This window comes from Cyrtonyx montezumae, unplaced genomic scaffold, assembly GCF_038088225.1.
Source record: "Cyrtonyx montezumae isolate F1298 unplaced genomic scaffold, pur_monq_1.0 scaffold_5, whole genome shotgun sequence".
Lineage (NCBI taxonomy): Eukaryota > Metazoa > Chordata > Aves > Galliformes > Odontophoridae > Cyrtonyx > Cyrtonyx montezumae.
In genome coordinates this window covers 5,385,760-5,457,848 of record NW_027072056.1, presented here as the reverse complement: position 1 = coordinate 5,457,848, position 72,089 = coordinate 5,385,760, and the positions used below count along the sequence as shown (strand labels likewise).

General features: G+C 36.6%; 3 protein-coding genes across 3 annotated transcripts; all 3 read left to right on the top strand.

Annotated features, from left to right (window-relative positions):
* The first annotated feature begins 6,499 nt into the window (after window positions 1-6,499).
* On the top strand, window positions 6,500-24,054 carry NMNAT3 (nicotinamide nucleotide adenylyltransferase 3). Its single transcript, XM_065748104.1, has 4 exons — window positions 6,500-6,636; window positions 16,282-16,465; window positions 19,549-19,658; window positions 22,830-24,054. The coding sequence occupies exons 1-4, from the start codon at window positions 6,522-6,524 to the stop codon at window positions 23,246-23,248; spliced, it is 828 nt and encodes a 275-aa protein (XP_065604176.1). The 5' UTR covers window positions 6,500-6,521; the 3' UTR covers window positions 23,249-24,054.
* Window positions 24,055-25,936: 1,882 nt separating this feature from the next.
* RBP1 (retinol binding protein 1) lies at window positions 25,937-40,108 on the top strand. The gene is made up of 4 exons (XM_065748105.1): window positions 25,937-26,076; window positions 26,651-26,829; window positions 36,083-36,184; window positions 39,825-40,108. Exons 1-4 carry the CDS (start codon window positions 26,004-26,006, stop codon window positions 39,876-39,878), a joined length of 408 nt encoding a protein of 135 aa, XP_065604177.1. The 5' UTR covers window positions 25,937-26,003; the 3' UTR covers window positions 39,879-40,108.
* Window positions 40,109-55,240: 15,132 nt separating this feature from the next.
* On the top strand, window positions 55,241-65,705 carry RBP2 (retinol binding protein 2). Its single transcript, XM_065747775.1, has 4 exons — window positions 55,241-55,367; window positions 59,554-59,732; window positions 63,745-63,846; window positions 65,452-65,705. Exons 1-4 carry the CDS (start codon window positions 55,295-55,297, stop codon window positions 65,503-65,505), a joined length of 408 nt encoding a protein of 135 aa, XP_065603847.1. The 5' UTR covers window positions 55,241-55,294; the 3' UTR covers window positions 65,506-65,705.
* The last annotated feature ends 6,384 nt before the right edge of the window (window positions 65,706-72,089 follow it).

Genomic DNA, 72,089 nt, shown 5'->3' with positions numbered 1-72,089 from the left:
AAGTCAAAGAAATGAAGTACACCTGAGTCACTGGAATTTAACAATATTGTGATCCATTACGTGGCCTGAAAAAAGCCATTTTAGAGAATGAGGGTGTCATATTAAGCTGAGAATAATATTTATAGCCACATTGTAAAATTTGTCTTGGCTGGGGTGAGAAACTTTTTGATAAGCAAATAAAATATCACCCTATATTGTTGTTTGGGTTTTTTTTTTTCATTTTTTCTCTCACCAAGATATTTAAAATATCTTCATTATTAAAGTGGAAAAGGTGGATATACAGGTACATAAATCACTACTATGGAGCATTGATTTCAGTGAAAGAACATCCTGGGAACATAGAGACTGGACTGACTTCTGTTATAGCAATGGCTCCCATTAGTAACAGCATGAGAAAAATCTCAGGGATCTGATCATATTTTTAAGGGTTATTTGTGTAATATGGTCTGCTGTGATTTTAGTTACCTGGTAAAGTGTACTTTTTTTCTCAGACTTTGAGAATTTCTTACAAGCATAACATCCTTAGCGTCAGCTAGTGTAACTCAGCTGGGCTCAGTGCAGCTACATCAATTTATACGAGATAGCGATGTGACCCCGTGAAAGAAAGGATATGAGCAGCTTTGAACTTGTTCAAATCTAAATTTTATATAAATTAGTCTAGATTTGCCCTCACAGGAGGAGATAATGCTTTCATCCTGTGCTGAAATTCAGTTTCTTTCTGATCTTTACAGAAATCTTACCTTAAGGGTGAGCCTGCTGCACAGTGTGCACGTATCACTGTCTTTTCCTCCAGTTTACTAATTTAACAGCTCATGAAACAGACTGCACTGCTCAGCACTCCATTGTGCTTCTGATAATTAATCAGCTATGGCTCTAATTAATGACTTTCAGCAGAATTTAACTGTGGTCATCTGTAATGTCATCTGTAATTGATGTATTGTAGGAATATAAGCAATAGAAAAAGAACTTGCAGGAATTTTCTAATGAAAATTACAACGTTTTCCATCATATAATCTTTATTGTATTGCTTAAGTGAGGCTTTCTCAGTTGAAGCTATCTGCCCTTTTATGCATAGCTGCACAGTATACCATACTGCTGAAAGTTTTCTAAATTGCAGACAGTACCATAGCAACAACCGTGTAGTAGGGAGGCCTACATCCCTGGCCACGGATGTGTTTGGCCAGGGCTACTGATACATGTTCCCAGCGCAGAGTGTGGGCAGCCCTGGATCGGAAGAGCTCACCAGGAGCCAGACACAGTTGTTGCCGGAAATGTGAACCTGTTAATTGTTTGCTTTAATCCTTATTATTTGCGTCATCCCTTTTGTCATTAAAAGCAAAACCCTTACGCTGTCCGGTCAGAGCTGTGTTTTTTCTTGTTTCCATTATTTTTTAATTTCAAAGACAGCAGAGATGACAAAAGATGTTATGTTTCACTGATCAGAAATACAAAAGGCAGTGTCTGTCATGTCAGGAGGGAAGCTGAGCTGGCAGGAGATGTATTTATAAAATTCATCCATTTTATGCAAAAACCAAATGTAGTTGTTTCTTAAAACCAGAATGGACTTCAAAAAAAATAATTATTACACTCAAAAAACTAAAATTAGTATACAAGTTTTGCTTGATACATGTGATATTGAATGACTTGCTCCCTGACATTCTATTAAATTGTTCAAATTTCTTTGAAAGTAAAAGATGAGGTCTTACTGTAGAACTAGCATAGACAATTATAAGTGTTTTATCAGTAAAAATTAAAAAATAAAAAATAAAAAGCTTGTACAGCTCAGTCTTGTACCTGTTTCTTTAACAAACATTTTTCACTCATGCATTATAAACACAAGTCTGAAATTCAGGTTTGTGGATAGGTTGCTTTTGTATATTGTTTTCTAACGGGATTTCAGGTGCAGACATGGTACTAATGCAGCAAGCACTTCAGTAGCAAAGCAGACTGCTAAAACCTTGCTGATATTAAGCAAAGTGTCAGCAAGCCACTGATCACATGAAGAAAGTTCAAAAGCACAGGATTTATTATAGGAGATTACAAATATAAGTTATCTCCATGATTGTCTGCCACTTTTTCTCAAGAAAGTGAAGACTTGAAGCTGGTTTGTCCAGTACTGAGTACCCAAACACTATAAAAAGTTACCATGCAATTTGCTATTGCTGCTTTTGGAGTATGGGACTTTGGCAGTTGCAGCAAATGAAGAATTGTGGGAGGTTTAACTTTTAAGTACAAGCATTTAAAAATAAGTAAAATTGGTTAGTACTAGCAAGAGGGAAATCTTAATTCTTTTTTAATAGATTTGATTTAGTAACAATGCTGCTTTGTAAACTCAATAATAGAATGCTGGAAAGAAAGTGATGTGAGACAAAGCACTTGTTCTTGGAAGATTCAGTAGCATTCCTCCTCTGAAGGCTGTGCTTAATCAATGTCTAAACATACTGGAAAGTACACAGCTCTCGTAGATCAGACAGAAATGTAGAGGCCTAAAATTGCAAGTGCATAACAGTGCCTCGTTCCCTGTAATGCATAAAATATGTTTATTTTAAGTAGGGACAATAGCAGTACTAGAATTTGTTCAGAATAAATACTACCTGATCTTTTCTGAGTTTGTTGTGCAGTTGAAGTTTGTGGCAGTCAGTGGTAGTGTATTTTTTTTCTGTATTCATCTCAGTTTCTGGGTAGGTGGAACAATTTAACCTAATCGGTATTTATTTTATCAGTCTGGTAACCAAAGTGGAAAGGGCGGATTATCAGTGTACTTTCTCAAAAGTATTTCATATTTCAGCTAGGCTTGGGAGCTGCAAAAAGAGCAAACGTTTCCATGTTTTGTGGGGAACCACTAATGGAAGTTGCATTACACAGGGACAATTGCTAGGGAACAAATTCATCAGGAATTATTTATTTAACAAAGTACATTGTGATGTCACAACTGAGCTGCTTTTTGCAAACGCATATAGCAACCAATAGGTGCAAAGCATTTTTAGCATATTGAAACTGACACAGGTTCTTATTGCTGCTACTAAATACTGATTTTGGTCTGAGAGCTGTTTGGCAAGGGAAGACAGCTTATCAAAGTATTCAGCAGTAAGTTATTCACTTACCTTTATGAAAACAAATATATTCCCCTGGCACAAAATGCACACTGAAAAAATTCCTGGTAACAGCTCAGTCACTTGTTTGTGGTTTGCATTCAGCCAATGAAATTAGTTAAAGGCTGTAGGAGGACTTTTATGTCACAGCCTGAACTGAGCACATGATGAAGGGGACGGCTGGCCCAGGAAGTACAGGTGCAAACAATTTACCTGTGCTTCCCATGTGATCAGAGGTCCCATGGACCCCGGCCAGATCCACCCCTTCCTGAGCTCATTTAAGGGCTAGTCTGCACAGAAGGTGTTTGCTCTATGCAGGTCTCTTTTCGTGAAGGAGTGCTCTATAGCCAGAGGCTTTCATCACCAGTTGGGTGAGTCAACTTTTTTCTTACACATGGTTGTTGGTATTTCTGTCAGTGCTTTGTCTGGTATTGCAACAAACTTGTCAGCAGTAGCCCTGTTGTTTCCTAGAACTAACCATGGTAATCTATAAAACACATGTGACTTTAACTTGAATGTTTAGAGATGTTTGTAATACTGGGGATGTTGAGATGTTCTCTCCCTTAGTGTGACTGCTGCTGCATTATAGGAGATAAACTGGTTAGAGTTTTGTGATGTTTAGTTTGTGTTTGATTTTCTTTCTTTCATTTGTGGGTTGGCTTGTTTGTTTTTGTGTTTTTGCATGTTTATGTTCTAATTCACTTTTTTGGAGGAGGGAGGGGAGGGACTTTAATTACTCTAAAGCCTTAATGAATTAATACACTGCTTGTGCTTTATCTAATTTTTATGCATGGTAATAGTGGTTTTTCAGTGGATAAATTTTGTATTGCTACTGGGTTCTCACTATGCAAGGCTTTGGGAAGTATTCCCAATGTGGGTTAGTTCTGTTACTGTAAAATCCAAGTGCTTTTCATTCTTATGTTGAGAGAGGTCAGCTTGTTTCACCACTGCATCTGGCCTCATTTCTGAGCAATGGGTGGTTGATTTAGGTTGTTTTCATCTTTTTTGTGTAAGATGTTCTAGGTTCTGTCGTCTGTAGCAAATAGATACCTGCCTGTAGGGAGAAATCTCATCTACCTTTGGCGTGAAGCATATATTAGTAGCTATAAAGAAGCCAGAAAATATACCTGGTGTTCTCTGATAAATAAATAGAGGAAAAGGGAAATGGTATAAATTCTATTCTCCTTCTTGATGATACACTGTATTATATTTGTTTAGGGAACTGTTATCTTAAAATATTCTCGGATATGATTTTCATGATACAGGAGCTTTCACTCCAGCTGGAATTCCTTTCTAGTTGTCCTTAATAAAAAAGAAGAGAGGTACCTGTAACGCTATCTTGGGAATGCAGTTTTTCACCCTTTCTAGCTTGATATGATCTATACCTGATGGTGTTTTAAGCCCAGGTTTTCCTATTTTGAATTGGAAAACCAGGAAAGAGCAGCCGTACTTGAAAGGTTTCTTTGAAACCTTAAATGCTATACTGTATCTGCTGAATAAGTTAAGATACACTGCATAGGGGTACTGGGAGTAAAATGTTGTTCTTTTGGTTATTATTCATATTTCTATTTCCATATAAATATATTCTGGAATGCCTCAGCTTTTTTTCTGCTTCCTATTTTCCTTTTTATAAATAGGAGCTGCAGTCCAACAACTGAAGGTATCTTTTTCAGGTGAAAAATAAAGTGTATAGAATAAAAAGTTGCTTTTAAAACCAAGTAAATAACATGAGATCTTGTTTATAACTTCCATTGTGGCAAAGGAGAGCTCTGCAAAGCAGGAATAAGCTACATGCTAGCAGAACAAGGATGAACACTTACATGTTCTAATTTTCAGCTAATCAGATGTCTTTCTTCCTTGAAATGGATTTTTAATAAGTCAGTCCTAACAAAATGATGATAGATATACTGAATTGGTGGTACTGAACAAAGGACACTTCTGAGTTTGGTTTTAGTTTCCTTCTGAATAAGGTACCTGTAAAGACTGCATGCAGCCTTTTTGAGTTTGTTAGTGTCTTGACAGGTCAGTACACCAAGGAAGAGGGGCACAGAGCTGTGTGATGTGCTTCCTGCAGCATTCAACTGTAGACCATAACATTGCTGTTAACTTCTAACGACTCTCCAGGCTCCAAGTCTTATTGCCTGTGGTGTATCTTCCTTAGGCTAATAGGATATATGAGAAATAAATGCAAAGGCAATGGGGGAGTCTTGAAATGTGTATTCAGTAGTAGACAATGACACCTTAGTTAGCACATACTTCAAGTAATTTTCTCTATAAAAAAAATACCTAACTGCTAACATTTCAGAAGTGGAAGTATTAAAAAATGCTGCTCTGTAGATTGAGTGCTACAAGTAGTGTGGTATTAGTCTTCAAAGTTAAATCCTGAAATAAACTCAACTGATAAATCAACTGATAAAATTTACAATTATAAAACTTCAGTGTGGTTTTGTTTTAATATTATATTATAAGCTTAAAAAAAGGGAAAAAGTACTTAAGGGGATACAAGAACTTAGAATAGTGCTGTTGGGTATGCATTATAATTTCAAATGCAAAGAAATAAAAGCCAATTTAAAATCATAATCACAGATATTTATGTAGGACATAACTGTTGGAATCATGCCTGATATATTCTGGACCAGTTTGCTTAATTCTTTTACAACAAGTAATGCAGAGCAGAGTCACTGAAACTGATTTCTACTGCTTTTGTACTGAGATGGCTGAAGTTAGCTAAAGTGCACAAAAGGTTATTATCCAGTTCAAGCATTTATCTCCACCCATTCTCTCTATCCATAGATTTTTTTTTTGTCCCTTCTATAATAGCTATAGCTTCTGTTCCTTATCATTGAACCATCAATTGTCTGCCATCCAATGAAGAAACTATACAGGTAACTGCTAATAATGTACGGAGTATGTGCAGACTGGCTGCCTGCCTACCTCCGAGGAAGCCAGACCTGTGGGTTTGGGTGTTGTATGTGGGGTTTCGCCATATGCTGTGCAGGTCCCAACTTATTTAGAAAAACAAATTAAAACTTTGCTTTTGACAGGGCTACAGGTTTTGAAGTTATTAATAGGAGGCTGACAGAAGGGCATTGAGTTTTTTCCTGACAAAAACAGTTAAAAATAAAAAGTCAGAACCTGACTGTTTGTAATAGTAACTACATGGATTTCTAAAAATAGTTTCTAGCTATTTCTGTATATAGAAGTTTCTAGTAAGTGTTAAAAACCCCATTTCTGAGCTAATTTCTTTATATGTTGTGATGATACAGCAAACTGTTTTTGTGATACTTTACCAATGTATCAAGAATACGTGGTACTGAGAAGAGCACTGCTTTTGAGGATGGGAGGCTGAACTTAGACAAGTTTGTCTTTTAATTTTTGTCTTTTACTTTCATGATTTTTTTTTCTTTAGGGTGGACTTCTGATATTTTCATGTCAATGAAGAGCAGGATACCTCTCATTCTTCTAGCCTGTGGCTCGTTTAACCCCATCACAAATATGCATATGCGTTTATTTGAGCTGGCTAGAGATCACCTGCACCAGACAGGTCAGTAAGGGCTGTTGTGAGCACATGCATGTGGTGTTTTGCTGTGGGAAGGAAGACACTTCTAATACTTGGTATAGCTAAGCTGTAACTCTACAGTTGGCTTTATTTTTAACACTCTTTATTGATGATTCAATGTGAAACTTTTGTGGCATATTCAATATAAAGTTCTAGCACTAAATTTAAAAAAGTATGTTGAGTGTTCATACAACTGAACTGTAAATTTAATCAGCAGTTTTAGAGTCCTATGCATGGAACAGACTAATTTTGTGAAGGACTGTTTAATAGCTTTGAAACTGGAAATAATTTTTAATTTCATCCCTTTATATTACAATTAGCAGTTTTGACAACTAGTTGAAACTGGAGAGATAAGCTAATTTTATTAGTCATCTTCTTTAAGAGAAACAACTGATCTCCTCTGGTGGAATAATCTCTTTAGGAATGACATTAGATAAGCTAGATTGGTGACTGGCAAGTTTCAGCAACAAAGGTGAAAGGTGGGTAACACTGGGAACTTCAGCAAGAATGAGAAAAGCTATGGAGGAGCACTGTGCTCTATGCTTGGTCACTTCTTTATTCCTGACACTTTTTTCTTCCTTCTGTCTGCTAAATATAAGTCTGGAATTGATTTGAAGGTAATCATAGCTTATTGGAACCTGACAGAGACCTTCCTAGAAAGATGGTGCAGTAGGAACCTGAAAAAGGTGATAGAAAGGATGACTTGGGGAGCTACCGACCTGCTGACCTCATTTGTGTCAGGGAAAATCCAGTAGCAGATCCTTCTGGAAGCTGTACTAAGGCACACGGAAGACAAGAAGGTGATGCAAGACAACCAAAGGCATGCTTTGCCTGCATGGAAGAGCCATCTACCTGGGTTTCAGTAAGGATTTTGTTGCAGTCCTCTAAAACATTTTCTCTGAATTGGAGAGAGATGGATTTGATGAGTGTTCAATGGATGAGGAACTGGTGGTGAGATCATACTCAGAGTAGTGGTTAATGACTCAATGTCTGGATTGAGAGCAGTAATAAGTGGTGTCCCTTGGGTCATTAGTGAGACCAGTACTCCTTAATATCCAGATGTAAAGTCCTCAGGACAGGAGAGACATGCTCCTATTGGGGGCATCCAAAGGAGGGTCACAAGTGATTCAGAGGATGGAACACATCCCCCATGAGGAATCACTGAGAGCTGGAGCTGTTCAGCCTGGAAAAGTGAAGGCTCTGAGGAGACCTGGGAGCAGCCTTTCACTTTGTAAAGGAGGACCAAAAGAAAGAAGGGGACAGACATTTTAGCAAGATCTGCTGTGATAGAGGGGAAAATTGCTTCAAACTAAAAGCAGGGAGATTAAGACTGGATATAAGGAAAATGTTTTCTACAGTAAGGGTGATGAGGGCATGGAAACAGGTTGTGGAGAGAGTTTCCATCCCTAGAAAAATTGAAGGCTGGGCTGGATCAAGTTCTGAGTGACCTGATCTAGTTTTAGATGTCCCTGCTAATTGCAGGGCAGTTGGACTAGATGAACTTTAAGGGTCCCTTCCATCTCTAACAATTCTATGATAAAAATGAATTTGGCCTCAAATGTGTGGAGGGGTGGGACACAGGAGGGAATCTGGTAACTCTCTGGTACAGTTCTGCAGTAAAAGCAGCAACTTGTACTCAACATACAGCATGAATACTTTTCACAAGGAATAATTACGTATCTGACTCTAAGAACTGCCTCTGATTCTTCATTGTCCTGGAAAAATAATTGTCTGTGAAGGACTAGAAATGAAGGCTTATGGGGCTTGAGTTTCCTTTTCATGCTGTCATTTTATAACCTCCCCCAGGTGCACAGGTGTGCAAAGAGGCAAAAGCTGAGATGAAACCAACTGGTAATTCTTTGTCATATGTTATAATCCAGTCACTCACTTCTTTACCTTGAAAGGAGGACTGACCTGGGAACAGAATCAGTTCTGTCAAAATTGCAATTGATTTCCTAGTCTGTGCCAGGGTCTCTGTAACTAGGCTCTACCCTCTACTCACAGCAGTTTACTTCAGCGAGTTTAGTGAAACCCATATTAAAAATGAAGTTTTGAAATGCTTAAATGAAAGTTGTTTCACTTTGCAACTCGGTAACATCACTCCCTAGTTCTGTGTTGAGTATGACATGCATTTTGACTTCGTTCAGTGTGCAAGGACTTACTGGTATAAGTATTCCTTACAGTGAAGGGAAGATTATTTTCTGGGTTTCCCACAGGGTAATCACTTCACTTTATGAATTTTTAGCCCACTGTATGTGCAAAGCAAGAGTCCTTGATCAGTCTGTGGGGGCTGTGCCTGTCCCAAACTAAGGTGGCTTTTTTTGAATTAACTAAAAATGTATTTGTGTATGTGTGCATGCATATATGTATATGATTTTTTTTCTGGCTGTAGCTTGGGGCAGCTACTCAAACAGAAAAGGTTTGCAACTTGCTATAAAAATTATCTATTCTGGATTCCTGAGTTTTGGTAGAATCATTCCTCCCCAGAACATCCATTGGTCCTTCTCTCACTGTTTCCAATGTTTCTGCTCCTGTAGTGACTCTGGGGTGATGAGTAGAAACTGGAGCTTGTTGCAGGGCAGGAGCACTAGTTGCAGGCTGGGGGCTGGAAGACAGTGGCTGTATATTTCTAGAGCTGAGCTTACTGGTTGAAGTGAGGAAGTGATCTGCCATGTTTGTACTGGTACCCTTCAGTCACAGCAAAGCACACTGATGCCAACATACATGTGGAATGCCTGAAGAAGTAGCTGTCTGTGAGATCAGCTATTGTAAGGGGGTGATGGCCCAGCCTCGATTAAATTACCTTCTGCTGGTGCTTCTTCAGTACTTCTGCTCAGTTGCTAGGCAAGCAGAATTGATGAGCATGTAATATCTTGGCGGGAATTGAGTTCACAATCAAGTTTTCCTGTTAAGAATGACATGACTACTACAGTGTGAATCTTGCCTGACAGTAATTCTGCCTGGCAGCTTTTTGTCTGTCATTTTAGTTTCAAATGCTGTCTAATCTTATCTTTCATACATCACATCCTTACTATAAGTAGGATACTTAATTGAGTTTTTGATACTTTAAGCAGCATCTGCAGTTTCATTGCTGCACATCAATTCATTTTTTGTTAATACCATCATCAAATCTTGTAATGCCACCTTCTAAATACGTCTAAATGTAACTGAATCTTTAATGTTTTTCTTTATCTGAATTTTGTCCATAGTTGCATCAATTTGACTCTTCACACATCCTCACATTAGCTAGACTTTTCTGAGATTCAATCCTTTGTTTTACAATTTTCTTGAAATGCATACTGACTGTGCAGATAACTTTTCAGTCTGTTAATACCCAATGTAAGATGCCTTTTTCTTTGGTGTCTCTCACATATGACCTTAAACTCAAACTAAAATCAACCTGTGTAAGGTACTTTTTGAATGTTGCTTAAAGTATTGCCAGTGGAGGACACTTATGTTACCAGGTTTCCAGATTAGACCGAAAAGGATGCAGCTCAAGGGAGGGAAAGGAAAGGCAAGATGTTTTTGGCTCTCTAAGGGAGAAGTGAAGGAAAATGAGTTACTATCTTACGGAAATGTGAGACATTAGTTGTCAGGTGCAGTTCTGGCAGTACAACTGGGAAATCAGAGGTCTGATTAGTTACTAATCGGTCTTGGGAACTCAGAAGTTTCCGCTGTTCAAGAGCTGTGCCTTACTAAAAGGGACTGATAAGAAGAGGATGAGGTCAGATTATAACAGCAGCAAGTCAAAGTCTGTGCATTCCTGCTGTTTTCCTGCAACAGTTCTGATAACCAGAATTTCAAAATGACACAAAAAAAGGCTTTGACCCTACTGTTTGGGTGCTGTGTGTAACAACATGATATATCACTGGAGTAGGCTCAGATCTGCAGTAATTACTTATTGCACAGTTAGTATTCATTGCACTTGAATTAAATGAAAAAAAAAGTTTGATTTGTTTTCATTACAAGGCTTACAGCATTTACTCACTTAAGTAGAGCAGCAGGTACTTGTTTAACTGTGCTAGGCTCTGTCCTGGTAGGCTGCATGGAGAGATGTGTGGCTCAGCTTTAATTCCTACTATGCGCTAGTTTTGCACTTTGCAAAGGTGCAAATGAAAGCAACTGGAGCATAAATCTGAAGACATTAGGAAGTGGTATATCTCTCAAAAAGACATTCTTATTATATGTAACTCAGTTGATGCATTTAGTTTAGCTCCTAATCTATTCCTGGATTTAAGGAATGCTTTTATGAGTGTCCTGTTTCACAGATTTTGGTGTCTCACTCTAAAATGCAGTGGAATAAGAGTTGGGCATCCCCTGCTTGCAGTGATATTTAAGTTAAGCCCTATATTTGGGATTGAAGTCCTAGTATTCTCTGAAAAGAACCATTTATTCCCAGTGATATTGCTTGGCAAAAGGCAGCATGGATGAAAGAGTTCAAGATTGGGTATCCTAAGCATAGACTTCCGATCCCTCATTTGTATTCACAGTACTAGCTTTCTGCTTTCTTTCTGGAGGAAAGTCTTTTGTAAAGCTGTCTAGACAATGCCATTTCTTTTTTTTGTCCAAATCCAGTGAACTCTAACAAGTGGTATTTTGAACTCTTGATGTGAAATGTTTATTCTAGGTGTGATGTGTGGAGATAATACAGCACTTGTTTGGGCATGTACAACGATCAGTCCTCAGCAACACTCCTACAGCAGAGCAGTAACTGAAGTTGCAGTGTATATGAGAGCAACTCACCAACTGTAGAGGTGAAATCTGCATCTTCAGGCCTTGTTGTTTGTGCTGCCATGTGAATGTGATAAATGATTGTATAGGTACTTGTGTGTCATCTGTCACTACAGTCTTTGCACATCTCATCTGTTTCAGAGAATGCATCTTTAAGCACTTTGCAGTGGTGAAGGTAAAGCCATCCATCCTATGAAGAGCTATCACAAAAATGGACCATTATTGTTCTGATGTATTTGTTGTTTACTCTGACTTTCAATGCAATGACAGCTAAATTGCTTACCCATTTGATTTTCCTCCTGTTGAATTATCCATGCAAAACTTTACAGAACATAAAGTAAAAAGTCTTGCCTATTTTCTTTTTTTCATGCTTGACAATTTCTACATATACATGAAGGGAAGGTAAGCATAGGAATTTATCCTTTTGATGTTTTGTCTGTAAACAGTTGTGAAAAAGTCATATTTGGGGTTTCTTGTATCTGGCTTTTTGGTGCTGTCTTTTCACTTTCCTGTGCTTCCTAGCATCAGAACAAAGATGTTAGACACCGTCCCTGCCCTCAAACCCAGTTAATTATAATCTATAAATAAAGCTAATATTTTAATTTTAACTTCAATGGAACAACTAGAAAGTTTTTTTCCTAATGTAAATAGTCTGTGTTCTGAGAGGATAACTGCTATTTTGTGATTTCAAGGGAAACCATTCCTATTACTGTGATATAGAATGATATGATTTTAATGTATGTGCACTCACAGAAGTTGGATAAAAAACGTTAAATAACCCAATTAATCGTGTTTTGAAATGTAAATCTGTTTTTTGTTAATGTAAGCTTTAGTGTAAGCTGTTGTTCTATCTTAGATGGCTTCAATGAGAGACTATTTTCAACACTTCTGATATTACGTTTTTACACAGCTCTGCTGCATTTTGAAATAGCTATTTTTCTCATAAAGCAAACCTTACTTTAATCAGTGGTTTGCTTTATTTTTTTGATGTTGTGTGAGTACTATGGTAAAATTCAGACTGCTTGTCAGGCTCATTTTGTTCTGTCTCAATGTGACCTGATAAAAATGGAATTGGGAAGAATGACCCAGGGTATTCTGCCAGGTGAGGCATGTTTAAGTTGGTTGAAGCTGAATGTGCTTTTTTTTTCTGAGCTTGTCTGCTTCATGCAGCTGCTCAATCTTCCAGGCGTACCTACATTGATCTGTGACCAAGAGCATTGGTTCTTTCACCCACTCAGGTTGAATCCTTACCTTCACATTGGTGGACCACATCAGTCAGATGTCAGTTTTGTGTTTAGTGCTGTTAAAATAAAATGGGCTTGGGGGTTGGGGGAGGAAAAGCAAAGCCAAGGAAGTTTGGTTTCACTTATGCGTAGATAAGTAACAAGTCAAAATCTGTCAGCTTAAGAATTTTTTTTAAACTGAGATCCATATGGTCTTTAACATCTATGTATGCAGGAAGTGAAAATGTGCGTATTTCCAGGCTTTTAGTTGTTTAAACAGTGTCATAGAAGCTATGAACAAGTATGTTCTTTTTCTATTATGAAGTGTAGACTGAATGATAAGGAGTTTCATTGTAGCCTAGAGATGAGATTAGCAATAGTCCATAATAATTTTATGTAAGCCTACATCAGCAAAACTTGTAAAGTTTTGCAGTTTTAACAGGGATATTAAAATAAGTGATTCATCTGCTGTTTTCAGTCATATGAAAGCATAAAATCTTACACGCAGTAAAGTTAGCATGAATTACTTGTAACTATTTTATGTTGGTACTGCCTGTTCATAGTGATATGCTGTAAATCTAAAGTCTTTTCTAGAAGACTTTACTTGGGGCAGTTAATTTGGTGTAACTAATGAGGCTGGCTAAATGGATTGGTGTAATTCTTAGCTGTAGAAATGCAAGAGGCCAGGTTTTGCAGGCAGTGTGCAGCAGAGAGTGAAGTCTACAGAAGGTGTTTGTGCTAAAGCAGTGCTGCCTTTAATAGTGTTTTGGAAGAGGAATGAGACCACGGTGCTCACTGTCCTGTTGCAACTTGCTCTGGAGGTGGCAAAAGAGAGAGCAGTGATGGGGTCTTTCCTGCTCACTTAGTAGGGTAACACCATGAAGCTGCAGAGCTTCCTTGGCTGTCATGAGTTTTTGTATGGTGTTGAGAGGAAGATGGGTAATGACACAGTTTTAGTCCTGTCTTCAAAAAATGTTTACTCATATCCATTTAGTGTAGAGGGACTCTAACCATATGCAACCCTTTTAAAAGAAAAGATAAAAAATTTAATAGAGTAGAACTGTGTATGAGAATCAATTACAGAAACACCAAGAGTTCTTTAAAGCTTAGAGGAAAAGCAAGCACAGTATGATTATCTGAAGTCTTCATGTGCTCCTGCTTTATCCTGTCACATGTATACGTGGATGCATCTAAACCCCAAAGAATTAAGGTTCTTGAATCCTAGAAGAAACATTGTCATCTAGTCTGTTATTTGTGGTTAACTGTATTTTGATTAATGTGTAGCTTCAAAAATAGGCTTTAGTAATTAAACACTAGAACCAGGCAGTAAAACAGATTTCACAATGACAGTTGATAGCATCCAGAAGTATAATGTGAAGGTAATTCTGAGTCAAGGAAAGTTTGAAATAATTTTTCAAGTAAGCAAGAAATGGCAGTAGGAGGTGACAGAACCTAATTATTTCCTTGGTGTGCTGCCATCATTCAGGCATGTATTTGAACATGTTAACTCCAGAATTACAGAAAAGGATGTAAATTACTTGGAGCGAGCCATTTTGAGCTCTACACTTGTATTTTTAGGTTGTAGATTGTCTACGTGTATTATGCTTGCATAGATCTGGGTCTTCAATCACTTCAAAGTGTTACTGTCTTTAATTTTTTTCTGTACCTCAAGTGTTACCATTCTTGCTCTTTTTTCCCCATATTCAGTTTCATCATTTCCAATGTAGAACAAGCTGATACAGCATCTCATCCCAACCAATTTATCCAGTTGTAAGCCAAACTTCAGACTGAAATGTTCACAACTCTCAAGAGTAGGGTGAAGTTGTACTGACTCCTAGCTAGCATGATCACAAAATTAATTTTTACCTTAATGTATGTTTGAAATACAATGGAACAATTTCTATCTGTAGAAACTGACCAATGAGGAACTGAAATGTAGAAGATAAAGTTGTTGTATAAGAAAAACCCTAATGGAGGTACTGTAATTGCTTTCCTTGGAGTTTATTATAGCATTGTATCTTATCAATTTATCAGAATAATCATTATTCATATGTCAAGTGGAAATGTTTTCAGTTTCAGGTCAAGAGAATGATTTAATTATATACACATTTTTGCATGCTTCTGGGAAATCTTACCTTACTCTATTAACCATTTTGCCTATACTGAAAAAGATTCTAAAACAGCATGAGTTAGGCTGTCATCTGCATAGGAGACAGGCCTGCAAATCCCAGTGAAGTTTAATGTCCTTTTCTTAATTTCAATGCCATTCTTTTGAAAATTATATCTTTGTTTTAGAAAAATAAAATGCTAATTTTTAATTTAGAAAATATTAGAAATATCCTCACATCAAAAACTGAGTCCAGGGCAGTTAGAACACTAGAATGAACTTCCTGCATTGTGAGTTTCTTTGTTGAAACAATAGAAATTTAAAAATGATGATTCAGCAGTTCCCATACAGATACTGAAGTATGACCTGAACCACTGATTTGTCACCTGAGATGAGCACTGAGTCAGCCATGGGGGCACAGGTGGAGGTGATATACCTGTGTGAATGGAAGGGGTGGAGCCTGGCTCCCACCTCTCCCAAACCCCATTTAAGGGCTGACCTCCACCAGGGAAGGATCTCTTCTTGGAGATCCCTCCTATGTGGAGTCCCCTGCGAGCCTTGACATCTTGAAGGTGAGCCATCTTCTCTTTTGTATTATTTGTGTACTATCTATATAGAACTACTCAAAATATACCATCATCTATACTATTTCTTGGTGAAGTACCATCCTTGGGAGTTATTTACCCCACAGTATCATATCTATGGTAGTTATTTAAAATGTATGTGTTATGCTAGAGATTTTATTTCGTTTGTTTGAAACGAGCTTGAGGGGTGCATCTCATATCAGCACTTTTATTTCTGATTTATTAAAGTAAGAATTAGATTTTTCTAGGTTTTTTTTTCCTGATAGAAACCCTGAAATGCAAATTGAAATGAAAAGAGCTTGTATGAATGTCTCCATTAGGATGGTGGAAAAATATAGGCATATTTTCAATTTTAATTAACACTGAGACAAAAAGAATGTTAATGTCAGCTCTACTAATGATTGGACTATAGATTTCCAAGGAATTTCAGATCCTGTTAGCCCACCTTTGTTTTTGAATCATCTTATTTGTCTGACTTGCATTAATTACAGTCACAATATGCTGTAATTCTTGCTTTAGTACAATGGGAAGGCACAATGATTTTGATAAATAACAAGCAGCAGGAACTTAAGAACAAAGCATTGGTCAGTTAAGTCATCCATTATTCTGGCTGACTAAAAGCTGCACTGATACAATTATTGGGATATGAAATTTAATTCTACCCTTTAATTTGGATAGCTTGCAGTATAAATTATAAGTGGCTCTGCTTGCTTGAAAGTTGCATGTTTACCTCTCCCTTTTTTGTCTAATAAGATAAACATATAGATAGTATTTGTGAGCAATTCAGGTGAACAGGAAGGCTGTTCTTCAATTCCTTTAAATTGCTGATTTCTTATCAAAAGTATTACTTAGATCAGGTTCTACATGGCTTCCTTAACGTCTTCCTAAAAGCATGGTTAACTTCAAAGTTAAACTGGATGAGCTCTTGATAATCCATCTGCCCTAAGCTTTCAAAATCTATAAATATCCTTTTTCCTTTTGAAAGGAAGATACCGAGTGATTGAAGGCATAATTTCTCCTGTCAATGATGACTATAGAAAGAAGGGCTTGGTTTCAGCAAGGCATCGGATAGCAATGGCCAAACTAGCACTGGAAACATCTGACTGGATTCGAGTCGATCCATGGGAGACTGAGCAGGAGTCATGGATAGAGACAGTAAAAGTGTTAAGGTAATTAAACTGCTTTTTTTCTTTACAGAATTCCTGAGTATCAGAAATGTCAGCTGTTAGATCAATACACAGAACTTGCTCATATAAAACATCCAAGCAAAGCAGAACATATCTGTTTATGGTAACACCTATTAGGAGGCAAAGTATTATATCTGGGGCAGTGAAAAATTCATATCACTTTCCTTCAGAAAGGGTGTCCTAATCATTATTTCCCCATTTTGAGTCTTTCATCTCCCAGTGCAAAGCAGGTAGGCTTTTCTCAGATCAATGCAATAATACCCCTGAGTACTGCTCTTGTGCTAAGTCATTGGATGCTGTGTTGAAAGCCTCTGACAAGAATGGGGCCTGCAAAACTGCCATCGTTAAAAGGGTTCAGCATGCGAAGTGTTTGGCTCCCATGTTACTTCTGTAGTTAAGTCTGTAACCAGGTAATATAGAGATCTTAATCCAAAATAAAGTTTACAAATGGATCTATTCTTCAGATAGCTAATTCTAGATTAGCTGTCTTGGCAATATTATGCCTACAGGTTTGTCTGTTCACACTTGATTAAAAAATTTTTATCAACTCTAATGGTGTGTTAAATCCAAGCCCATAATTGCACTTCAGAATGACTGAGTTTGCTCTTACTGTGCTTGAAGGAAAAAGAGGAATTGTCTGAAACCTGCCCTGAAAGGTACTTTTTTTTTTGTATAAGCCTTTTCTTGATAGCAAATGCATTACAGGACAAGGTATAAGCACACAAACTTCTTGTGTTGACTGCCTGTAGGAAATGCTTGTACTACAGAAGTCTACAGGTACTGTGGAAGTGAAAGACTTCAAGGAAGTGTCAAGTGCTGTAAGAAGTATTCTCGTTCCTGCTCATGTTTTCTACCTTATTTTCTAACTGAAAACAGTTAAAACAGTTAAAACTTATTGCTGAACTCTATCTGTGGAATAGGGAAGCAGTACCTTGATGAAGTGGCACAGATAAGTACTTTGGGTCTTATGCTGCAACCTGTTGCTCTTAAATATTTTTTTAATGCCTCATCAGTATTTTAAATTGTGCACTTCACCCTAACTTTGTCCTGAATGGCAGCCATGAATGGCCTTTTTCTACAGTACTCTTCTGTCCTATGCACTGAGTGTGATGAAATTGTCACATTCCATCAAAATCTTTGTATCTTACAGAGGCTAACAAATAGTTTTGACACAAAAGTGTTCTAAGCACCAGAGGTGATATTCCACTTGTGGCAGTGCCTTTAGTTGCCTGTTACTTAGGCGAGTATGAAAGATCTGGAGACTTTCCCAAGGCTTGTTTATTTCTTAAAAGAAAAAGTAGCATGATAGAGCTATTTCCTCATTAGCTGCTGTGCCTAAATATTCTTCCTAGGCAAGAAAAAGTTATAGTTCTTTGGATATTGCAAATATTCATTCCTCTTAAAATAAAAACTTAATTGCTGTACCGATAGACATTTTTTAATCCAAATTAATTCATAGTAATTCATAGTATGTCTTGCCCAGCAAGTTCTGAGTTGTGCTTGCAATTTAATTATATGGAAACTTAAAGCTTCATACAGACTTCAGCAAATGCTTGATAAATTGACAGATCAGCTTGTCCTTTTTGATATCTGTCAAATAACACAATCCTCCCCACCTCAGCATTTGAAATGCCTGCTGAACAGACCTTTTGGCAGTTAAGATTTTGCATTGCTTCTGCTGTTAGTCCTGCAGTGAGTTCTTTGCCAAAAATTCTTGGTTTTGAATCGAGGCCCAAGAATGTCAATCCATGATATGAAGTTAGTGTACTTGACTATACATAGCATCAGCCTGTTTACAAGAAGGCAGGATTAAAAATAGAAATGTAGGAAGGCACAGGCCAAGCTACTGCTGCCTACTCTCTCCTGCCATATGTCCCACACCCCTTGTCTAGGTACTTCCCTTAGCCAATGACTGAGCAACAAAAGTGACTGCAGATGATTATGCAGCCTGGCTAGCTGCATGTTCTTGGCATTCATGCAAATTATTACTGTGGCTTAAGTATTTGTGATTTGAAGTGTACACTTAAATCACTGAACTATACATTCATTCCTTAGGCCAGATGTTCAAAAGGTTATCTATGGATTTGTACACATTCTGAATTTGGACACAGTTGAGGGCAAAGCTTTACCTTATAGCCTGTGATCTTTGCTGTGGTACAGCTGTGTAAGACCTCACAGTCATTTTGCGTGTGTAAGTACTAGGCAGACGTGCTGATGTGAGTAATTGGCTGTGCTATTTAATATGGGCATTACATAAGCATGGGTTATGAAGGTGCAAGCCAGGCTGTATTACACCAGCAAAGCTATGCCGATTTGAAGCAAGAGAGTGGAAATGTATGGATGTAAAACTGGTGCTTGCCCCAAGAATCTAAGAAGGGGCCACCACCGTGACATGGTAGTACTAGCGCACAAAGGGACATCAAAGATTTCGAGCAGCAAAAGAATAAAGTAACAAACTTGGAAAAAACTCATGAAAGGATCCTTGCATGTCCTCGTGAGCCTGAATTCAGTGAATTAGGAAGCATAGTAGGTGTGTAAAATCTTATAACTGTGTAATTTGATTCTCTGAATTGTTGATTAATTAAAAGGAAAAGCATAAGGTGGAAACATAGGAAATGTGTTTTTGTGGAAAAGAGGATGAGAGCAAACAATGGTATTTCTGAATGTTTTTAAAGAACATGTTAAAGAAACATCGTTGTCTAAGAGGTTGTACTTAATAAATTCAAATCACACTTGAATCACTACACTTGTGCTTTGAAGCAAAAACCTATGCAATGCTTTTAATTCAATGTTGCTATAAAAATTTCTGTACTGGTAGAGTTTCAAAAACAAATTAAAAGCCAGAATGTCATTACATGGATTGCTCATGGATTGTGCAAAGTTTAACTACATTTCTGCTAATCACTTGGTAGAATGAATATAGGGATTTTATTTTTTAACAAATTGTATTCAAATCCAGAGTGCATAAAAGCAGGCTGTGTTCTTGAATCTGAAAGTGCCAGGTAATCGCTTTGTGCATCTCTGAGAGGATTATCTCACACAGAAGCCTTTATTTTTAAATGCAGGCACCATTACAATGAGTCAGTCAGACTGCTCCAGTCCCAGAAGGAATTCATGAGAAACAAACAGCCTACAGAGAGATCTACAGAGAATTCCCTTTCTTCCCAGTGCTCAGGTTGGTTCATAAGCGTAAGCACAACTTTGTTTAGCATTAAAATCAGTGTAACTTTACCAGGCCAGACTGAATGATGAAGCTGAACACAGCAGCTGCTAAGTTTTGATGGTTGTAGTGTTTGGGGCTACCTTCCAAGAACAAGCCATGCCAAATGCCAGCATGACTGCTGGTGGGGTTACTTTGTAGAAAATTCCACACAATAAGAAGATTTCCACAACTCTTCTACAGTAAGGAGATTTATCTGGGGCTTGTATTACTTTTTGGTTTTATAAGCATCTCTTTAACTGTGTCAGAGATTGTATGCTGTGACCCTGCTACTGTGCAGTATACAGTATGTTAATAATGAATGTAGAAATATAGGGATTATTAATAATTGAAATGTTACACAGTATGCTAAGTGTATGGCTCCAACATCAGTGATGCTAATGTATTGACTTTTTCTTAATTTTGGTTTCTTAACAGTATTTCTAGATTCTAGATTCTTAACAGTGATTCTTAACAGTATTTCTAGATGGAAGAATTCACAGGCCGTAGAATTATGACAGACTGTTGAATCAGCTTTGGCTTTTCTGTGTTATCTGGTTCCTTAACTGCCTGCAGTACTGGCAGATCTCTGATGTTTTACACTTTTCCATTAGTGTTTTAACACTTGGACATGAATTTCTTTTAATTACATTATTTGTAGTTACACTGAAGTTTCCAAAGTATGAGCTGCTGTAGCATCAGAGATGGAAGAAAGTCTGTGGTATTTAGACAGCAATTGAATCTTGTCCAATTGAGTTAATGATTGCTGGAAAGGGAGTCACGTTTTTCTCCATTATCCATATTGAGGAAAATTAGTGAAAGTAGATAAGACTCTTTTGATTCTGTTATGTAAAATTCCTGTTCTGGGCATTATTTTCTTTAGCTTTTTGAGTTTTGTAGCAGATTCTGATTTAAAAAAAAAAAAGACTCAAAGTTCAAACTAGTCTTGTTAGATTTCTTGGTTTTGAATCAATCAGTCATTAGCATGTATCTTTTTCTGAAGTCAGAAACAAAAGGTACAGTGAAAGCTGGGTGAAAAAGACTGGCAAGAAATAGACCTTCCTGTCTAGAACGCAGTGCCTGGTTTTTTTCTATTTGTATTCTACCTGACAGCTATTTCCAAAGATCAATCTGTTAGTGTGAACAGAAAGAAGTCCAGCAACCTGTTGCTACTTTCCTTTTCTGCCTTCAGCACTTTGTCAGACTGAGCCACAATATGGGCTTGGTTATATTAAACACACCTACCACTGAGGAGGAATGGAACAGATTTTCTCTATTTCCTCTGGTCCCATGCAATGGGACGGAGCACAGGGGAAGATCAAGCGCTACTGGGAACTCCAAAACACGGTGTGATTTCTCCTCTTTCTAAAAACTGTGTGTTAGCACAGGCTTTCTAATAGCAGGCAAGTGCTGCCCAGTTTCACTCCCTCCCCCCCGTATTTCTCTAAAAAAAAAAAAAGTGAGGGATCAATGAAATGTGTTAAATCAGGCTTTCCTCTGGAGTTTGCAAGAAGACTCTTCCGTGTAAAAGAAGCTTTTGCAAAGATCAGGTTGAATGTAATGGTGCAAAATCCCATAACATGCTATTTTTCTACTAAATGTATTCTTACTGAACTACAAGATTCCACTGTATGGTGCTGACACATGATTTATTTCCCTACGTACAAAAATCAGGTAATTTTAGTGTATATTGCAAATAAAAAGGTTCATTAAAGATATGTATAGACAATTGTTGCTTTTTGAATTTAGACTAACTTATTGATGCTATCCTTTCAGAACAAAGATGAAAAAGACTGCTGGAATTCTTTTTATTTTTCAGTATCTGAACTCTAAGTTTCAGAAACAGCTAAAACTAGCTGCTGCTTCTGGTTATTCTTATGTGCTGTGAAAGCCTGTAATGCCTGCAGTACCCTGGAAAAGTCCCTGGAGAGCTCAGACTTGTTATCCTTTGTTCAGAAAATTGTTGTGGGAGCATAATGTGTGGAGAGCTTTACTGCAGAAATTAGGTGTTAGGTGTCTGTATCTCCATGCGAGTGTCCTTTCTATTCAAAAGTAGCATCCTAACTAGTGTAAACACTGGCTAAGCAGTTCAGATGTAACCACTGCATTACAAATTGCTTTGAATGGACTTCCAGATATATATTTAATGTTTAAATTCTCTTAATTCTCCATATGTTGCTGTGGTAGGATTTGCCTTCCCTCCTTGATTCATGCAGAATAGCCTTTCATGCAGTATTTGTTTTTCATACTGAGATGGTTAACTGTCTTCCTTTCATTTAATATTGATTTTCCTGCACCTCAAGTCTTAGTTGCCTTACATGGCCAGCCTTGTCACCTTTCAGATTTTCCCTGGTGCAGTCCAACAGCAGCTGTCCTTCATTAGACCTTGCTCATTCTTAAGTCCAGGTACTTTGAATTTTTTCCCTGTACAACACTGCTCACCATTCCTGACTGAGCTATGCTCATCAAAAAACAGTGCAAATTTCCCTAATTCAGATATGCCATACCCTTAAAATATGGCTGCTATACTTAGCCCCCAAAAAATAAGAGCAGCTACTTGTTTTTGTACCCAGATGGTGGAAGCTGCAAATCGTTACTTCACAAAGTACTCTTAAAGGGCTGAAGATACTTTCTTGTTGGCACAGATGTGGAAATACATGGAGAGTGATTTGCTCATCTTTTTGTAAAGCCTACAGTCTCTTAACTTAGTGTCTAGTTTATGTAGGACTTTTCCTTTTGAATTCCCACACTGGATTGAATCCACTGTTGTACAGATCCTGTCAGTTTCTGATCATTCTTCAGTTACCAGAAGTATGAGGGACATTATTTTGGTGTTTCATTCTCTTGTTGACTGGTTCTTATGTTAAAATCATTCTCATCTTTGTTTGCTCCTTGTCCTTTTTAGATTGGTTGAGTAGAGGAATTATTTTCCCTTTATGCAGCTTTAAGTGATGGTGAAGTAGGCATAGTGACTAATTGTGACTAGACACACTAAACCTAAGCTAAATTATTCTTGTAACCTTTTGAAAGAAAATTGGAGTAAAAGATAAATATTTGATGAAATTAAAACAATTCTAAGTATAATTTTCCTAATCTTCCTGTAAAATGGAGCAAGTATAGAAAACTCATTTCTTTTTGTTTTTCCAGTCCTACCAGAACTAAAGCTGCTCTGTGGGGCTGATTTTCTACAGACGTTTCAGACACCAAATCTCTGGAAGAAAGAACACATCCAAGAAATTGTTGAAAAGTTTGGTTTGGTCTGTATAAGCCGTGCTGGCTCTAATCCTGCTCAGTATATCAATGAATCAGAACTTCTAACGAAATTTCAGCACAATATCTTTCTAGTGAAAGAATGGATTCAGAATGAAATCAGTTCAACACAGATACGCTCTGCCTTGTGCAGAGGATTAAGTGTAAAATATCTCCTACCAGATTCTGTCATAGCCTACATTGCTTACCATAATATCTACACAGAAGAAAGTGAACAGAAGAATGAAGGTGACGTGCTTCAGCCTCTGAAGTTGTATAATGCAGCAGTACTCCCACTAAATGGCAGATGCTCATAGTGTGTGAAATGGACAGATGTGTGTTTTTCTTCATCAGAAACTCTTGAAAGATGTTCCTTACTGATAAGGGGGGGAATACCGAAGTCCAAAAGTTCTTGGTGTTTATGTGCAAGCAGTAGTGCTTTATAAACTCAGCACAATCAATTGAATACCATAAAAATGGAAGTAAGGTTCTAGCAGTAAATAATAATTGCCAGTAATACTTAAAGGTTGAACATATTCCTTTCCTGATTTGAAGTTCCTTAACCCTGTGGTCAGTTTAAGAATGATCGTGTCTTATTGTTCTGAAGCAGTAAATTGAAATGAACAGTAATTTCCTTATTTTTCCTAAAAACATGAACACTTCTAAACGTTGGCTTCTTAGGACCCCAGATAATTTTTGCTTGTAAAGAGTGTAAGGTGATCTACAAGAGCATTTTTTGGCAGTTTGGAGAAGAAATTGAAAGAATGCAAATCTTAAAAAATCGTGCATTGGTCATGTCAGTTTAAGCCTCCCAGTTTACAAATGAAAGACAGTCATTTTGAAATTAAAGTGGATTTCTTTGCTTATATGATCCAAAGTTTATTGTATGTTTTTAACAAGGCTCTGGAATAGATAAAATGTACAAAAGGACTGTGGAACATTAACCCTCTTATTAAACAGCAAAAAAAAGCTGCTGATGCTCTTGATCACATCATGAGGTAAATAAAAATGTAGCTCATATTTTCCATGGATAACTGTAGTATTTTTTTTGCTGCTTTTGAAGTCTTGCAATGCAAAATAAGAGAAGGGAAAAAAAGAAAAATGTCTGGAAAGACAACTAAAGCAAAACATCACCAAAACCTACAAATGGCCACTTTTTCTGAGTAATATTATAGTGCATCCACTTTTTCATAGATCAGTGAAGCTCAAATTTGTCATACGATACGTGTAACTTGTTTTCTACTAGTGACTTCACTTTTGAGTGATATGAACAGGTGTGTGTATATATATAAAAGAAAAATATAAATAAAAGAAACAAAAACATTCTTCATTCTGGTTTGAATATAACTTTAAGTTATAAGGTTTTCTTTTTGAAATTGTTACTTGGTTTAGGTACATCTGTTTGAGGAGAAAACCAATGATTCAGCATAATCCTCTGTTTTAGTGAACAATTAGAATGAATGAAATACAGGTCTTGTGACAAAATAGAGGAGTGATTTAATAATGGCATAGAGCTCAACCTGTACCATTTGAGAAGATGTGATGGCAAATATATGGAATACTGAAGTGACTTTCTTAGTATTTGAATATAAATGCTAGCCAGACAAATCTATTCTCTTTCATGTAGGTTGCCTAATTTGATTTGATTCTATCACACCTTTAACAGAAGATGCAGAAAGAGGGCAGCTTACTGCAAAGTGAATAGGGATGTTCTGGCTTCCAAACTTGAACTTTTAATTGTGGGTGTGAGAAGGCATCAGCCTAATTTCTGTTGCACTGAGTTTGAATTAAAAATCACTCAGATTTCCATAACTAAACTTTTGTGTTGGTACGCAAAGGTAAAGCAGTAATGCTTTTTGAGTCTGCTATAATGCAAGAGCTCTCTTGCTTCCCACAGGTTGTGAACCTTCGTACTGCCAAGACAGGCTTCTGTAACGTTGTAGGTACTTTCTGGTACAATCCCAAATCTGTGATGTTTTAATATTTTTGTAGATCAGAATTTTCTTTGTAGTCAAGCTGTATTTGTTGTTTGTGTACCTCTTATATTGACTCTTTAACCTCTGGAAGCACTGGATGCAGCATACAGGTAATTAGTTTAAATTTGTCTTGCTTTAAAATTGCTAATTGCTCTTATCCTTAAAGCGGGATGCTATTTTTAGTTTTAAATGGTTTTTTGTTCTGTTTTTTTGCAGTTTTGAGTCAATATTCCTTTAAAAAAGTACAGTTTTTATTTAGGAAACAAAATATTGTTGTAATGGCATGTGAGAAGTAAATTAATCAGAAGTGACATGCTGCTTCTTTGCTCTAATGTTGCTTAAATTTAGTGAAAGCACATATTTCACTAATGCCTAAGGGATTTGATTTAGTAGTTTAGTGGGTAGGGATGGTGATAGGAGGATGGTTGGACTAGATTATCTTGTAGGTCCTTTCCCAACCTAATGTATCTATGAATCCTGTTTTGATGCGGTATTTATTCATGTGTAGAACTAACCACTGCTTCTTATACCTAACGGCCCCTTTGTGAGTCCTCAACTGACAAAACAGCTCCATAGAATTAAAGAGCTCATGGAACAAGTTAATGCAGGCACAAACTGCTGTATGAGTATCTGTGATTTCTTTTCCACAAAGAAGGTGGCATAAAATAAATGAACATACTCCAAAGGGGTAGCTTATCCCTCAAAAAAACACACAAGGTATACACTTGAATAGGCTTGGCTAATAACCAAAGCCATTTAAAGGATCTTATTTCTTAGTGGCTTAAAAAAAGAAGAGTCGTTATGGTTAAAATGGATTTCCAGATAATCAGTAGCTTTACAGAAGTTATAGGGAAGATGAATGTTTCATTCTGTTTAAATCAAGTCATCCTGCTGTCACTAGAAATCTCAGAAGTTCAGAGTTGTGGAAGGATTTAAAGGCAACACTTCAACAATAATCGGATTAGAAGGACTTGCATAGCTACATGGTCTGAAAACCAGATAAAAGAAACCAGAGTTCAGACTTGCCACAAAGAAAGGCAGTGAGCTGCAAGGTGCAGAATCTGAGACTGGTTTTTAACAATTACCTGAAGTCAGGATGCCTGCAGATTTCAATGGTTGCTGGAAAATGATCAGCAATGATAATTTTGAGGAGTATCTCAAGGCACTGGGTAAGGCTCCCTTCACATTTCTTTAATAAATAATCAACGCAAGCTAATCTTTACATGAATCTATTTTTACTTGTATAGACCTGAAGCATTTTTGTGAGAAACAATTTTTTCAGGTATTAAGAATTGCACTGTGCAAAACTGTCTTAAGCATTAAGCAGTCTACTTATTACCATCACGGAGTTTCCATTTAGAATGACTAAACTACATAGCTGGCAGAGGTAAGTGGCAGATTTCAAATTTAAAAGCCAAACATAATTTGAAAAAGAGTGGGGGATTTGTGTACTACAGAGACAATAACATACTTCATACAGCGTTGTGCTTGCATGCAATGAAATATATAAAATGCTAGGATTTCTATAGAAGTACTAGTACCTTTATTAGCTATCAAATACAAGTAGCAAATTGAGACATTAACTAAGTTAACGGACTCAGGCTATGGACTTTTTCCTTTGTAAACAAGCTGGCCTAAAAGCTCTGGATGCATCTTTGTTCGCTTTAGTCCTCCCAAGAGCTACAAGCCTCTTCTTGTGGTAGATGTTTCCGGATTCAAATAACTTTTTTTTTTCTTTTTCAGATGTAAATGTTGCTGTAAGAAAAATAGCAAACTTGCTAAAGCCTGACAAAGAAATCCTTCAGAATGGGGATCATATGATCATTAAAACTTTAAGCACTTTTAGAAACTACATCATGGAATTTGATGTAGGAAAGGAGTTTGAGGAGGATTTAGCTGGGGTGGATGATCGCAAATGCATGGTAAGAATTAGAACTGTAACAACTGACAGAATAAAAACAGGGCTATTAAGGCTTTGTACAGACCAACTCTATAAGCCATTTTTTGTGGTTATTCCTAAAATGATGTTAATACTTCTCGATTTGTTGAGATGTGTAGTTTTTAGCATGCTTTACATCAGTGGAATGAAGCTGTACTCAGAATCATGAAGTTCTAGCAAGTAATGGACAGTAACTTCATTTCATGTTACTCAACTCTTCTGTAATATTTGTTAGTCTGAAAGACATCTGCATTCAGACTTTCAGAATCTTTTCACTGACAAATGCTTTACAGTAAAAGGAATGAACTCATTGCAGGGCCAGGTATCCTTCTCCACCTGTAACAACAGGCAAGTGTTCAGAAGCTGTTGTTTTTATATGCTTGTTCCTTCCTGGGTATATGTGGCAGAGCAGTTGTTAATTAGTGTTAACTGGACCAAATCTTCACAGTCAATAAGCAAATGCTGAGGACTGTGCCTCAGCTCCATTTGCTTGCCAAAGAGACAGTATTTTTTAGCTTATGATTGATAAATACCCATTGTGAAAGGCAGGTCATGGGGTTGATAAGAAATTACTGGAACACTCCCTGAGTGGTTGTATGAGGAAAGACACCATAAAAGTGAAGGTAAAATACTGTTTTTGATGTTTCCTTCCTTATACATATGCATGCCATTAACTGACGTGGTCATTAACACTTAGTATATCTAATGGGAGAGTTTGAGTCATTTACTGTTATCTGTATCGTGAGCTGAGCAGGTAGCTGAGCTAGTTAACAGTAACAAGTAGCTCAACATAAAAGTATGACATAACATGGACAGAACAAATTGCACATTAAATGTTACTCTCTAGAGCAGAGCAAACAGGATGAATGCAGCTTGAATCATCTAACTAGAGTTAATGTCAGTAAAAATATAAGCACAGTGAACAGGTTGGATCTTCCTGTGAAAGTTGCTGAAATTTTGTTTACTTTTCAGTTGTGTAACACATCTTTGAATCTGTCAGTATGCAGTGTAATTAGAATATTTCAAAATCAATAGTCTGCAATGAATATAAGCTAAAAAATTTTGCTGAGTCTAAATCTAGAATAAAAGTATCAATAGTCTTATGACAGTATAGGCTGTCCTTGGTTTTGCTTAGGATTATTTACCTTATAATAGTTGGTCACTTGGTCACTGCTGGAAGCTCATCTGAGGTAATTCAGCTGGATAAACCTTAGCAGTTTCATTTTGTATTTTTTTAATCTACCTTTAACCATTGCTTTCTTGTCTGCAGTACATTTTTAAATGATTACATTTCCTTAAAGGATGGTGATGATATCTGTACTTCTATGATGTTATTTCTCTTGCAAACTGAAGACTTGCTGCTTTAGAACGTTTGTTTGCTGAAACCAAGCATTAGGATAGTTGCCCACTCAGAAGAGAGCACTAATGATAGGTGAGGTGCTGCCAAAAAGTCAGTTGATGTTCCCTGTATTCCAAGCAAGAAATGATTCCTGTCTAGTTTGTATTCAGGAAAAATGCACTGAATTTCAGTTGTACAGGGTATAATTTGATTTATACTGCTGCAAGGTCAGAATAAAATCCTATTAAAATTACACGGCTCATTAAACTTTTTTAAACTGTTATTTCAGCAGGGTTCTTCTATTCTGCAAATGGAACGTAATTTACAGTAGGTATTGGAATGAATACTTTGCAGTTAGAAGAAGCAAGCACTAGTGACTCTAGTAATTTTGGTAGGGAGCCCCCACGGAATGAGAAGACTCGAAATGAATTGTCTTTTTAGTAAGATGGAAGATCAGCAATGTGCATCTTTACTCGTTTCTATACCTCTATGAAGGTTTTCTTTTTAAAAATTACTTCTATTTATTGATTTGGGCTTAAGTATTTTCTCATTATATTGGAAAAAGCATTGTTCTAGAATAACCGATAGATGTCTTTGCACATGTGTATATATGCATGCATCTGAAAAACTCAGGGAGATAGGAACGTAGTGTGCAAGCAGAAAGAATCAGTTGAAAACCTAAGAACCCGACTTAGCAAACTCCTTTTTGAATGATAAACCATTAGTGGTACGTGCAATTGTATCTTGCTGAATTTACACAGGGCAAATCAGTTATGCATGTTAATTTTAACAGTCAATATCTTAGTAGTGATTCTGATCCTTGCACAAATTGAATTACATTTGCTGTTTTCTACTCCCTTTCTGATGTAGGGTATATGCAAGTCATCCCATTTTTTAATAGATTCTTACAATTTTACTTGAATAAGAAAAAAATTAACCATTCCTAATAAATAAAACACTGTGTACTAACTAGAATGCTTATTCCACTCCTCCTGGAATGTGTTTCCCTTTCTCTCATTGCTCCTACAAGCAAGGATTCAAAATAAGCAATTTGAGCATTTAAGTTCTGAACCTGACAGCAGCTTACCCTTTGATTTAAAACTTGTCATTGCAACTCTGTTTGCTAGCAATGGAGATGCTGACAATCACCTAAGCAACATTTCTAAAAGTGTCTTTTTTTTTAACTACAGTGAACTTCAATAAGCTTATCAGTCAGGTACAGAATGCCCACATTTTAACCAGCTTGTCTTTCAGTAACGATCTGAGCAATTTTGTAATGGCACAAACACATTTCAGAGTCCTATGGTTACAGATACCCATTATGATATGTCACATGTCGAGCCCCGTGGACAGCTGGGGAATGTTCTGTATTGTGCTACCATCTTTTTCCTATTAGTTAACTCTGGGAGTTTCTCTTGCTGCTTGGCTTAAAGCAGGAATTATTACATGGGAGGTTAGATTTATAGCTGCTTTTACAGGGTTGAACTGAGGTTGGTATGGGAACAAATGACTGATAAAGGCTTTACCATCTTCCTGGCTAAAGGATAGCTAAATATGTATAGCTCTTTCCAGAAACAATATATTGCAATAAAATCCAGGAATCCTGCCACTCCTTTTTCTGTTTGAGACTGTTTAATAGTTTTTCCATATTAGAGACAAAATAAGCCACATATTTTCTTTTTGAAGATCTGATTGAGAGATGTCACACTGAGCCCTTATTTCAGATGGATCTTTGAGGTATAATACAATAACTTAATTTCTTAATTTTTAATACTAACAAAATAATTTGTTAGATTTTGGGACAAGTGACTGAAATTCATGGGATGGTCATTAACAGAACATACTAGCAGTTTATATCAACTGATAAATGATTCTAGCAATTAAGAAATGTTTCTGCAGTTTTTTCAGATGGTCAAGCTTCTTTGTAACTGTTCATCACCCTAAGCTGCTTTTATGTAGACAAGAAAAATTAAGTATCTTTATTTAATTAAAACTTAAGTTAGGAGGAGTAATGGGATGTAAGCCATCCATATTTCTGATTAAAATGTTAAGATTATCTAGATTTTCAAAAGATTTGTACTTTGGAACCTACTGACCACATTTATTGAGAGTGTCTTATGGATATAGCAAAGTCTTCCCATTTAAGTTCTTAGCTGTAACAGTGACCTTGTTGGAAGTTGCTTACATTTTTCCGGTGTATTATTAATTTGTTCTCAAATACAGTACATCAGAGCCAGAACGCAGTCAAAAATCAGGTTTATGGGGAAAAAAGCACCCATATTAGTGGGTTGCTAGAAGATGAAGAGACCTTGTCCTGAAGAGAGGTTCTTGGTGGTAGATCTCTATTGGATCTTCCAGGGTTTTCACTCACAGGCCATAGTGTGGTGGTTCATGCATTCACAGAATTGTAAGGGCTGGAAGGGACCTCTACAGATTATCTAATCCAACTCCACTGCTAAAGCAAGTAGGTTTGTTTTTTTTTCTCAGATCTATCAGGACTCAACAACAACAAAAGTAATTTGTGGCAAGTATCACTTAACTGCTATGGACCCTTCTATCTTCATGTCAGTTCTGGCTATTACAGTCTAAACCTACTGAAATTTGCTGCTATTTATCATAGCACGTATAGAGAGGGAGCAAGGAAATTACCAGCTTGGTGAGATTTGCTTCAGAAGTCCATGAAAACAACTGATGTAAATGTAGACTTACTCTACCTAAAGCTTTTTGTTTAAGAAAGTAACAAATTTACTTTTCAGACTCTGAAATCTTTAAACTGTAGATTTCTTGTCTAACTTGAGGCTCATTGAAAAAATTACCAATAGATTCCATTCCTTGATTTGATTTCTCTATGTTCCCAGTATTCCTGGATCAGACAGTTATTGGCAAACTCACTACCTAATTTCAGCTGTGGAATTCAAAGGGCAACAGAAAAAATATCTTTTTTTTTTTGCTTGTGTGCTCTTTTCTCCATAGCTTATCTGTCAACAATTTTCGTACATAGATTTGGCGAGATCAAAGGAGTTAGTGTCTGGAGGTGACAAACCCTTAATGTGGTTGTTGCCCTCCTGTTAGCAATCCTGTTAGCAATGCCTCCTGTGCAGGTCACAGGTAGTGACTATGACGTTACTGAATGTGCCTTCAACATGACATTAAATGTGATATGAGCATTACTTTTATCATCAGGACTTTGGTTGATATTTTACCTGACAACTGCTTATTAGATGTTTTTATTTCACTCTGATAGTTCAGGTGAAAAAGTTTTGTATTGAGCATCAAATAAATATCTAGTTGGATACATTGTCCTGTTTGACTGAGAATTCTAGAATATTTTACTTGGTGTTATTTGCAAACATGTGACACAGCTCAAAGTGGATTTTCCTGTACCATCTATCTGATTTAAACAACTTCTTTGCATGATTTAATTCCTAAATCATAATTAAAGTTGCAAAATGATTAGTTATTCCCATAAGCACAGTATTACTTAACTGAGATGAAGCATGGATTGTATCATGCAGTCTTAGGGCACTGCAGTCATTTGCTGCACCATAATATAGAGACAACACTGTGAAGGTAAGTAGAAGAAAAATGGGAATTGTACTGCTGTTTCTTCCCAAGATAAGAAATCAATAATATTTTTGATAAAAGATGGTAGCTGCAATTCATATTTGTAAATGTAGTGTGTAAAAAATCTATATAGCATCAGCAAAAAAGGTTCATTGGCTACTTAAGGAAAAAATGTTTTTGTATTTTTTTCACTTATAAAATATGCTAGATATCTTTAGCTGCACAGCACACAACACAAGTTAGCACATAAGGAACAACCAACATGGGAATGAGAAACACTGTGCAGTGCCAACATCAAATGCTTTTGCAATTAGACATACTGGAAAATGCAGATTTTTGATTGTCAGTTTGTTTGAATATTTCAGTAAACTACAAAATTCAGTATGTCTGGATATAGGTCAGTGTGCCTTACTACCAGAAGCTGGAAGTATTATCTACTGTAATTTGACAAGATTTCTCTGCTGTTACTGCTACTAGAGAGAATGCAAGTATGCACTTCATAGGTTTGTTTTGTTTCTACTATTTCTTTTAGTAAGTCTGCTTTGTCTCAATCTATAATGAGTACTTTATTTTTTTTATACTGGATTTTATTTTCAGTAGTACAGTGTTGCTATGCATGTGTATTTAGATCTTCATAAGTCACTAATAAATTAAATCACTAGCAGGAGTTGCCAAATTGTAAAAGAAAAATATGTAAGTGCACAAAAATAGTGTAAGACTGCATACATCATATAATAACAATAAGGAAAAAATTAAATACGTGTTCTCAGTTTTCAAAGATAATCATTTGATTGGTGAATTTGGTATCATACAATCATAGAACAGTTTGGGTTGGAAGAGGCCTCAAGGATCGTCAGGCTCCAATCCTCCTGCCTCATGCAGGGCTGCCAGCCACTAGATCAAGTACTAGATCAGATTGCTGAGCCCCAGCCAGCCTCAAAAACCTCCAGGGACAAGGAATCCACTGCCTCTCTGGGCAGCCTGTTCCAGCACCTTGTTAATCACACTGTCCACTAATCACATATTTCACATTATAATAACTAATCATGTTTCCTGTAGAATTACATATATTTCACTCAGGATCCATCAGTCCTAGGTTTCAGTTTGATCTGTAAGCAACAATGTAAAGAACATAAGCAAGAAATCCCTGATCAGTATTTTCCTTTAATCACTGACTGCACGGTGTTTTTATAGCTCATTGAAATATGATTAATGACACGACACATCTCTAATACATTCTATCACATTGTCCATCTTTGAGATATGTAAAGGAAGAGCTTAAGTTGGAATAATGAAGCTTTAAAAGAAAATAAGCAAAATTTGAATTTGAAGACATGAGAATGCAAGCACTGTCCATTTGTAGATCTTAATTGCCTACAGTTATCTCCCCACTATTTTTTTTCTTCTCTTCCAAACATTTTTCTTTGTGCTGCCATTATACTGTTGTTAAATTTACATGGGAATTTAAAGACTCTGTTGAATATGAAAAATGGTAGGAAATACATAAATTGTTTATTTTTTGCACTTAACTGCTAACTCTGTTCATATTTTATGAAACTGAAAGAAAGCCGATGTTTTTGGAGCTGGAGTGTTTCTCCACTCCGTAGTCACTGAGAAAACATTCCATGTACACAAAGGAGAAAAGGGAGTGTTTGTGCTAAAAGAAGAACTCTAAATTATTTATTCTTGTATACAACAAAAGGGCCAATATTTACCAATTTTTTTGGAATGTTATTATGTTCAGACTCAAGTATTTGGAAGTTCTATAAGGCAAATATTGCTGTCTTTGCTGTTAGGACAGGGTAGATTATTAATAACAACCAGTGCACTTATAACAGCCGTAACGATCCCAATCTCAACTAATACTTTGCTGCCCCAATAGGGAGATTTGGAATTGAAGAACTTACTGTTCTCTTTGATCTGACTTAAAAGAGAAATTTCTGTCTTCTGTGTTATTTGGGTCTTATATCAGAATTTAGTATATGACCTAAAGAAAGAAAATAGAAAAATGCTGCTAATTAATCTTATTGTCATGAAGTGGCTGTTTCTGCTAACAAAGAAAATAACATTATGTTCTTTTGCAATATATTCTGTCCTTTATAACCTTCATAGCAAAATAGCCACATATCAAAATCAGAAAGTGTGTGGTGTGCTCACATTCCATCAGTAGTTACTTTTGTGATAAGGAATTAAAAGGATGACATCTGGGAATTCTGATAAAATAGTATGGTTAATGATCTGCGATATTTTACTCTTTGTGTTTGTCACTGAATCACCAAAACCAAAGACAAATACAACAAAGAGAAAGAAGTGTGTTTTCTGAGATTAAAATGTTTTTTAAAACTCTTAGAGGCTGAATAAGTTCTTTGTGTTGCCATAAACATTTCTCTGTTGTCCTGAAGTCTACTGAGCTAGTACAAAACTAATAACTTCTGCAGTAACTGACTTTGCGTGTGAGTAATTCTAATAGAGTTGTATCTGATTTTATGATGGTATATTGCCTTGGAACTCACATGAAATGGTATGAAATTCAACTTCACAGCTAATCTAACAATTTATCTACAATTAAGCTAGTGCTTAATGGATAGAAGTAAGTACTGCTTCTAAGAAAATCTGCATATACAAATGACTCATTCCCCAGTATCTCTTGTAGGTCACAGGCAGAAATAAAGTTCACTTTCTGATATATTCATGGTTTAGAATAATCAAAAAGGCTTAGAGATATTAACATAGTGTTGTTATCTTCTACTCTTCAATTAGATATCTGTAGATTCAAAATAGATATGTAGAAGGATATGAACAGTGGCAACTACGTTAGCTCTCTTAACTACAGCTTTGCCACAATGTGCTGTCCCTTCTTGCATTGGCATTTTAAGCATGGAAAGGAGATAGCAATTTTTAAATGTTGTCTGCTACTAGGTTTAAATGCATCATTTTACAAGATGGAACAGAAAAATCTGCCAATGCATTTTACAGGTCAGAGAGATTTTTAATGAAGACAAATAAGTCTGGCTTTCTTAAGAAATCCATTATGGTGCAAACAGATAATAGGGGATCATTTGTAATGCCTTGCCTATGATTATCTTTGCTAGCACACATGATAGCAATTCATTTTCCATACTTGTTTAGGCTAAAGCTTCCCATGGGTGGAAACTGCTGGCTATACTCATCTATAGATGGTGACTATCATGGTTATCATTCAAGAATCATTTGTGACATACAAATTAAATAAATTGGTCTGCATAGTTCTTCAGTGTTGAACTTACTATAATTCATAGAATGAAAAATGTGGAGTGGCTTCTTTTCTTAGAAATCAATAGGACAGATGCATTAAGTTTTCCTTTAATGTTACATCAGAACTTATTTCCCCTCCATAACTAGTTGCTTATACAGGCAGTGGCTGGAAGACTTAACACAAGGCAGACAGTAATTCCAGAGCTAGTCCTCAGATTCATTTCATTCAAGCTGGTTTTAAAGCAGTGTGCTAATATCTATGCTAAGCTATCCTAATGCAGCACAAATTGCCCCTCCTCCCTCCCTTCCACTACAAAAATTTTACATGTCGCTCTTTTTTTATCTTAGGGAAAAGTGAAAAGCATATTGTTGATAAAGACTAGCTACAGTAACAAGTGGAAAGACGCACTCTCATGCATTTTAGTTTTATTAATTCTTCTGAACTACTCAAGTAGTACAGATGTTCACGTTAGTGTTGGGCTGCATCCTGCAACACTGTGCTGTTATTCTACCAGTCCTGGCTCAGCTGCTTCTCCAGCTAAACAAAGCAGGATGCTGGCAATGTTATCAATTTACTGATACTTCTAAACTGCTCTGCTGAGTGACAGAAAACAGATTCAGATAAGGGGGGGGGGGGGAACTCCCAGTATTTACAAGCCTTTCTTGTCCAAGTGGAGCTGCCTCTAAGTGGGCACTGTGTTCAGGTAGATCAGCTGAGCAGTCCTTGTGGTGGAAAAAAAAATAAGAATCTCGAGTTTTCAGTTCTTCTTACAAATGCAGTATTAGGCTACACATCCCTTCTGCTGTTATATTTGTCAAAGGGAAAAAGCAGTGCACTCCTACATAATGATTTTTATGTGTTGGTTTTTTTTCTTGCAGTTAAACAGCTTTATCTCACTCTTACAGGTTTTGACAAGAAGTTGGGCAGCAACTTGCTCTTTAAGCAAATTTCTTTCGTGATTATCATAAATACTGCAATACTCTACAATTTTTCTTCTTATGAGGTTCATTAGTCTATTATTTTAGAGAGTAGTTATTCTGAGGAAACTCGTAGTATCATGAAATACTACAGTAATGCTGAAAATGCCCATTTTCTTAGACCACAGTTTCTTGGGATGGAGATAAGCTACTTTGCGTACAGAAAGGAGAAAAAGAAGATCGTGGTTGGACTCAGTGGATTGAAGGAGATGAAATGCACCTGGTAAGATCATATAATAGGTACTAAGTGCCATTCTGTTATTTACTGAAGCGGTGAGATGTAGTGTAGAAAGCTGAGTGCTGTTATCTTGGCATTCTTTGACATAATTAAGTATTGGTGCTGTGTTTGACTTGTTTCTAAAGTAATCATTTCATTTGGCACCGTTGTTCTTTTAAGTTCCTTACAAAGACTGCCTGGTTTCAAAGCAGTACTCTTTCTAACAACTGTCTGTTCAGACACACCAGTTTGAAATGTTTACACTGAGGAAACCATTTAACAGAATGGCCTTTCTACACCCTGTGAAATACACAGTATGGGAGCTTGTAAAATTACACATCCAACAGTAAGCTGTAAGGGGAAAGTATGCCATTGTCCTTTTAAAAGAGTTACAGCCCAAACTGCATTATATCCCAGAGAACTAAAACAGCAATTAAGCTTTTGAAATGTCATGTTCTCTCTGATCACCATTTCCGTCTTTTCAAGTTAACAGGATCTGAAAGAAGATGCCTATTCTTTTTTTTCTTATGTAGCTCTTCATAGCATCCTTTTTCTCTCTCTCATCATTTTGGATAAAATGCACTCTTCCTGCTGAGATAATAAAATCCAACTTTAATTTCATTCCTCTGTTTATTACTTTTAGCATTCAACGCTCTAAATGAATGTTCTCTAAATATTCAAATCAGAAACTGTTAGAAATGAAATCTTTGCAAAAGTACCCTAAGCCTCTTATTACTAAATAAGAAATACTGGAATTCCCAGAAACCAGTTTGGAGAAGGAATGTATATGACAGACCTTGCCTTCTGGATGACATACTTGATGTAATGCAGGTAGGGAGGGAAGTAAATTTATAGTTGCAGTCATCGCCTCAACAAAAGTAGAGGTGAAGCAATGAAAATGAGATTGCAGAATTTTCTGTGTATATGCATGTCATGGTTTCAAGTGTGATGGGAAGGGAGAAGGAAAGGAAAACAATCCAACTAAGATAAGGAGAGAGAAAAAAATGCTACAAATGATAAAAGAATGTAAGATAATAATTAGAGAGTTACAATTACTAACTCAAATGGGAGAGAGGAGAAGGCTCCCATCACTGCCAGAACCCCTGCCACCTGGAACTGGAGGTCACATAGGGAACTGTGGAGATTCTTGGGAATAATAATTTTGTTGGAGAGTGGGAACTTGTGAAAAATGCTAAAGAATACAGGATCAGAAAGCACAGCTCCACAGTGCACTGTGCCTCTGCACTCAATGGCATGCCACATGATGTCACGATACAGAACACTGATAAAACCAGGACAAAACGTTCCCACTGCCTGCACTACACTACTTCACTCCAGCAGTTCCGTGCTACCTCCCAGATTCACAGCACTGGGTGCTATGACCCCAAGCAGTGGTCTTTTCAAAATCTCTGCGAGCAAACAGGTCGCAATTAGCCGCACTGTGTCTGGCCTTGAAACTCAACTTACTCCTTGTTGCACTTAACCCACTGAATCAATGGCACTAGTTGCTCTCATATTTCTTTGGCATCCATTTTGGCAAGTCCAGGTTCTTGTAGCTCTGCAATTGTTCTCCTTTCCCATTTAATGCTTTCAACTTTTTTTTTTCCAGTCTAGATTTCTGCTGTTCTTACTCTGATTCATGCACTCACCATATAACCTGGCCATGAACTTCCAGGCCAGAGCATTTTCTATGCTTAAACATGTCAAAAGTCCTATCTGAGAAGTCATAAATTCATATTCTGGTGCTAGTGCCACTGTTGTCTAGTGTCACTTCAGGTACCTTAGCATAACCTGACTGATCTGATGCTTTTGTCTTAAAAAGCTGTGAAGAGAACTTTGCCATACCTGCCAGCACATACAGGTACCCATGCACTAATCGACACTTGTACAATTTACTGTGATCTGTTCACCATGAGCCCAGGAGTCACTACAAAGTTACTTCATGCAAAAGAAGCACCCAAATATTTTAGAAGCCAGACCCCAGTATTTTATCACATTTTATATTTCGTGATCTTCAAATTATGTCCTCTTTATTCCTCTGAATCCTCATTAATATACATCTCTCCATTACATGTGCAGTGAAATAGTTCCATTCAGTATCACATTTTTGATCAGCCAAGATTACTAGGCCCTGTACTCCTGAGAGTACTTTGATACAATGGGCAGTTACCTCCAAAAAATTGATACTTCGATAGTTTTATGATCCTATTGAACTTTACAGAATGAGCCAAGTGTTAATTTAATTCCTTCCATGGCTCTGTAGAAAGTAGTACTGCATCCTTTAGTAGTTTATCACCTCCTATTTTTACCATTTCATTCTATGGTCTGTACTTTGTAGCTCTTTTTCCTCCTTGGATTCTGTTTTATGTGAGTGACTTATTTGACCATTCTCCATTTCCTTTTGAGTTTTATTGCCATTTTCTATTGTATTGATTGCTTCTGCTCTGCAGGTTTTTATCTCTGTCAGCAGATCTCTTCGCACTTACTGCACACTCTTTCTTTTGGGTTCCCTATATACGTAGTGAATAAAACAGGTCCCAACTAAAACTGTGGTATCGGACTGCTTGTTTCATCAATTCATCATGAAGCACCTTCCCTTACAACTGACTGGGAGCACATGCCAATAAGGTTATTAACCTAGTGTAAGTTCTTAATATGTCACTTAACGCTTATAAAGAAATACAAGGAAATGCGTGTAACTTCCCAGTTAAATAAACCTCCTGTTCCCTCAGAATATTCTGACAACTTATATTTAAGTCTTATCTTGAAACAGAAAGTACAGTCCTTCTGCTGTGTCATATACAATCTTTGTCTTCATGTGCCTTAAGAGGTTCCACCAATTTTCTTCTTTCAGGAAAACCAGTCAACACCTCCCCAAATTCCCACAAAGACTGTGTAATTTTCAGGTATAACCTCAACAGTTTCAGCAATAGAGAAGATTAAACTGCATCTTCAGTGATGTTAGGCAAACAACAGTAGGTCTCAAAAGTCAATGTCTTAACTGTCTTAACTGCCCTTCTTATGGGCAGTTAAATATGACCCAGTTATTAGCAGAGATTTTTTTAAAACCTATTATGGAACACAGAAGACCAGTGGACACCATTAGGCATCTAGTAGGGTCAAGATCAGTCAAAACTCACTGCTGTACTGTGCTTTATAGATCTAGCTCAACTCTTCTGTAAGCAACAACCTGTCCCATTCTATCGATGACCACTGTGTTGCCAGAATGGGCTGTTGGCTTATTTCTGAGTTTGTAAGTATGAACTACTGATCATCAATATACAGATTCCAATTTTTTTATTTAAATCCATCCCAAATAACTTGTTTATATGTCCAAAAATATAGAATGCTCATTTCAAACACCTAAGCAGTTGCACAAACAAATAAACAATAACACACCAGGAATGCATTTGGTCTTCTAAGATCTGAGATTGCAAAGTAACTTCTCTTATTCCAACTTTCTTTAGAAATTAAGCCCAAACCAAGTGGTACTATTAGGAGTAAAAATAGGCTAAAATATATACAAGCTGCACTATTTAATTTGGTAAGAAGTTCCATATTGAAATTAAGCTGGACATACCTACGAATATATAATACACATATCTTATGTAGAAGATGTAATTTTAAAATTATTTTCTCTTCCTAGGAAATGAGAGTGTGCGGAGTCAAGTGTAAGCAGGTCTTTAAGAAGGTACAGTGAGCCTACTGCTGATACAGAAGTGAAGATCAGTAGAATTTACAGACTTGCCACCAAATCTCCAAGCACTAGTAAGGAACATCATCAAGTGATGAGAGTAAGCACAGAGATGAAGATTACATTAGAACTGTATAGACAAAATATTTTTAACAAATTATTTTAAAGAAATAATTGCAAATAAAACTCCATTAAAATTACTAAACACTATAAGTGGGTGTGCACCATAATTCTTGACTACACCAAAATTGAGACTGTTTGGTAAAAATCAAGATACTGAAGTTAAAGGCCTTGTGAGCACATATTTTACTTGCAATGAAAATTGCCTTTCTGTAGCCTTAACGAGAGACCTTCAAGTAATCATGTTTTCAGGCAATGAATTGTCACAGGGAAGTGATGAGAACTGTAGTATGTGGCTGATGGGAAATCCTCGTCTCACTGAAGCCAGTGAGAATTTTACTATCAGCTCCAATGGAGCAGTACTTCACTGAAAGTACTCTACCAAAATTGAAGATTTGATTTCTTAAATTAAGTAAAGTTATGGATCAGTAATCTGGAAAAAATAGCACTTACAGAATCATGGCCAAGGGGCAGTTCCTTTCTAAATACTTTAGCCAATGTCTATGTTTTCTTCCTTTTTCTGATGAAACTAATTATTGCTAGTATTCAAAGAATATTTTCAAAACTACGTAGTATCCAAGACTTTCACAATGAATTCATATCCAGACTTACTACTCAAGAATCAAACTATGTATTCATTTTCTTGACCTTCCTTAGAATTTCAGCTGTGATTTTATTTTAATATTCATTGTGCTAATCTAAGGTTACGATTACTTAGCAAGTTTTAAACATGCTTTATACTAAACATTCTTACACGTTTAGGAAGTAAGATGTTCACTAATCTCACAGCAAGTTGGGCAGATGAATAAAAGTGTAGGGGGCTTCTGAGTCTTATGCTTCATCTTCTCTTCATCTGGTTTTCAAATTAATTTAGCAATAATCATTCAGAGTGATCTTCATGATTTGTGCGATTATTCACCATCTGATCTACCCTTGCCAATACAGAAGAAAAACAGGAAAAACACTAAGTCGGGTTGTAAGCTCAGAGCATCAAATGATTAAAGAGCAAGACTTGCACGAGACCAGAGAAGTTTCAGAAGGATTCTAAAAGCATAAAGCAAATGCAGATGCTCAGATAGAGAACTGAAACCCTTCACAGTAACATGATCAACAGAGAAAATAGTACTCTTAACAGTAGGAGGATATTTTTGAATAAGTTTATTTTGTATTATCTAATGGTATAACCTGTATAGATGACATTTTCACTTGGAAATTGCTGGAGTTTTTTTTCTGTTTGATATGAACAAGTGAAATACATGTATGTGTATATATTAATTTTAGCGGGTACAAATATGAGCATACAATAATTATCTCAGTATTTGAAGATTAAATAATTGATGTGAGAAAAAATCTAATCAGACCTATACAAAATACATGTAAGCCTATGAAGGAGCTGTTAATTTTTTGTTTCTCGATTCTAGAAATCCGGGATTCCTTAATAGATATGTTTTACATAATTAAAGGAAGACAACTCAGATTGCATTATGTGAAGAGGTAGTTTTAATATTAAATAATAATATGAAATGTATGGTATTAATTGTAAAATGCCTTTAATGTCATTACATAATTTAATCTTCAGATATATTCTGTAGTAACACATATGCAGTACACCAACCTTTGTGATTTCCACGTACTTTGACTAAGATTATGCCACAATTTTCTCACAGTCTTTTCTAATCTGTGGCTCAAGTCAAAATATGCTATCTGAGAATTTAATAACCTTCACCATATTTTTCTTTCATAAGAATGTCAAGTCATTCTAGGGATCAATGCAAATATTTAGCAAACAGTTGTTTAAGAAATATCTCTTTCCATTTGTTTGAACCTGTTCCTTTCTGTTATCCTGTAATTACTCCTAATTCTTGTACTGCAGGAGATACAGAACAGCCATCCCCTGTTTCTGCCATGACACTCAGATTTCTGTATCCCTATCATGGTGAGATAATCGCTGAAAAAGAATCAGAGTCACTAGGTTGATCCCAGAGTATAAATGTGAATGTTTTTATTCCTAGAAGTTGGTTTTTTTAAGCGCCAGAAGACTACAGTGCTCTCATTTCATTCCAAACCACTCAAAAACACTCAACTGAAATGCATGGACTAAGAGCATCCCTTCCAATCTAATCCATCCATAGAAACCATAACAGAAATAAGAGCTAAGATTGCAGTCTACATTTATACAACTGTGAAAGATGGGAAATAATTGCTTAGAGTGATCTGTGTAACACTTTTACTTTAAAAGAAGCTGTTTGAATGGCAAATGGTGAATGGCAAATACCATATAACAAGAAGGGGAGCTAAAATTCTAAAGAGTCTCTTATATGAGACAGAGCAGTAGAGAATAACAAACCACTAGCATGGCACGAAAGGTACATTTCAGTAGATACATCCACTTTCATCAATGCCTATCATTTGATTGACTCCACTATATTAAATTTTCTAAGTATACAGTAAATAAAAAAAGTTCTCCAGCACAACATTGATAAAACTTTCCTAGCACATATCAGATTGTCTTGTTTCTTGGACAGTATCATCTGTAATCATGTAAAAGATTTATGGCCATTCATCGTCTATTAGTAAAACATTTCCTCTTAGAGTAGTACCTATGTGCTACTGCTGTTTGTACTTAAAGAAAATTTTCAACCTCAAAGCAAATGCCTATTTAAGTAATTGACAAAAATGCACAAAACAGTGGAATTCCTTTAGTATCCTGAAGTGATTTATCAACAAAGCACACTGTATTAGCAGCCAATAGTAAGTATCCTCACTGAACACTTGAGCAGCATAGCTTTTTAATTCCTCCATCCAGTCTGCCTAAAGATTAAGTTTCTACTCCAAAGAAGAAGAATGAAATTCTCTCTTTCAAGAGCCACGTTCTTATTAAAGTAGGTAAAGAAAGAAGAAAGTAAAAAGTCTGTGGTTATTGACTCAACAGTAATTTACATAACAAGAGACCACTTATCTAATTGTGCCAATTGATACAACACTGTTCTAATGCTGAGCCAATTAGAAGATCAATATTGTGATAAGAACGTTTCAAATTTAAAATACTTTATTTAAATGTTCATTTAATTGACAGTTCAAGATTGTGGCAGGAGCATGAGCAGTTAGCTGTGGGTGCAATCATTAGAGTAGGTAACATTTTGAACTTGTTTGTGCTTCTGCAGAAATAATTGTATCATGATATCAGCAGTAATCTGCAAAGATCTGCTCTTATTAAAAAATTTTTTATCAATATTGTGGGATCATAATAACAGCTTTTATGTAACAGTTTCAGTGAGTTTATTTCCCCTCCCATTTAGGCCGCACAAAGCAACATTACAGAAGAGCAGAGACAAAATATAAGAAGAGCATAGGAGGTAATGCAAAATTATACTGGATTGTAAAATGAAAGGTCCCTCTCTCTCCCGATGTTTCCAGGCATTTTTTCTCAATTGCTGGTCAGTGTCCATGCTACATAAGAAGAGATACTTATAATGCTATGGAGTCACCATTTTCATTTTTTTTAGATGCACTGCATATGGGATAAGCTGAAATTTCACATTCAGTCAAGTGCAACAAGACTCACAGCAGTTCATCACTTCCCTTCTCTAATTCTAAATCAGCATGATTCAATTTATCTTTTCTTACCAAGACACTGATGCTTACTATCCATAACCATTACAGCTTTTAACACTTCTCTCCAGCTGGGCATGTTAAAGAAGTTAACACATTTCAGTAGTACTTCTGTGAAATAACTGTGGTCTTTCACTCATCCTGTCAAGAAATATGCTGCCATTCTTGAAGCTGACATTTCCAAGTTTATTTTTGGAGAGGAAAGAGGGAGAACAGCACCTTTTATATATTTTTCAGTAACACACCAAAGCACTTATTCAAACACAGCAGCTCCTCCAGGCACCCATTTTCAGGTACAACAGTGTAGCTCACTGTAATGCAGTTAGTCCTCTCCATTGCATCACTGATACCAGTGTTCATTAGGAAGAGCTAATTACTCGGGACAATCCTTAAAGGCCAGTGTGGTGTTAAAATCCCACTGACTAGAAGGCTAGTCATCACTATTCCTCTTTTCCAACATGAAAGTTCAGATAGTTCAGACATACACACAGACATCCTCATTTTCCAAGATCTGCTCACAGATTACTCTCTGAAAGAATTCAGAAAGATTTACTCATGAGTTTTAGACTTTTTATACCTAAAGAAAGCACAAAACACATAACAGATTTTCACAACATCGCAGCAGTGACACATCATGCTAATTTTGTTTGGTTCATTGAAACCAGTCTCAGACATGGGGGCTGACTTAGGAGCTAGACAAATAAGATCTGCAAGCTAGATTTCACACTACCCTAAATGATGCAGAAATGGATGACTCATTCCCTAATGAGCAAAACAGAAAAAAGAAGTAGAACATCAGTGTTCTTCAGCAAGAAAATCTCTGAGCAGTATGGCTCCAGACCTTTCATCATCATCACACCAAACAAAAATCTTTACCATTGTTTTGGGCAATGAAAAGCAAGGTGTCCCCCCACCCCAGAAACCTACAAGCAGGATTATTTCACGGAATGCTTTTCTGCAACAATCCTTTATAACATACTTTTCTCATACAACAAAGTCTGCCTTATAAGCACTTGAAGCATCACATGACACAAAGTTCCACTTCTGTTTCCAGTTCCCAACATGACGGTCGGTATTTTTAGTAGTATTTCCAAAAGCATCTTTGGTGACAAAAGAGAGAGGTAGGCATTTAATCTGCTAAACGTTGCTTAAAAGCCCTGCCAGGTATTTAATGGCTAGTAAGTACCTAATTTGTTTGAACATCACGTGGATATTTTAGGGCAGTCTTCTTCACTCTTCAGCCATACTAATGCTTTGAAAAATGCTTTCCCTCTTTAGGCTGCTGCCATGCACCACCTCCCACTTCAGCTTGTGTAATTTCAGGAACAGCTACATGCCTTCTCAGTTATATATTCCCTCCATGTGAGTTAATGTGACATTGCACAAAACCAAACAATTCCGTTAGGGTTAATCACATTCTCTCATCAGTTAAAGATCTGAAAGACTGACCAAAGTGGAAGCAATTGAAAAGTACAACCTCAATTAAAACAAATGACACTGTCCTTAAGGCCCCACCTTCAAGATGAAAATTTACAAAATCCTTACCACAACAAAATAATCATCTACATTTTATTGTGCTTTAGAAGAGTTTTCAGTAACAGAACTGACCAAAGGTTCTCTACATTTCCCAGAGAAGCATAAAGGCTGAAGACACTGGGCTATGTGTATGACAAGGAGAGACGACAACTAAAAAAGCTGCTATTAACAAGTGGCCTTTAGCAAGATTCTTCAAACAGGCTATCTTATAAGATGTTGCTCCTCATCTGCAGCACAAAAACCCTCAACCTTTTCCCTGCGCTGGGGAAGAAACATGTAAGGCAATTAATGGCCCACAGATGGAGCACATCCACTGCATTTGGAGACTAACAGACAAGAGGTTTTGCAGAAGTATAATTTGGGATTATCGCTGCAGCAAGTGGGAGGGAAGAAGAAATCACTAGCGTGATGCTGAGACTAGGCAATTCAGAATCAAGTAAAATGCTTTAAATTGATTTTTATTTTTTTTTCCTGAGAAATCCCAAGAAGAATTCCTGGTATAATTTAGAAGACAAGCCTGTTTGATGTATATATGTATGTAGATGTATGTATTCCGTTAATATCAAAAGCTTATTTACTTTGACCAGTATTGAGAGGAATGGCAAGGACCATGTTGTCTTGAGATCCCAGGAAAACACCAGAATGTTGTTTGTAATGGACAAAAGGATGAAGGTCAAAGCTTCAGTCTGAAAATCACTGCCTGCTGCAGAGTTTCTTGTCAAATACAGGATGGCAGACTTCTTACCTTATCTGACTATTCTTCCCATTAAAAATATCAGTATAACTCAATATTAAAAATAAAGTTAATAGATACCTAGAGAAAAGGCCTCTTAGTGTAGGAGGTGTTTTTCTGTGTAGTAGAGCTCTTTCTGGGCTCATTTCAATATTTTGGGGTCTATTATGAGTTGTTGTGCAACACCTATATTACTCAGCACATAAGAAAACAACCATTTCTGAAACAGCCTGGGCAAAGCAAAAAGATGTCTTCTTCATGTTCTTTCCCTTTCTCGTTCAAGTGTTTCCCTTTTTCCGAAAGCTCATCCATGTAATGCTGTAGCCATGGGCCAGTTCAGTGCTTATTTGCTAATAATTTTATCTCTCTGCAAAGAAAGTACTTCCTGAAATAACATTTCTTTCCATTATTTTTCTTCCTTTAAAAGACAGCAAAACCACCTCAAATTGCACTAAGAATTTTAAAAGTAGGTATTTGCATGCTCAGTTTAATGCAAATATTTTTACTTACTCTTAACTATATACCTAAGTTCACTGTACTGTCTACATCACAAATATGCCTGAATGGAGTTCTGCAAGGTACTGAGCTTTCTACCTTGATATAAAACTCAGTGCTACCCATGGACAAAAAGGAGAAGTTACACAGACAGTTACTGCTGTCTAGACAAAAGTCAGATTGCTCAGCAGCCTGCTGGTCGGACTAATGAAACATATCAATATGGGGAAGAAGAATGATTTGGGGCTGTTTTCATTAAATCTGAACTTTCAGTGCATCCCATTACAGACTCAGTCTAACGAGTATTTGTTTAACAGACTCTATATACAAGGCTGTTACAATGGTACGGTGTTTCCTTTGAAACTGCAGATATATCTGAGTGCCACGCAGTAATGTAACCTTTACTCACATGATTGAAGGATATGTTGTCGAACAGAGATAGCAAATCAGCCTTCAAAGGCAATGAGTGTATTCCAGTAGAATAGATAGGCGTAGAGCAATTTACAATTGCCCATTAGCAGGCCTCTGCTGCATTCCAGTCAACCTGTACTTTGCCACTGTCTGTGTTACATCACAGCCCTACGTGAATCTTTAGCACTGCTTGCTGTAGTTGTATAATTAGTAACAAGTAGGAAAATAGATTTTTATTCCCCTTTCAAACTGAATTTTGCTATGAAAGGCAATATTGGTTTCCTTTTCTACCTTTAAGTTATCAGCAGTCTCTCAATAGCAGAGTTAATTCAGGCAGCACTCTCTGAAATGTTCATCTTTCAGCTGGGAACCAACAGGGTACAGTTCTCTGACAACCAGCACAGCCTTACCCCTGATGCAGCTGTCTTCTACTAGCGATAAAATGATGATCAACATCATTCTAACAGACATACAACTTGCAATAAAGTCTTTTATTTATGCTTTGTAATTTAAAAAACACTACTCTGATATCGTTTTGCAAGAAACACATCTAATTTTAACAAAGGAATCTGTTTATTCATGGTCATAAATCCCAGAGACATGGGAACACTTAGTTTGGAAAGACTGTCAAGATCAGTAAGTCCAGACATAGTTGTGTGGGACACTGATCCCAGTTTGGCAGTAGGACCTAGAAATTCCACAGGTTTAGACTTCATATCCTATCAGTGACCTCCAGCTATGTTTTTTTTTAACTAAGTTCAGGTTGCATGGGAAACTTCTGCCACCAGAATACCCAAGTCTTATGATAAAATGTAATTGTGCATTTCTTGAGCAACACCACAACACACATCTATGCAATATATTGTAACAACATCCATCAGTTTTTGTATTTGTAAGAGAGATCATTCAGCTCACGGCAATGCTAAATGTGCTCTGAATGAAGTAAGGGCTTCTATCTCCTATGACTGAATCTCAGTTACTTCAGGTCTTCTGTGAATAGGCATAATAAATCACAATTGCAGAGACTGTGTATGAAAATCTAAATTTTCAGGAAATGAACAGTAGTAGTTTTCATGGTCTTATCTTCAGCATGGCTCAGGAAATTATAATAAAATATCAGAAAAAAATATTTGCAGCTAACACATATATAATATGTAGATGCATTGATTCATACTTGACACCAGCTTACTTACACCACAGATGTATTAATCACACTAATTCCTGAGGGACTCCAGAGTGTAAGGGTCTTGTGGGAATATTTCCCATTTCAAGCTCTTTTTTACAGTGTTGTCACCATGGAGGACAAAACTGTCACTGTGCTTCCAGAACTACTTTCATCAATGTTCATGAAAAAAATACACTCATTTCCATAGTGACATTTCTCTGCTTCAATCTCAGATCATCTGGAAATTCCCATAAGGTATACAATCAGAGTGAAGCTGAACAACTAATAATGAAAACTTCAAATACAGTCCAAAAGGGTCAAGTGGTTAAAATCTTTGAAAACCAGCATGTATACCTTGATTTTGCTGTTAACTCACAAAGTTTTGAGCAGTATCAGGAAGACATGGTTATTCTGCCTTCTTCATTCAGTTTCCTTAAGCTGTCTTTCTGGCAGCATTCTAGGCAAGCTGCTATACCAATTATATAATGGATGACAGATAAAAATAAATTGTTACATCCATCAATAAGGATTCTTTCTTCTTTCTTTCTTCCCTTTCCAGGCTAAACTCAATTAGTATATTAAAAACCTCATTGGTACATTTCCTTCCATTACGAAGAAGCTTTTAATGGAAATTTAAAAAATCAACTTTCAAATACTCTCTAAAAATAACTTTCCTAATCAATTTATTAACTTGCTGTTCACATATAAAATAGAGAAGTATTATCATTGTGATTGTGACTTACTGGGGGATCCATTTGCGATAATACTCAGATTTCAATTTTGCATTTAATATCACCTAGTTCAATTCCTACCCCCTTTTCTTTTCCAGTAAAAGACAGGCTCCCATTCAGTAATATAGTTATATGTACATATATATAAATTTCAATATCTTTAATTTTATTTATAAATTTTCTTCTCAAAAACATTTTAAGAGATCTTTTCATTTGTATCATCTTCAATATTGGACTTACTTGCTACTTTTTGCTGAAAATACAAAAATTTTTTATTTATCAATTCCCTGTCTCAATGTAGACAAATGACAATGTAACTGAGCTATCTAGACATAAATGAACCCTCCCCCTGCTTCACATGCATATGTATGCATATGCATCCTGTTCCTGGAACCGTGTGGCATCTCTACTATTAAAGCCCTGTCAAATTTCAGCAATGTATCCCGAGGTATTTTCTATGTCATATCAGCAGTGCTCTTGAGTTGACTGTACACACACTTTTTGTATGTAAGAGATCCATCTTGCAGTCTAAAGTATGTTGCACTTATATCTTATTAGCACAGAGTATACTGACTCAATTAACTTCATCAGATTTTAATTCTGTAAATTACAGTGATTTTTTTGTGGAGCCAGAGATGCAAGCAGAAAAGAGTAGCCATACAGCACTCTGAAAGAAATTTATGAGATTTACAACGAAAATCCCTTAACCAACAGGAAATACTTACACCAAAATTCTAAGAGATATGTGACAACACAAGGTAATAAAGTTCAGTTCCCTGGAAGAAAGTTTTCCTTCTGGGTTACTGGCACAGATAGATTTTTTTTTTTCACTAAAGCCATAAAACTGATTTATGGCAAGGATCTTTCAGAAAGCATTCAGGATGCAGGTACATTCAGCTTTCTAGTAATTTTTTTAGGACTAGGATAAAGGTTCTGTAAATACTATATGCTGGTAGCAAAAAAGAAAAAAGAAAAGGAAAAGAAAGCAAGCTGGCAGAATGTTATTGTGTATTTTTATTCATATGTCTTGGCCTAGTTTATCTTTAGTGTCTTTATGTCCTGATGATTATAAAGAATGGTTTTAATCTTTTTTTTTCAATTACTAGTGTGCATTCAATATTTTATATTAATTGCAACATCTGACATGGCTTTATCTGTTCATCTGGATTCTAGAACTTTAAGCAAAATGGGATTATATACTACAAATCTGTTCAGTATGAGATTGTACCAGTTATGAGGTATGTGAAAAGTTGACATTTAAGGTATTTGAAAGTACCTCTGTCAAGTGTTCTCCAGATGAGGTAATAGAAATATTTCTGCTTCACAAAATGTATTCTTTAAAATGTTATGCTAATGGTTGAGACCCTGCACTAAAATGAACAAGCTAAAGAAGACATACATTTTCTTAGCTAAATTACACTTGTCATAAAAGCGTCAAAGAAAAACAAAACACACTGCTGTCTATAGATTCCTTTAATTCAAAAGCCATCAATTGGTATTCCAGATCAATGTCTGAGTAATGACCTTTATCTGATGAAGATAAAAAGTGGCAGTTGCAAGTACAAAACCTTGCTATAGAATAAATACAATTAAGTAATAGATTCCAGTTAGAGATATTAATGCATGGCTCATGCAAGGAATTCAGATCTTGAAAAAATCTTTCAAGAGAAGATTTAGTCAGCCTTAATGTCAATGACAAAGCACTTAAACTGGGTGCAGGCTTTCAATCTACATTAAACTTAGGAAGAAGCATGCTTTAATGGATAAAACAGAAGACTGCTCTATAACTTGCTCTAACTAGTGGCTTATTTCATGACCTTGATCAAACTGCATTACTCCTTAAGTTTCTCTGATTTTATAACAGCTAATGATTTTTACCTGCTTCCTTGAGACCTGCAGGTAGACAACACTGAATAACTGCTAAGTAGAATTAAGCAGAAAATAAATTCAGTATTTGTCATTTATTTTGAAAATCAAATGAAGCTTTATAGTTGGCTATTTTTTCTCTGTGGCATTTTTTTTACAATGTACACCATTTTTTATTGAAGTGAGTTTTCAAGCAGGCATCATTCACTGGATGATTTCTTCTTACTATCAAACTTAGTGTCATTATCACTAGTGACATAATGAAGTCTCTGTGACCAAGCTGAAGTCCTCAGTAAGAGAGGATGAAGGCATCTAATTAAAAAAGAGCAAAACACCCATATTTTAAATTATGGAGCAGAAGGAGCAGGAGATATGAGACTGACTGAAGACACACAGAAGGCAGGCAGTCAAGGATCAGAAAAGAAAAAACATCCAAGGGCCTATTATTCTATTTCTAGAAGATTGATTAGAAATGTATTTTTGTACTTCTTTTTTTAAATTTCAGTTTAGGTTGATGCTGACAAAAAGGGCAAAGCTGGCATTACTGAAAGCTGTGTGAATGTCCCCACCCTACCACAGTATTTGTGTTTGTTCCTCAGCGCGACTTGTTTCTCTGCCAAATAGATGTCAGATGTGAATGGTGCACCTTCTCCCTTCTCTTTGGTGCCCATAATTTGTTTTTTTTTACTGCAGATTTCCATTTTGGATGATCTGCTAAGAACTGACATTAAATAATTAATAATAATTAGATGACAACCGTATCTGCAACTAGACAAACTTGCTTTACATCTCTTTAGGATCCAGACCTGAATCAGACAAGCAAACTTAAAAGACAGGAGCCAAGAATCTAACTAACCCAAAGAAGCAAAGGAAGGTTTGGTTACAGTTGGTTGTATTGAACTTGGCAAGAAAACTTTTGAGCTGCTATTATCCAAGGAAGTCTACTGCCATCTGATATTGGGCGGCAATAACCATTAAAAATTAGCCAATCAAATACTGTTCTGCTGAGCCCACTTTGCAGATGCTTTTTGATTTGGTCCTCTTCTGCTGTACTTAGCTGTCCTACTGCTTCTGCCATTTCTTAGGAAATTTTCTGCCCCACAGATGATGAACGTCTTTACCCAGATACATACTCAGGACCTGCAAGCCATTTTGCACATTGATAAGAAGGAGATTGCCTCCCTCCAAGTTCTTTTAATTGTCATAATGTGACTGCTCCTGACTGTTCTAAACAGAGCCCCAGGCCCAGTGAGATCGTTTTTCCAGAAGCAGCCATCACTGAATACATTTCAAGTAATTAATTTTGATAAAAATGAAAATAAACATCATGATTGCACAAGTGCGAACAAGTTAAAGTATAATAACAGGTGTCTGTGATGCTGCATCCTTCAGGGAAATTCAGTTGCTGAGAACAAGTTAAGCAGTTTGCTGTATCCTAATGTGCTGAACAGCAACCAAATCACTACTGTCAAAAGCCCAGCTGTCAAACATAAGGAGCAGAGGGGCGGCTCGGCAGAGTACAGGGAGGCATTATTTCTCAGTAATACATATTAAATAATTAAAAGACAGAGTGGGAAGCATGCTACTATCTCTTCAAAATGCCATACCCAGAAGAAGTTCACAGAAAAAAATCTTTTGACTAGTAGCCTCTGTTCCTTATATAGTTCTCCTAATAGTGCTTTACCACACAAGATTTCCCAAGGACAGAGCACCATAAGCTTTCTCAGATAACAAGGCTGAACTTTGTTCTGACACACATAGGATTTCTCTTCCATGCAGGCCTCGAGTATCACGATAGGAACCCAGAGGCCCGTGCTAGCCATTGCTTTCATGACTGCTCACTCATGCCACAGAAACAAGAGTTAGGCCTTACGTTTCAATCTTGTCAGCTTAGGCTCTCTTTACGAGAAGTTTTGTTTCAGACTGTCACTTATCAGTATTAAGTTGTAGGACAGAGGCAAGAAAAGCCATCTTCATTTCTTCATACTGGAAAAGTTACTCAAGCTTTAACAATGTACAGTCTTTTGTCTTTTCTTGACATTATTTCTGAGGTCTTATTACTTGGCTCTAAACCTTATCCCTGGGTTGAAAACTGACACAGGCTATGAGCCCAGAGCTTTTGCTTTTAACAGAGATATTGGAAAACCTGCAAAAGGACACTTAATTCCACCCATTCTCAAGTTTCATTACATGCTGCACACGGTGTGCCAATAGATGTTCCTCTTGATTTTGCAAGGAAGAGCTGTGAGAACATGATTATCATGAAGATTAGGAGAAGGTACTTTTTCTTCATTTCCCCCAGCATATACTCACAACATGGGAATGGAATGTTCTTTTGCCAGTTTGTGAGTTTTTCTCTATGTATATCTTTTCTCTGTGTATGTAGATTTTTTCTCTGTGTTTAACAAGAAACAGGAAAAAGAATTGTTTCTAATTTTCTGTGAATAGTAAGTCAAAATTTTACAGCAAATAAGTGATAAGAGGTAGGTCAGTGTAACTAGCAAGGCACAATCCCAAAGGAACACTATGGATACAGTGGAGGAGTGATCTAAGGCTTAAAATTATCCACTCTGGGGTTAAAAAAAAACAACCTATTAGCACCATATGATTTTAGCACGCATTTAAATGTAGTAAGGATTTTACTGCCTATCAAGATATCGATTTCTAGACTAAAAGTTATCTTTGTGGATCTTATCACAATGCTCACGAAGCATCACAGAGCTGCCAATTAAAATACTTTGAGTTCTATTAATTTCCTACTTAGATATTTCCTTGACTGGTTAAATTTGCTGTCTATAAGCTGGTTGCTTCTTTACATGAAAAGGCTCAAAAGAGCAATTTCAAGGCTGTCAAATTAGCATATGCTTGAAGAGGTCCTCACAGAATCATGCACACACACAAAAAAACCCATATATTTGAATAAATAATAAGGGAGGTACATAAACAAAGCACCACTGTGAAAACCTGTACAATTATGCACTTATGCTATTAATTAATTAGGACTTTATGTACGGGATGTTCTCATCTCATGATTTATTTTCTTTTCTCCAAATGTGCCTAGCTTTGCACATCTCCAGCAATAGATCTATTTCTTTCTTTAGTAGCTTGTAATAGATGGTAATAGATGATCATCACATGACACAGTTTCAGTCACATCTGTGTCTCAACAAAATGACTTGAGGAGGCAAACTAAATCAATAGGTGTATAAAATCTATCACCATCAGCTTTTAGCATATACTCTGATTTTAAAAGGCAAATGTACACATTCTGTCTGATTAATTCCTTATACATCCACCACTGGGCAACTGGCAACAAAAGGTAAAACACGGAGTGTCTTCTTATAAATTGAACATTATCCCTTTATTATACTGAAGAAGGGAATAGCTTCCAGTTGGGAAAACAGTGTGGTAATGCACTTAGAGGTTACCATGCATGTGCACAAGGCAACTGATGTTGCTTACACAGCTGATTTTGAGTATTTGTGAGTGATTCAATTGGGAGCAATAACCTTCTTCAGTCCTTGTTTTTAAAATACTTTTTATTATACACGTAAAATGCATAAATAATAAGAATGTATTTAAACACGCTGATGCAATGTGTGGACTAAGAAAGAAAGTAGACAAAGGTAGGTAAAGAAAAGCCTATTACATAAATATTATGTAATGTTCTGGTGGAAGAATGTTTAAAGAACTCAGAATTTCAAATTTGACTTTCTGTATTACATAACACATAGTGTATCATTCACAGTGGCATTAGGCACTGGAATAGGCTGCCCAGGGAAGTGGTAGAATCACTGTCCCTGAAGGTGTGTAAGGAAAGCACAGATGCAGTACTTAGGAATGTGGTTTAGTGGGCAATATTGGTTGGTGGATGGTTGGAGTAGAGGATCTTAGAAGTCTTTTCCAGCCTTACTGATCGCATGACTATGATAAAGGTCTACTGAACATTCAAATTTTCTAAGCAGATACATTCTGAATATTTGCACAGCTTTCATCTCTACTTTACCCCACCATAATGTAGATCTGCTGCTGGATGAAAAATACCTTCCTAACACAAACTGCTATGTTTCAAAACAAATAAAGAAAAATTTTAATAGATGACTGGCATTAATTATGATTTACTTGGATTTATTTTACATTTGCTAAACTTGATGCAGAGTTCCTCATGAATTTTGCTAAATTGAAGTTGGTGTAAGTGCAGCTCCTCTTATAAAAATATTTTCAAAATCGAAGGAAAGCAAGTATATTTTCAACAGAAATATCCCCTTTTATCTTCTTTCTTGCATTTGTTACCTATTCAAGACTTCCATCAATATAAATGACAGTTCTGGGTCTGTCAGATCTGTAAGGCTTACACTTCACATGGAAATATGACACCTAGAAAGGAACTGAAAAGCAGAACTCACCTTTGGAAACTTTAACTGTGTTGTACAAATTGTGACTATGTTCAATATATTTCAAAGGCACCCCATAATAGCTAGTAGTTCTTTACAAAGGTCACTGTAAAATTGTATCCTGTATTACTATGTATTTCAGAAAGTGATCCTTGTCTGCCAGCAAGGCAGACAAACTGAACTTTGTTAATAAAAGCGAAGTTTTCTAGGGTTATCACTCTGACCCTTAAACTGTATTATCTAGAAAACCATAAGCCTTAAAAAAATAAGATATGAAAAGGTTTATAAAACATTCTCCTAGCAGGTTCTGTTTCCAGCCTCACCTTTCAACCTTAGTTTGGTTTTAAGCTCTTGCCACCATGCCTGCTGATTACAATGGGACGTGGGAAATGGAATCCAATGAGAACTTTGAAGGCTACATGGTTGCATTAGGTAAAGTGAAAAATATTAACTACATTTTCATTATAAGTAAAATCTTTCTAAAAATTTAATAAGACAAAATTTATTTCTGTATTGTGCCTTCTGACCTAAGGGTTTATGTAAATCACATTAGAAATCAAGTAATTGCAGTGTACTTGCAATTACAATAATGTTAGTATATAAGAAAGAGAATATTGTAGCTAAATATATTGTTGTATGTTTGGATTAAAAACAAACTGATACATACAGGAAAGAAATGGCTTTCAGACACAGAATCTTTCTTTTATTCCTTGTGTACACTCAGTGTAACAGTCATCTGCAACTTGGCTTGCTCTGTTAAAGTGAAGCAGGTTATATCCTATATAATTAAAGCAGCAGTTGTGTTTAGTATTTAATTAGTACTTTAAACTAGTGGAAATTGTACGTAGCAGTTGTATGGTAAAAGCTGTAAGAGCTAAAATAGGCAGATACTTTTGGAAATTTTAAGGGGAGTCATGCTTGCACAGCAAGGAGACTTATTTCACAAGATCAGATAACAAAACTTAATTTCACTTGGCCACTACTATTGATGGCAACAATTTACTGTACGTGTGCGAAGAACTGTCCCGCTCTTTATTCTACTTTCAATTATTACTTTTTAGCTTCTTTATCATTAGAGATCTGATAGCTACAGTTTGTGTATCCATTGTATAGGATATTAAGCATACCGGGCAGATTCTGGAATACCAAAATTGACAGCAAGTAATATCCTTGTCAGTTCATATAAAGATTAAGTCTATGTTGTTCATAGACTTATTTTTTCCACACATTTTCAATTTTTGTCATGACTGCAAGAAAGATTTTTGAGATAAATGACTTCTTTTGCTTCACCTATTATTTTCAGTATATCTTTCAAGTACTTTTATTCTCATAAAGATAAAACCTTGTTTCTGCTCCAGTAATGTGCAGAAAATTCTTCTTCTACTAAGGAGAGCAGAGAAGTAGATCTTAATTTGCTAAAAAGAAGAAACTATAGAAGAAATAACCAGTTTTGATGAATTTCTTCAGTAGTCTCTGGATTGGCATTGAAAGAACAGTTGCCTTCTTTCTACTTTTGCAGTAACATGGCTGCATTTCAAAAAACTGCAAAAAATATGAAAGTTGTATTTAGACATGCATGAGAAGGGTAATTTTTAGAATCAAAAATCTCCTTTAACAAATCACGGGGGAATGGTATAAAGGACAATTGTTTTTTGTTACTACTCATGATGTCAGTATTACTTAGAAAAGTAATCACTGGAGGTGACAAATCTAACCTAGACTGTAGGAGACTGACTGGCTAAATTAGTGCATGACAAAATCAAACATATTTTATTTTTATGTTTACAATTAATAGCCCTCACTGGCCCAATTGTGTCTATGTTCTTCCCATTCTCAGATTTTGTCTCATTGTTTTCTATCTAATGGTCATTGATTTATATCTTCTGTTCAGCATTTGCTCTTCCTCTTACTCTGATTTTTACTGTAGCTGACACCACTGTAAGAGTTATGCTGATAAGAGGTTTTTTTTTCAGTTCAAGAACTTTCCATCAGAAAAAGCTTCCTTCTACTTTCTCCAAAAAGCTGTTGACTCAGTTTACTGGATATATAGAGAACTTGCTTGCTCAGACACAAAAATAGCTACTTGCAAAGGTGTTGATTTTCCAAAAAAAAATCAGTGGTTCAAAGTCTGTATAGCTACCTTCCACAAGTCAAAATAATATGTTTCTTAGGAAGAACAGTGTAACACATCAGGAAATCAGTTAATAATATCTTTAAAAAAAAATCAAATTCAACAGATCTCAATGCCTACACTAGTGATTGACCTAAGGATAACTACCAGGTATCCAGTCCAGGAAAGCTGACTTAAAATATGGTAACATGATTAAAGGCACTGACCCTCTCAATAGCTGAAGAAAAAGGGGAAAGAATGTGTTAAAAGGAGGAATGCAAAATAGATTTATTTTTCCTGGGAAATCCTGATTCACTGCCTACTTTAGACAAATTCTAATGGAGAGATACTGAATTTTCTGACAAAGTTTTCAAAACACTTTCACAGCAAGAACATCAGCAACTGTTTGGGATGGAGAAGCAACTTCCACTGATTCTCTGAACCTTGCTCTTCATACATATCCATGTCATAATTTTTGTTGTCTATACACACACATGCATTATACATTATACCTGTGACTAACTGACACTAAATTAGTGGGAAAAGATAGAAGAAAAAAAATAAAGAAAAAAGCAAAGATGCATAAAGCTATAGGCGATTCTCAGAATGTGTCCTACATTAACTTGTGATCAGTGAAAGGAAATGACATGGAAGGAGTGAAAAGACACTCTTCTGCTCTGATTCTCCCAGTTTTACATGAGATTGATACTTAAGTATTAAAGTGCTAAGGTTCAGAGCACACTGAGGCTTTTAAAAAAAACTCATCCATCCTTATAATTAATACATATGTATTTCTGTAATTTAATTAAACAATAGTTTTGCCCTTTAAGCCAGAAACTTTGCTTTTATCATAAACATGTTACAAAGTGTTTTAATCTACTATAATATCACAATATATCATCTTTATTACTTGTATTGTTCAACATGCAGTTATGAAAACCATGCTTTAATAAAATCTCCCAGTTTTTCTCCAGGAGCTACAAGACTAAAATATTAGTCAGAAATAGCATTTCCTTAGAAGTCTAGATGTTTTGGGGTTTTTTTTTCCACAGAGAGACCTAAATTTTATGCTACCTGGTTATAAATCAGACCCAGAGATACTTTTAATCCACCATAGCAGATAAAATATACCCAAGAAGTCTTGAACATAAATATTGAACATTATTCCCCATGTTAAAAAAGTCATATTTTTTCTTAAGCCAAACCTCTCACTCAACTCAATTAGTACATCACAAGTGGTATAATGAATCTACCAAGAGAAAGGACTCCATTAGTATGTGGCATTGGTGAGCTGACAATGATTAACTCACATGCAAAACTAAGGGATGGATAACAAGCCAAAACCATTTTTCAGTAACTTTCAGAAACATGCGAGATTATTTCATTTGCATATAGCACTATATTAAGATTCATTGCCAGCTGGTCAGAAATATTTATTGCAGATGGTAATGCAGCTGGCAAGAGGTGGATTGTCTCGGACAAACTGTCATGATCATAATATATATTCTCCTTTCAGTAACTTTCAGTGTATTCCGTTGCTTACATTAAGAAGTTAGCCCACATCATGAATAAAATAAGGATGTCAAGGAGATCAGGACTGCATTAAATGCTTACAGAATATTAAAAATGAACTGTCAAATGCTCTAGTTTGATACTTTTTTGACTTTTGACTTTGAATCATTGTTCCTCTAACACCTTACTACCATTTATTTGTCTCTGCTGTTTAACTGCAATGGAAAAGTCAGGCAATTGACAGGGTTTTTTATTCATTAGTAACACATTTGCGATTTTTAAAAGTAACTTCTTGTATAATCCCACATATTATAGGTTCCACATAAAAATATCACACCAAAATCCAAAATGAGTGTGATCACATGCTCATTCTAATATGTTCATTTTCTACTAACATGCTTATTTTCTGAAAAGGCGTGATATTCTGAGAACAATCTTTTAGGAGTGGCCAAACACTGCAGAATCCGTATCAGTACTCTAAGGTGCCCAAGAGCTACACCATTTACACAGCAAACATAGAAGAGGGAAGGGCTCTCAAGCATAAGAAACTAACAGCACTCCTAGCATCCCAAAGCTTCACGTATGAGCGAGGCCAAAAAAAGAACATAAATCATGTTATTTCACATCCAAAAAATCTGGAGATTCAGAAGATTTAAGAAACCAGCATAAACTAACTGCTGGTTGTTTGTTGCAGCTTGCTCATCACATTCCCACAGATATTCTCATAATAAAAAAATGTAAAATCAGAAGATCCTCAAGAGGAAATTCCTGAAAACTTAAGCTATGGGTTTTTTGGTTGTTGGTTTTTTTTTTTGTTTTTTTTTTTTTTGAATGATCTTTTTCTCTGCAGATATTGCAGGTAAAGAGGTCACTGTGGAATTAACTGACCATTAAACAAAATATTATTTTTGCAATGCATAAATATAAAAGCTATTTTATTTTTGGTAACAAAAGTTAGAATTTTCTGTGCAATACTCTCTTCTGTTTTTTTGGCAGATATTGATTTTGCAACTCGTAAGGTTGCAAAACACTTGAAACAAACAAAGGAGATTATTCAAGATGGAGATAACTTTAAAACAAAAACACTCAGTACTTTCAGGAACTATGAACTGAACTACACTGTGGGAGTGGAGTTTGAAGAACATACCAAAGGACTTGATAACCGGGTGGTTAAGGTACATACTATCTGATTTCTTTTTACACTACAGTCTGTAGCAGCAGTAGTGGTTTCAAAAACCAGCTGAATATGGGTAAAAAAAAAAGGGTAAAACATCACCAAAACTTTACCGACACTTGAGGATTTTTACAAAGTAGAAATAGTTTGCATCTTGAGATAGTTTCCTTTCCTGCTACAATCATTAATACAAAATAAAATCAGGATGGATGCTCACGTAAAAGAGAAGAGTCATGAATTGCATGTTTTTATAAAGTTTTCAGCTTTTCTGTGACATGCATTTACTTATTTAGAAAATAAGAAAATAAGTTTATTTTTACCTGTGTAATTTCCTTAAATAAATCAAAAATGAATAATACATTTTGATTTTAGGATCTTCTCTATGTCAACACTTTAAGCTCTGAATCAGTAGGTTCACACTGCAGTTGTGCTGCTCAGCCTCAAGTGTACAGTTTAAAATTGGAATGCTGTTTTAAGTAAGCCTGCAATCAGCTATTAGACATAAATGATTTTTGAGAAGAGAGAATAAAAAATGTGAGCCAAAGTTATCATTGGTACAGGTGAAAAAGCAGGCCTACAGTGAGCCACAGGCAAGAAGGCCTTGCAATACAAGCTTTAGTTTCTTAAGGATTAGAGCTCAGAGTTCCCACAGGAAACACTGGGCATATCTTCAAACACCTTCAGTGAGCTATGTGGACAAGTAATGTTTGGACCAAGGATGATACTGTGTATTAACACATCTCCTACCTCCTACATTAGAGTCACCCAGAAAATCTTTTGAGGCATTCAAACTAGACCACGTCAGAGAAGTTAGTGAGGAAATAATATGTATAATCACTGATTAAATTCATTTACCTAATTCAGCTTCATGTTTCTATATTGATACTGTTGCTGTTTTATTCTCTTTTCACCCCTTAAATACGTAAGCACTATTTTCAAAGGTAGAAAGTGTGTCAGATTTTTAATTTTTACTGACTGTCCTGTTGAGGGTCTTGAAAATCATGCAACTCTAGCCTGCATTGGTCATCATTCCCCTTCCCCAAATCTAGCTCTGTCAACTCTTCTGACAATTACCATAGTTTTATTTTTCCTCTCAGCTTGCATCTCTCCTGCTGTTCTCCAAAAATATGTTGTCCTCTGCCTCATTATCTTCTCGATAAACAAAGTTTCAGAGTTTGTTGCCAAACTGAGTAGCTGAGATCAAAGCTTATGCTTTACAACTTTGCACCCACATCTCTCAGACCTGTTGAAATTGTTAAGATCAAAGGAATCAACAGTTACATCACTTTTTAAATCCTTACATCTTCACCACTATAAGGAATTTTCTTCTGTGCAAAATCACTTCACTTGTACTCTCATTGATTTCCTCTTTATTACCAATGGACAGAAGGAAGTACAGCTTGTCCAATTATTCCCCTACCTGGCTTATTCATTTTTGCATAATACCCTATTCTGAACAAATTAGACTGTTTGCTTCTAACAAGACAAAGGGGAAGGAGGAAGCACATCAATCATTCATTTCCAGGTTACTCAAATTTTCTGTTCATTTATTAACAAAAAGTGCCTCAAACAGATGAAGGTGGTAAAACTGCTAGGCAACACTTAAACATGAAGGGGGCGTGGATAATTGAAAAACCATGTAGCTTAGAAATACCATAAATATGAAAGAATTTAACTGAAATGGAATGAGTTCTGTCTTGCTATTACTAGAAAGCTCCCTCATAAGAGAAATAAATCATCCAACTCTGAACTAAAATATGAATTAGGGTCCCAGTACTCTTGGAGATTTTTAATAACTCAACTTCCACTGACTGTAACCAGTCTCTGATGAGGATTTAGTTATGATAAATAAGTAAATGTCTTCCTGATTGACAATGGTTCAAATCTAGAGCAATTCAAAGAAGTTGCTCTAAATTTAGTGTAGCATACACAAGGGCTATTCTGAAAGTAATGCCTCCTATTTTATTACATCGGGTTGAATTCCTTCATGTGGAAAAAATTGCACCCACTGACACTGACTGACACTTGCTGAATGTTTCTGGTGACCAAACAGTAGATTTTGCACAGTGAGAAGCTGGTGCATTTCAGAAGTGGCAACTGCAACAGTGGGTCAGCAATGCAGGCACAGATTTTTATAAGCATGGCATGCAGGCTCGTTGCTACCAAAACTGCATAGCTAATGGTAGTGACTATGTTGAAAAGCAGTGTTTTGTAGCTGAGGATTTGTTCTATCAAACTGGGTTATTGTGCTCTTTGTATCTGGTGTAGTTTCCAAGGAAATAAATAAGAGGCAATGCTTTTAGAGCAACGACTTAGTTGAGAATTTATCTTGTAAAGGGAACTCACTACAGATATGATCATCCTGCTCCTGGGCAGGATCCATTGAATCCAGTACCCTGTTACCCTGTTTATCAGTGACAGACTGAATCACACAGAGACACGAAATGACTAAGAATGGAAGGGACTTCCAGGGACCATTGACTTCAACCCCTCTGCTAAAGCAGGGTCAGCTCGAGCACGCAGTCCACCACTAAGGCCAATAGGAGTTTCTCTGTCTCTATAGATGGATATTCCAGAAATTCCCTGTGCAACCCATCTCAGTGTCTTATCATCTTCACGGTTAAAAAGTGTTTTCTTGTGTTGAGATGGAATTTCATCTGGTTTAATTTGGATCACTTTTCTTTTGTCCCATTATTGGGAACTACCAAGAAGAGCCTGGTTCACACATCTTCATTTCCTCTCATTAGGTATTTATATGCATTGATGAGATTCCCCTTGAGCCTTCTCTTCTCGAGGTTTAATAGCCCCAGCTCACTCAGACTCTCTTCTTAATAAGCTGCTCCAGAAAGATTTCCCCATAAAAGAAATAACCACCTAAGAGTGATCTAAATGATAAATTAACCTCTTGGAATTTTTGGATATCAGAATATTTTCCCAATAGTTGGGATTTGTTCTGATAGATAGTACTAGAATTAATAAGCTCCCTTAGGTCAAATAAGCTTTTATATGGGATAGTATACTTGAGGAACATACTGCCAGCCTTTTTGGTGGGAGAAATTCAAGCATGACCTGTATAAGGCAGAGCAAGAAGGTGTGAAAAAAAACCAACTTCACAGTTGCAACAGATCCTTCAACTTTACAGTGCCCACAAAGATGCAGTTATCTCATCCACCCATATACTTTGGCAAATCACATTCTCCAGATTCTAATGGAGACTGGTGGACTAGTCTCCAAATCTACTGAACTCCTGTTTCATTCATTCACCACCTCTGATAATTAACACTGTTATGTCTTTCTGAACTCATATGCCTGTGTTCACTGGGTGACCAGCACTGTCCCATCCATATGCACAGTCTAGATGGAGGTTAGGTCACACCATCACTCCTGCGTCTGCTGTTTATTCCACCTAGAGCAAGGGTCTGAATGTGAGTTCCAAGTGGATGCACCAATGATTCAATACAAATTTCTCTCTAAACATTTATTTTTTTGTTAGGCTTCTGACAATCTCTGCTTTTGTGACAGTGTATGAATGATTATAAAGAATAAATACATGTATTGTACAAGACAATAGAAACATACACTTCCTCTTGTTATTTTATGCAGAGCTGGAATAAGCATTAGCACAGCACTATTCTGGTATGAGCCCCTGGATCTCCACTCCTGAAGCCTCGGGATCTTTTCATTAGTGTATTTAAACAACAAGAAAAGAAACCCACAATTTTCATGCAATTTTTTGGGACTCAGCAGTTGTGGTATGAATACTACATTAGCATATGTGAAGAAATACATGGAAATTGACAACAAAACTCTGTAAAAGGTTCACATTAAGCCACTGGTGTAATCTTGAAAGTGTTCAGGGTTTGGGATGAGTGGTTGGTTTGTTTTTTTAGGAGAAAAATGGGGGGCAATAGTTAGTAACTGTTTTTTTTTTTCTTGTTGTTTGATTTAGCTTATTTTCATGTATTCATAAATTTCTTGTTAACATATCTAAAATAATTATTTGATTTCTGCAGACACTGGTGACCTGGGATGGTGACAAACTGGTATGTGTTCAGAAAGGTGAAAAGAAAAACCGAGGCTGGAAGCACTGGATTGAAGGAGACCAATTGCATCTGGTAAGAGCTGCTATACAGATATATAGCACATAGCAGACTGCAACAAAGTATGCTTCTTCCATTTCAAAGGTTTTCTTACTTATTCTGGTTAGAAAGGTCTTTATTTAGACTGCTGTGATCTCTGAACTTGAAGGAAATCCCTCTCTCTGCTTCATCTCAGGAATGCTCAGTTTCTTTTCACCTGCTCCCAATTAAGACATAGCCCTGCAGTGCTTTTTCTGCTCCAGTTCACAGTCCTCCAGCTATTAACCCTTCTTGTTACATTGCACCTCTAATGTCTTCTCATTCTCTTTTAATCACTGGTAGGAAAAAGAAAAAAGCAGGGGAAAAAGATTGCAAGAAAAATGTTTTTTGTTCTTAAAGAAGCACTATGTAATTTTAGAAGGAACTATATAGTAATCCAGATCAGAAATCACTTTTGGGGTACTCAAGAGGATTATCTCCAATTATTTTGTGCCAGTACAATAAAGATAGAAAAAAATGGAGCCCAAAAAAGAATGCAGTGAGCCTGACAGAGGCCAGAAGTGTTGAGAAGGAAAAGAGCAGTCACCGGAGCATGGAGAGATTTCAAAATAACAGATCACATAATTAACATTATTCCAAAGTTTCTGGGGAGAACAATCAAGAAATGGGTAAGATAATGTCAGATGGTACGGTACATGGGAGTAGAAAGATTATGGAGAAGATCTTATTAATTTCCATCCCATTATATGCATTTAGAAACCTACTCCTTGCTAAGGTTACCCTACAGATCTTTGGTATGGTGAGCCACAATGCCTCAAGTCTGTATGCATGAAAGGTCAAGACAATTAATTGAAAAAAACAGTATATGTCACTGAACACCAGTTGTCCAGCACACATTTTCGACTCCATTTTAATACATAGTCAAAAGCTGACCTAACAAAGATGCTAAATGCTGGCTCCAGGATTGAACCTAAGACTCAGGGAAGCAGGGAGACCAGGCAGATTCTCAGAGTTTCCAGGAACAATCTTGCAGGTTAGGGCAACTATTGGTCAAAAACCCTGCTTCAGTTCACCTTCAAGCCTTACCTGGCACAGCAATGCCAGCTAACCAGAAGACAAATATAATGGTGTGCATTGTGATGTGCATATGACCCAGACTTTAAGAGATCAGCTGTGGTGCTATGAAAAAAAGCTGCTCTGATCTAGCTCCTAAAAAATGGCTGGGCACTTCCCTAAAGTAAACGTTCCTACTGTTTTGAAGCATCTTTCCACTTTCCTTTGTTCTAAATTTCCTTGTTTCAATAATTCTAACGAATTATGAGATAAAATGAAATATAAACTATTATAGTATGTTGTTTTAACAATGGAGCATGAAACAGCTTTGCATTAAAGACCGTTTTTAATGTATTTTTCATATATATTCATCTTAGAGCTCAATTAATGAGTCAAAATCTAATCACTGCAACATGCAGTGCATGCCTGCTGATTGCTTTTATATAATTCACTATTCTTCCCTTATGTTCTCTTCCTCCTAAGTGTATCTTTGTAATGTAATTGCACAGTTGTAGAAACTTCAGAGATGGAGCTTCTGGCTATGCAACTTGCACCACTATGGTCTTACTAATTGTTTTAATTCTGTAGGAACTGACGTGTGAAGACCAGGTGTGCCACCAGATATTTAAGAAGAAAAAGTAACCAGAAAACCACTTAAATCTTCCTCACACTATTGTGCTGATATGTTTTATCTCGAAAAATAAAAATAAAAAAATTTTGTAATAAGTCTTTGAAACAGCTGTGTGAATGCAATTTTGTGCATGTCTATGAAGAAAAACAGCATCGTTGGGGTTTTTTTTTCCAGTCATGGAGTTAAATAAAAGCAATTGTCTTTCAAATTATGCTTTCCTATATCTTTACCTAAAGATTCTTTACAACAGGCTAAAGGCTGAAAAAAGCAGTTATCTCAACCACAGTAAACCTCCCCATATTATGAGCATGTGAAATGCTGTAGCTCCCTGAACTAGTCAGTTACAAGAGGCACTCTGCTAACAATCCCAGTGCAGAAGTCAGCTGTTTGAAGCACACTCACCATGCAGGAATTGTTCCATGAAGTCAAAGCTGAAGTATACTTATATCTGTCAGAGGGAAACTGCTGAGTTTACATAGACTGCATGTACACTATGCATGCAGTTTACACAGACTGCGTGTGCTCATGCATAGAGAGAACCCAGCATACTGCAGTTTTCACCTACCTAGCTTTTAGAGTTTAAAAAGAATTTTAAAGGACTTTGAAAAGTTAATTTCCATGCAACTGTCTTCAATTTTATTTAGGCTTTTTCAAAAGACTTCATGGTTTTTGCCATAGGCAAGATTAAATTAACCATGGAAGTTAAGAGCTACTTCTGTAGATGGAAACTAAAATTATTCTACAAAAGGTGTATGCATCTTCCACTGAAGAAGGGTTTATATGTACAAAAGCTTGTCTGCTTTTTCCAACTGTATGAATCATCTGCAAAAGTCCAAATCTGATTAATACATCGCTAATACTTAGATGGGCAGGAGCACAGATGTGTAAATACCTATGCAGAGCCATTTTTATGAATTAGACTTTGCTCCTCCTGATAATAGTTTGATACTGACCTGATATCAAACTTGTATACTTTAACTGAGCAATGCTCTAATGATTGTTCACAATGCAGAAACTGTATTCAGGATTGGTAAATTCCTTCTTGTTTTTTTCTATTCAGCCCTGATCTGGACTTTCCTATTGAAACATACTTAATTCCTACATCTAAGTCTCTCCTAGTCATTAGCTTTAGAAGGACAGAGTTTATTAAGCTTTCAAAATATTATCAGAACTAAATCACCACAAAAAAGAATGTTGTAATCAGTGGCATTACTCATTTTGGCTCTTGCCAAGACAAAGCCAGCACAGCACAAGGTTTCGTAACACCATAGAAATCATTAAACAAAAGAAAAGTTCTTCCATATCCTGAAGAACAGTAATTAATTTACAAATGATGAGGAAATTATGAGAAGATTGAAAAGGAAAAGAATTCATTTCTTATTAAGTTTACAAGTCATATCTAGTGGGTATGGATGGGGAGTAAATGAAGTAAGCAACGTGGCACTTGAGTAGACTTTGATTAGAAAGAAAACTGCATGTGACCTTACGTTTTTGCAAATACATAAAATGAAAACTCTTGACTTGTTAATAATGGGAGGGAAAATGTTCAAGGTTGTTTCTGTCCCAAAACAGGAGTTTCTTCCTTCACACACTGATATTCAAAACCTTGCAGCCTTCTTTGTAACCGTATACACAGAACAGGAGACAGAGGAGATGCAAATTACACTGCATTCTAATTACTTCCAGAGGTATATCCAGTTGCATTATATTTGTGATGTTAGGTTAGCCTCTAAGCTCTACAAAACCCCTTATCTCCTTGTCAGCAGGTTAAATACTCGCACTGAAGGAACAGACCTTGCTGGTCAACCACAGAATGCTTATTCACATTTTTCAGCCCTCTGGCATGCTCTAGTGTTTCAGCTCTTTCGAAGGATTACCATTTGCATTGACTCTTTTCCTCATAGATACTATTACTCACATGCAGCTAACATGAGTGGAATTTACCGGGAGATTTCTGATCCAGAGAGCAAAGAAGCCTGTACTATAACAAAAGCAATTCCTAATGAGTACAGTAAGTCAGAACCATTGTCTGTCTTTCACTGGACTTTCCCAATGACAGTGACACAAATGTGCATAGGAAATTTTTATGATACGATTTCTAAAACTGTTTTGCATTGAGCCAGCTTTGCTCTGTGAAAGTCAACTGGTAAAAAGAAGAAGGCAACACTGCTGTAGAATAATGCTTCAAATGCTCCCACCGGAAATGCTCTGTGGTTACTTTGTAAGACGCTCTTTCCCTTAAGCTCTGAAGGTCCACATAGGCGGTATGTGTACAGAAGGGCTTTCAATTTTCCCATAAATATCCTACTCACTCTGCAGATTTGCTGCATGTGGAATATTTCTATTTCACTGCCATCTGGCAAAAAGTCTGAGGTTTCTAAATCAGCATTATTTTAACATCTAACAAAGGCAAATAGAATTTCACCTCCAAAACAGTCATTTAATTGCATTTGTTTATGGTCTTTTTAACCAAGGGTACATATTTTGCCCTAGTGGAAGAAGTCTAATAGAAAGGAAGGAAGCACTAAGATTTACTCTGAATGTTTGTTTCCACTAGAACACATTACTTTCAGTTTTAATTCATGCTTGAATGGAAGGGCAGAGGTTGCATATATTTTAATTTCAGCTTGCTGACTGCACATTATACAGATGATGATTAGAAAAAATAATCTTGTATATCTGATCAGTTGTTGGGGTTTTTTTTTTTCAAAATGTACTCATTCCTTTCTACATAAGTGCAGGGAAGAAGAGCAGTAACAACTGAAGAACACGTTTTTTTCCTAGAGGTACCCTAAAGCTAAAGATTGCTTAAAATTTCTGAGTGGCCAAATGCAGCAGAAATGCTAAGTCAATGCCTGGGCAACTGATGGAGCACCTGGTGGGCAGGCAAGACCTACCCAGGGGGCCTCAGGTGCATCCAATGTATCAGAGTGACTTGAAGGGGTGAAGCCAGGATCCACCCCTTCCTAGACCTCATTTAAGAGCTGGCATTAGAGAGAAGGGTGTCTCACTGGAGACCCTTGTCTACTGGAGGCCTTCCAAAGGTAAGCAGTTTTTTTTTTTTGGTTTTGCCATCCATAGCTCCTGTGTTTGGGCTTGTTCTCTTTTGATGCAGCCTAGAATTGTGTTACCCTGCTATTATTGCTCTATTTTCCATCCAGTTATAGCATTACACCATGCTGAAGCAGCACCCTTCCAAGATCTGCTGCAGTGCAGTTAAACCCAGCTGAATTCATGCATATATCTTTTCAACACACTGGTTGAACAGCTCTTCCACTCTACTTCTAGTGTCTACTTCTAGTGTTCTAGAAAATACATTCTAGCTTGATCATAGAAGGGTCCATGTATTGCAGTCACAAAAGCAGGTAGAGTCTTTGCATAATTCAGTTGCTATCAAAAGCAAGCCAAGTATGTACTCTCAAAATGTAGAAAATTATCTTTTTAAGTAGAAAACTTAAAAGTAATCTTTTAAGTATACTTATAATGATTTCAAAAGTTGAAATTTGTTAAAGGGCACTGAACTGTAGATTGGAGCATCATTTTGCAAGTAGTTCTGCATAATCCAGACAACTTCAGTAAAGTCAATCATTCCATTTGATCAGATCTTGAAAGCCAGTCATACATGCCTTCTGATAATATAGAATACATGGGCTCAGAAGCTGTGGAATTTAGTGCTTTTAGAACTCAAAATGGTAGTGTCAGGAAACTGTGTATTACTATTTGCTGTTATTGATACCTGCCTCAAAGATTCAATAAATAGAGACTGAAACCTCCTGAAGATTTTAGGGAAGATGTTAAACATTTTTTCTTTCCACTAAGATATTCAAAACGCACAACAAAGAGTATTAGCATGTGATAAATGGAATCTTTTCTGTTATGTCCAAAAAATAATGTTAGGAGTAACATTTAAGTAGATATGTACTACACTGAATTTCTTAACATAATATTACAAGCAGCTTAATTTAAATTGGACTCTGTAGAAATGTTTTGAGAAGCCAGTATCAGTAAATCAGTCACAAATAACACCTGGACAACAAGCCCTACTGGTTAGGGGATCAACGCAGAACTGAATCACTCCCTTTGTGGGGGGGAGGGAACAAAACTGCTTTGGTTCTCTAAAAACAGATTGCTGTTTGCTACTAATGGGTGCCTTGAGTAGCATTACAGCAAATTGCTTTTCTTGATGGCATAAACTGAATATACAGAAAACATGAACACTTAGTTTAAATGTTAGTACATCAAAAGACACTGAAGGAAAATAAGCATTTTGTGCAGAAGGGCTTTGTAGGATCATAATTGAACTACTTCAGTTTTAGTGAACTTGTGCCATTTAAAATGGGATGCAGGACCAGATTTTCTATTGTCATGATGATTGCATAGCCCTTCTGCAGCAGTGCAAAGTGAATGCTAACTATGACTAAATCACAGTGGCAGGAATAAATTAACTGTTGGTCACTGGGCTGTAGAATCCAGTGTGGTCCTCAAAGAAAGGTCAGACATCTCCAGTCTGTGCCACAATATGGGCTTCCAGACACAATATCTGCTTACAGGAAGAGGTGTAACCTGTTGCTATCTGCATCACCTTGCTTAGCCTGTGTTACACCAAAACACCTCAGCCTTATGGAATTCTATAGGGGCAATGCAGAACTACAAGAAGGCATTATTACCCTTAGGTCTTATAACTGGCTGAACTTGCTGAATGAAGTTAACCCAAAGGAGCTATGGAACATTGTAGTAGATTAGACCTATAATGCGGGTCTCTTATCTGCTGAAGTTGGATATAATCTCTTCCAGATACAAACACATCTAAGGCTGGATTTTCTCAGCAACACCATTGAGTATAGAGAGGAAGAAAGCAATGTCATATCATGCAAAGTCTGGTAGAGGAAGATTTTTGTACAGGGTACAGCCCCTTTTCACACAAAAGAATGTATCACGAAGAAAAGAATCATAAAAATCATAGAATGGCTTAGCTTGGAAGGGACCTTAAAGATCACCTAGATCCAACCCTCTGCTGTGGCTCCCAGCCACCAGATCAGGCTGCCCAGAACACCAGCCAGTGTGGCCTTCCCCACTTCCAGAGACAGGGCACCCATGTAGTTTCTGTTGGTCAAGTTCATGCCAGAAACTGTTCACCTGCAAACGTCTATACTGAAATCCTGCTTAACCAAAGATGAGGAAACCCCATCTTTCACAGAAGGGGAACTTGAGATTTTTCTTTGATTAATAGTAAATAACTTCCAGGTAGAAACATTCATGCAGTTTACTGTGAAGCAACCAATCTATTTTAATTTGTTATACCATGGTAACTTGTTTGTGCATCACTGACCTGAATTCTAATAGTGCAGAGTGACAAATAAGGAATCGGAACTACAACACTTGTCTTGTGCACTGACTGATTGGTGCCTAAAAAAAATTTCAGCCTCTTGCTAGCCTGGCCCGCACAGGAATTATCTATGGATGTAAATATCACTGATGTTGACCTATGTTCTTACAAACGTCAATTTTATGAAATGTACCCATACACGGTTACACTAATATTAAATTGTATAGTAGAAGTATAGTTTATTTCCCCTTTGCCATCTTGGTAAGGAAAAAACTGTGCCAAATGAGAACGTTTATGGGACTGAAGTTAAAGGCAGCAGACAATATTATATTTAAATAATAATATTCAGTAAAATTCCTTCAAGATTATCCTTTAAATATATATGGCCATATTCTAGAGCATTCTTCTCCAGACAGATTTACTTCAGAAACGGTTTCAAGAGTTCAGCAGCAGACACGAGCTGGGGGTAAGCACAGAATGGAGGTGCCACCTGGCGGCCGTCTCCCCAGCGCACAGCCCGGCGGGGCGGATTAGCCGAGTTCACAGCTGTCGCTCCGTGAGCACGAAGCAACAAGCACCATCAGAACTGTAACTTCATGTCTCTGACGTTTAGAATAAAAATATAGGGAAAAAAGAAATAATGACATAACTGCTTAGACAATGCTTCTATAGTTTGTTCCTTCTGTTCCTGAAATCTGCAGCACAAGAGAATCTGAGCAACAATTCAGCTCACCCACTGAATGCCTTTAATAATTCTTAGTAGGTCTCCCCAGCTGTACAGCTGGCCTTCAGGGTCCTTCCTAAACCTACAGATAACTGACTCACCTTTCACTTGCTACCAGTCCTTCTGCAAGTTCAGTCCTAGATTTCTCATTGATATCAAGGCAAACAGTTTTGACTGCTAACTAAATTGCAAAAGAATGCCTGGAACAACTGATCTTCAAGCTAATTTGAACAACTTTATTTTTGTTTTGTTTTTTACAAAAAACAAAAGGGGCTATTTATGGGAAGTCACCTTTCCTGACTTGCATGTGCACACAGCATTGCCCACCTTTCCTAGGAATCATTTTTTTTTCCCTCTCTTCTCCTTTCAGCTTTCATTCAAATACTTCTACCAGCTGCTGAGCAGTCTGAGGTGAAAGCCATCAGTATGAAAACCTTTCTACAGCAAATTAGCAAAGCCTTGGTTGGATATGGGGAGCAGAGTCCCAGGTTCTTGCTCAGTGTGAGAGCATACAAAGTGGTTACAGAGGAAGAGATTAGTACATG

Excerpts from the sequence above, each read along its gene's own strand:
- RBP2 (XM_065747775.1), top strand. The coding sequence starts at position 55,295 with ATGCCTGCTGATTACAATGGGACGTGGGAAATGGAATCCAATGAGAAC. Across the intron at positions 59,733-63,744 it reads TTGATAACCGGGTGGTTAAG|ACACTGGTGACCTGGGATGG; the intron begins GTACATACTATC and ends TGATTTCTGCAG. Across the intron at positions 63,847-65,451 it reads AAGGAGACCAATTGCATCTG|GAACTGACGTGTGAAGACCA; the intron begins GTAAGAGCTGCT and ends TTAATTCTGTAG.
- NMNAT3 (XM_065748104.1), top strand. The coding sequence starts at position 6,522 with ATGTCAATGAAGAGCAGGATACCTCTCATTCTTCTAGCCTGTGGCTCG. Across the intron at positions 6,637-16,281 it reads AGATCACCTGCACCAGACAG|GAAGATACCGAGTGATTGAA; the intron begins GTCAGTAAGGGC and ends TCCTTTTGAAAG. Across the intron at positions 16,466-19,548 it reads GAGACAGTAAAAGTGTTAAG|GCACCATTACAATGAGTCAG; the intron begins GTAATTAAACTG and ends TTTTAAATGCAG.
- RBP1 (XM_065748105.1), top strand. The coding sequence starts at position 26,004 with ATGCCTGCAGATTTCAATGGTTGCTGGAAAATGATCAGCAATGATAAT. Across the intron at positions 26,830-36,082 it reads TGGATGATCGCAAATGCATG|ACCACAGTTTCTTGGGATGG; the intron begins GTAAGAATTAGA and ends CCATTTTCTTAG. Across the intron at positions 36,185-39,824 it reads AAGGAGATGAAATGCACCTG|GAAATGAGAGTGTGCGGAGT; the intron begins GTAAGATCATAT and ends TTCTCTTCCTAG.